The sequence below is a fragment of the Silene latifolia genome, chromosome X (assembly GCF_048544455.1).
Source record: "Silene latifolia isolate original U9 population chromosome X, ASM4854445v1, whole genome shotgun sequence".
NCBI classification, from domain to species: Eukaryota; Viridiplantae; Streptophyta; class Magnoliopsida; order Caryophyllales; family Caryophyllaceae; genus Silene; species Silene latifolia.
The window spans coordinates 115,847,843-115,919,931 of NC_133537.1; the positions used below are offsets into that span (position 1 = coordinate 115,847,843).

Genomic DNA, 72,089 nt, shown 5'->3' on the forward strand with positions numbered 1-72,089 from the left:
CAGAGACTTAATATGAAAGAATCGAATCTCTACAACCCGGATTGATTTTAATGACGAAAACCCGCAAATATTGGTTATAAGGGATTTAAGTCGGGAATTAATGATGAATTATATGTATTAATGATGATGAACAATGTACATGTGAAATTATTATGCTATTATGTCAAGAAATTGAAGAACAAACGAAAACAAACAAAAAACAATGAATTGACAGAGGACGAAGGAAGAAGAAAGAAAGCAGGAACTGCGGCAGCCTCACGAAGAGGCGCAGCAGGTGCTGCATCCTTTCTCGACGGTTGTTCTCTGATAATCCGTAAAAAGGGATTTAAACAAAGGGTTTTATAAATCGGTTTTAGAAGTATTCTCGACATAAACCTTATATTAATGATACAAGAAGTAAATAACATTAATAAAATAGGGATTTACACCGTCAGACTTACATGTTTGACGAAACGAGATGAACTAAGTTAACGTTTTAGTGATGCTCGACTCGAATGTAACGAAAGTGCCCTCGTAAGAGGAAAACGATTAAGATTAATTAAGTTGAGTGATTGTGGAGTTGGTCAAATTGGTCGGTCATGCAAACGAGGCTGGTACTCAGAAGGATCCAAGCTTACGTGGTCGAATGTTCAAGCACGTAGACGCCAAAAAGTAAGAACGTGGTCTAGAATGCAAAGGGAGAAGAGAAGGGCGGACACTCGCGTGATAAATATGAGGAGCGAAGGCTCCTATTTATACTAATCATGTGGAGAAATTAGGGTTTTCGGAGAAACTTTGGAAGTGAATCTCGAAAAGATATGAAAAGATACGAAAAAATACACAGAAAAGGACCTGGGAAGAGGCGCAGCAGACACTGCGTCCCTTGGAAGAGGCGCAGCAGACACTGCGTCCCTTGGAAGAGGCGCAGCACCTGCTGCGTCTGTTCCCAGGTGGCTTCCTCCTGCGGAAGAAAGATCTCCGTGTTTAGTTTATGGAATAACGGATTAATCTTATTTTCCTTAATATTTTGTGTGAATATTACGGGAAATTCTTTACCAAAGATTAAAAGATTGTGAAATATGGAATATAAATATCCGGAACATTCTAGAGCATTCTGACTCGGGATTTAACGGTTATCAGAAAATGGAGACGGTTTTAGGCCCGGGCTCCAAATGTACTCTAATTACTGTCAAAACGACCGTATCGGCGCGTAGGTGACAATTAAGAGGTAGACATCAGTATTTGAGAAATCACTTGATGATAAACTTATGAACTGTCACAAATCGTTCCGCGTACCAAACATGCGACCCAATCATCACCGGGTGGTTTGCGGGAGGTGCAGAAATGAGGTATCTACAGAGCCCCCACTTTGACTGAGGCTTGGACAAGGTGAAAGTCAAAGTATAGCCATCAGGTCAATCGAAGATTACAACCTGACGACTATGGCGACGCGAGGCGCTCAAGGGGTCTTGAGCCAAGGACCTGTCGCCGGGAACATTTTAGAGTCTGTCGACTATCGGGGAGGGTCGTTTAAAGTCCATTAGACTACGTAAGGAAGCTCGCCAGCCATAAGAAGAGACCATACCTGAGACTTCTTTCTCGAGAAGCTTCCGGAGTTGCATAGGAGCTAAAGGTAAGCGTAAGAGCTAAGGTTAAGACCTAAAAGATAAGTAAGGATTGTGCTAGGGTGTGGGATCCCAAAGGAAAGCATCAATGGGAAGGAGGCCCAAATATAATTTCAACTTGAGGGGTAACTAAGGCTTGAGTGTAAGAACTCTACCGGTCTGGGAACCTCTGGAGAACGACACCTTTATCGCACTCCGCGGGGAAACAAGAAATATCGTGAGTAGCAGGACACAGGCGGTAACTGCTGGGAGAAATCTGCTTGGGTCGTCTTCAAACAAACTTCAAAAGAACTCGAGAAGGACGATTGTATGTCGTGAACTCTCGTTGGGGAAACCTTATCAGGAACTTATCTCCATGTCTCGAGAGGGATCGTCTATCCGCTTACTCTCGCTGGGGGAAATATAATGAAGACGTGTCGAAACACCTGTCGGAGAATACTTGCTCGTTGTGACAAGCAAGGTCTCGGAAGCGATAAATCATGTATGATAGTCTGCAGCTGGCTTAGAAATGCGGGTCTGAGCGAAGAATAATCATCAAACGGACCAAAAAAGATAATTGGCGTCGGGGAAGAGGCGCACCAAAAATGGGCCCACAAATAACGAACTCATAACGAATTTTTGAAAATTCGTATGAAGGGAAGCTTAGGAAGAGGCGCAGCAAGAGCTGCGTCTCTTGGAAGAGGCGCAGCACCTGCTGCGTCTGTTCCTGAGGGTGTCTTTTCCTGCGTAAAAACGTGATGAAACAGGGATTCATTTCATTTGTTTCGAAACACAAATCCTCAATTTCTCTCTCAAATTTCAACCATTTCCGCCAAAATTTGATCCAAAAGCTTGTATTCGCCATGAATAATCGAGGTATGTATATCATTCTTACATTAAACTTCTATAATGGACGAATTGGATCAACAAAATTTAGGGTTTTCAACCCTAAAATGTCGAAAATTTGGGCATTTGAGTGAAATTGAGACGGTTTCACAGCTAAACCGTAAATTGCTTCGAAAATGGCCTTAGGATTGCCCATTTGCGATGAAACTTGATATTTGGAATCCTTGGATGATGGGTAAACTTCCTACCATCTCGAAATTTTGGTTTGTGAGCTGTGACGGCTTTTTCAGGACACTTTTCTAGGGCATAATCGCCGTTATAACGAAATGCTGCCGAAATTTCGACTCGAACCCATGACTAGGCTTCAACTTTGGCATGACTTAACCCAAATTACCACATGATTGATCGGGTTTGTGGGAATATGGCCAAAGATGGCGAGAAAAGAGCGACTTTGGGGCTTCTAAGGCTCGAAAATCCCCTAATCAAGGCTTGTCGTCACTTGACGCGGCCTAAAATTACTTTAATCGTTGTAGGTGACGAGGCTTCTACTTCTGGGAGAGGTCCCATGGATGTAGACACAGCCGTTGACGTTTCTCGTGCTCTCGAGGAGGCTTTGCTGTGGCTAGGGCAGCTGGTGAGGTTGCTGAGGATGAGATCCTCGAGGAGGAGGAGGAGGCCCCGAGGCGGGCCAACGTTGGGCGAGGCGGTCGTCGGGGGAGCACTGCGTGGCCGAGACTGGGACAAGCAGGCCCTTGCTTTGGGCTGCGGAGGGTCACCTGTCCTACAGGACGGTGAAGAGCTTGGTAATCTTGAATTCATTACTCATCACTCACCTTCTTTCATTTCATTTGCTCATCTCTTTTCCAATTTCATTCAAACTAAAGATAGCTTTTGTTTCAAATCACAATAGAAGGCCGGGAACATCAGATTGTTCTCGAGCTATACGACGACGATGGAGTGCTACGAGAGGCTGTCGGCGGAGGAGCGAGCCATGATTGAGCGGGGGGCATTCGGCGCCCTGGTGCAGGCTTGGAGGGATATCGCGAAGAGGAAGCTGCGGGCTAACCTTATCCTGGTCCGCGCTTTCTTGGACCGATTCTGGGATACGACTTCCACTTTTCACATGACCTTTGGTGAGGTGGGAGTCACGTTGGAGGACTACGGCATGATCTCTGGGCTGCCGTGTGGGACTGAGGAGGTGGAGTGGCCGGAGACTGCCATGAGGGTGGACTCGGCCGAGGCTAGCAGGTTGATCGGCTGGAACTTGGCGCCGAAGGCTGTTACAGTGCCTGGTTTGGTGCCTAGTTCTTATGTCCGACACTACTTTACGGGGAAGACCCCGGCGCGGGTGGTGATTGACGGGAGAGAGACGGCTCCTCCTCCCTGTACAGCTGAGCAGAGGGCCATTTGTGGCTTTGGTGGTTTCTGTCTTCGATTTACCTCGGAGACAAGGGAGATAGGTTGTCGACGAAGCTCATTCCCTTCCTTTCTGACCTGAGCTCCCTAGGACGTTGGGACTGGGTCACTGCTAGTTTTGCGGTCCTCATCCGCTTTATGAGGGCCATGGTTCGTCCGGAGTTGATGGAGAAGGGGACTTCTCCTAGTGTTGTCGGCCTTGGACTACTGTTGGAGGTATGAACCTTCATTTGGACTAATAATCACTTCTTTTCCTTATCGAATTACGAAAGATCGTTATAGACTATCTTGCTTCACAGGCGTGGGTGTACTCCTACTTTCCGAGCCTCTCGCCCAAGAGGACGGAGCCGCTGGAGAAGGCCTATCCCGTTGTGAGGGATTGGGTGATGTGTCGCACGAGGAGCAAGCGTTCCTCTCACGGTGTCTACCGGCGGCACGTAAACGCTCTTCAGCTGGACAGTGTGAGCATCTTACTTATATTCGTTTTGGTTATTTATTACTTTTTACCGTTCATAAGAATGATTTCTTGCTTGTCTTTTCCTAGTGGGTGCCCAGGCCTTGGGCGGAGTATGCTGGCGCTCCTCCTTTCGTGGCTGAGGTCCTTCGACCTAGGAGCTCGAACCGGTTACTGCTGAGGACGTCGATAGGTCCCGTGTGGTACTTGGGCGAGCGCTTGGCTCGTCAGTGCTCTCGGGATGTCTTGACGGTTCCCATCGATCCTCCTAGGACGATGTTCAGGGAGCCTTCTGAGGCTGAGAGGGAGGCTGACTTGGTTGGCGTTGGTGGTGACGCCCTCCTTCTTCCTGGTGAGGACTACTCGGCGTTCCTCTACGGGAGGTTGACGTAATGGCCGGTTATGGTGAGCATTTACTCTCCTTATGACCATTTCGAAAGCATGATGAATGATCATCGATTTAATGGCAATCCTTTGTCTTTGCAGGAGGTTGAGGCGGCGGGCATCGAGCCCCCAGAGTACCCCGAGACCCTCGAGTACACTGACGCGACCGGGAGGACGATGATCTCCGAGCTGCGTGACTTTGACGTGGCTGTGACGAATGCTAGCTTGGACGATTGACAGCATCTGATTCGGAGGGTGAGCCTCTAATTTGTATGATTTTTTTTTTGTGTAAGAACACATTTGATTGAACTTATCCAATTATTAAGAACTTCTTTTTTTGAAAATGCAGGTTGCGCCGTCCCGGTTTGTGGCGTTATGGAGGGTGACCAACCGGCTGCGAGCTACTGCCGTCGAGGCATTTGTCGGCGGTCGAGGTCGTCAGGTATGAACCTTTCGTCTACCCCATTTGCTAGTTTTCTAACTTTTCTTATGATTGCTTGAAGTGATTGACATGAGCCAATTGTGTTGTTTGCAGAGGGAGCGTGAGCTGGAGCGAGAGCCGGCCCAGTCTCGGGAGGAGACAACTCGTTTGCTGAGGGAGCTCGGGGTTCGCGGTGCCGAGGTTGCTGCTCTCGAGGCGAGAGTTGCGGAGTTAGGCGGCGACCGACAGTAATTTTGTTTTGTTGTTGTTTGTTTGTTGGCTGTATCTTGCACATTTTTACATTTTAGGACCTACATTTTGGACATTTTGGACTTTGCTTGGGGCTCGAGCCCCCAGTTTGGTGTACATATCCCTTTTTTGGTTGTATATACGGCGGCCTGAGTGCCTTTGCTGCTGGGTTGTTTTGTTTGTACCTGCAGGTTAGTTTTGAACAGGTTTGGTAGATGACGGTTTACGCCGTCATGCTGCCGAAATTTACATAGAAATCACATAGAGCATATATGCATACATATGGCCTAAATTAGTGCAAAACAATGACTCGAAAATGCAAAAATTTGGTCGGAAATGACTGGACAGTAGGGAAGGTTACCCCCTAAAAAAGAAAAAAATAAAAACATATAAGTTTGAAATGGAAAGTGAAATGATTCCCCGAAAAGAAAATTTAAAGAAATGTACAAGTGTGCTAAAATGACGAAAATGTCTATATCGTCTCGAGATGCGCATCCGCGAAATTAGGAAACACGAAATATGGTAATTTTGACGTATTTACCAAAATAATAACCCATATGAATAGGAAATTATTCGCTAAGGAATTTAGGAAAGATCCAACTCGGAAAATCACAAAAACGTTGCTGAGGAAGAGGCGCAGCAGGAGCTGCGTCTCTTTGAAGAGGCGCAGCAGGTGTTGCGCCTGTTCCCCGGTGTATCCGTCCTGGCGGATTTTAGGAAACAGATTCTAGTATAAATAGAAACGTCAATAGAGGTTTTATTCACACAATTCTTCCGTCTCTTCCTTCGTCTTATTATATAAAATTCTCAAAACAATCCTTCATCATGAATACTTTAGAGATTCGCCTAAAAGTTGGACTGAAGCAGACAATCCCGAAGCTTGACACTGTCTCGCAGACTGCCGTGGCGCTTACTACTGAGAGTCGAAGGGAGTGGGCCATTAAATGGGCTCAAAGAAACTTGTGGTTCTTGAACTCTTCTGTTAGTGCTTTATGGGTGTCGGACTCCTATCTGCGGTGGAGGAAAGCTACTACTCCTGAGGAGCGTGAGAGATGGAGGAAGCGCGAGCCCGTTGACTACAAGGTGCGCAAGGTGGAAAAGGAGAAAGAGAAGCATCTGACTGAGGGAGAGGAGGAAGCCGGGTTTCGAGTTGTTCGCCCTTCGAAGAAACCGAAGACCTCTCCTGTCGTGGACAAAGTGATTGGCAAGAATGGGAAGGCTAGGCCTCGAGAAAGACCGTTGGTGATTAGGTCCGAAGTGGCGCAAGAGCGTCCGGCTCGAGGCCGTGACAAGAAATATGACAAAAATGACAAGGGCAAAGGGAAAATGGAGGAATAGCCCTAGTCTTTATTATTATTTATTATTATTATTGTAATAAGAAGGTGAGGTTTTTAGAATCCTAGCCTATTTTTCTTTTTGCATTATTATTATTAATATTATTATGTAACGTATTATTATTATTATTGAATAAAATAAAGGGGGTTAATTGGTTATGAAACCGTTGTGATTTTTCTATTTATTATTCTTGTCGAATTCCAAATGCAACTGCAAATGTCCTTCTATTTACATTTTGAAGTTAATGGGTTGTATCCTATCAAGGATTGCTTACGTATTCATTAAAAAATGAAATCAAACCCTTGCGCGCAGTTCGAGTAAATGTAAATGAATAATTGTTCTAAGCAAGAGCTTGTAATGAACTTAGAAGATATGCATGAGCTTTTTACTTACTCTTAAGGTGCAATTTCAGTTTATTTGATGATGTGAGGATGACAAATTGTCAAAATGCAAGAGCAGAGGGACATTAGCTTATTTCAGCTTGGCCAGGGGCCGTTTATTAAGTGCCACAAGAGCGACACGTAAGGTTACGCGAGGCACGTTTTTGTTCCTATTCTAGGCATAATACCGCTTTATTTGGTCAAGGTTTGTCGGGTTGGCAAATTCATTCCCATCTAGGTCTGTGATTCTAACCGCACCCCTTCTGGAAGTATGGACTTGACTAGAAATGTCCCGGCGCAATTAGGTTTGAATTTTCCCCGTGGATCGACAGGTAAAAGAGCTCTAACCGACTTGAGTACTAAGTCTCCTTCCTTGATGTTCCTTGGCTTGACCCTTTTGTTGAAGGCTCGTTTGATACGTGCTTGATATTTTTGGACATTATGTAATGTGCGTAGCCTACGTTCATCCAGGAGTATGAGTTCTTCATATCTATCCCTCTTCCAATCGGCTTCCGGGATTTGACTTTCGAGTAAGATACGCAATGATGGTATTTCTAACCCGACTGGCTGTACAACTTCCATGCCATAGGTCAAATAGAAAGGGGTGGCCCCAGTGGGCGTCCTTACAGATGTGCGATATCTCCACAAAGCAAAGGGTATTTTGCTTGGCCAATCTTGATAGTTGTCAATCATTTTCTTGAGAATTGTGACAACGTTCTTGTTTGCCGCCTCTACCGCGCCATTAGTCTGTGGTCTATATGGCGAAGAGTGGTGATGCCTAATTTTGTACTTGGCTAGCAATTGCTCAGTCTCGGCTTGGAAATGTGATCCATTATCACTAATGATCTCATGTGGGCAACCGTATCGACAGATGATGTTGTTTTGTATGAACTTTGCCACATTTTTAGCCGTGAGACTAGTGTAGGAAGCCGCTTCTACCCATTTGGTGAAATAGTCAATTGCCACGAGGATGAAACAGTGACCTCCTCTTCCGGCTGGAGTTATCTTCCCGATTATGTCAATTCCCCAGGCAGAAAATGGCCAAGGAGATGTCATCGTATAGAGTAATGAAGGAGGAACATGATGTACATTTCCGAAGATTTGGCAGTTGTGGCAATGTCTTACGTATTTGATGCAATCGGATTCCATTGTGGTCCAATAATACACCAAACGTGTGATTTTCTTTTCCATCATGGGCCCACTCATGTGAGGACCGCATTCTCCATCATGGACTTCTTCCATCACTTTCCGTGCCTGTGAATGATCAAGGCAACGTAGGACTACACCAAGAGGTGTTCTTTTGTATAGCTCTCCTTGCATGAGAACGTATTGGGAAGCTAGTAGGCGTATAGCACGTTGTCCCCTTTTTTCCATATCCGGTGGATAGGTACCGTTGAGCTTAAAATTTAGGATTGCTTGGAACCACGGTTCCTCTGTGACTTCCTCTTCATCGGTGATTTGGTGGACATAAGCTGGCTCTGATCGTCGATCGATACATAAAGGCATTTCCACCATGTCATCTGGCATATTAATCAAAGATGCGAGTTTTGCAAGAGCATCTGCAAATTGATTTTCTTCCCGAGGTAGGTGTAGATAGGTCACGTGATCAAAGAATTGGGCGACCTGGTCTATTCTAGCTTGATAAGGTGCTAGGCTTTCGCTTCGGATTTTCCAAGATCCTGTAATTTGATTGATGATCAGGGACGAATCACCATGCACTCGGAGGTTTTTAATGCCTAAGCTCACTGCCGCTTGTAGTCCAATGAGACAAGCTTCGTATTCTGTGGCGTTATTTGTCACCTCGAAGTCGAGTTTGACAGAGATCGGTGTATGCTCGCCTTCAGGAGAAATGAGCAATACTCCTATTCCATATCCTCTTAAGTTTGATGCTCCATCGAATTAAAGGTCCCAGGAGTCTACATCGGTTTGGAGTATATCCTCGTCTGGAAATGACTAAGTATCTATTCTTTGTGCATCATTGATGGGATTTTCTGCAAAGAATTCGGCAACGGCGCGCCCTTTTATAACCTTCAGGGGCACGTATTTGAGATCGAACTCTGAGAGCATCAAAGTCCATCTTACTAGACGTCCGTTGAGAACGGGTTTCTCGAAGAGGTATTTGACAGGATCCATTTTGGAGTATATTTTGACGGAGTAGCTAAGCATGTAATGACGTAGCTTCTTCGTTGCCCACACAAGAGCGAGGCATGTCTTTTCGAGTTGCGAGTATTTGCACTCGTACTCCAAGAACTTCTTACTAAGGTAGTAGATATCCCTTTCTTCATTTCCTACGGTTTGAGCTAGCATAGCGCCCATGGCTGTTTCGGTTACTGTGAGATATAAACCAAGAGGTTGATCTCGTTGAGGTGGCATGAGCACGGGTGGTTTAGCTAATATCTCCTTGATTTGGTCGAATGCCTTCTGACAGTCATCATCCCACATGGCGTGGTCTGTTTTCTTGAGCTTTTTGAAGATAGGTTCACAGATCATGGTGAGTTTCGATATGAATCGACTTATATATTGCACTTTCCCAGGAATCCTCTGACTACTTTTTCCGTTTGAGGTTGTGGCATTTCGATCAAGGCTTTGATCTTGGAAGGGTCTATTTCTATACCTCGTTGGCTAACGACGTATCCCAGGAGTTTGCCAGATGTCACTCCGAATGCGCATTTCTGAGGATTTAGCCTCATGTTGTACTTTCGTAGCCTTGAGAAGAATTTGCGAAGGTTCGCAATATGCTCCTCTCTATCCTTGGACTTGACAATCATGTCGTCTACGTATACCTCAACTTCTTTATGCATCATGTCATGTAGGAGTGTAGTTGCGGTGCGCTGATATGTAGCTCCGGCGTTGATTAACCCAAACGGCATGACCGTATAGCAATAGGTTCGCCATTGAGTGACAAAGGCGGTCTTATGCATGTCTTCTATGGCCATCTTGATTTGGTTGTAACCCGCGTACCCATCCATGAAGGATAGTAACGCGTGATCTGCGGTATTGTCCACCAATATGTCGATATGTGGTAGAGGAAAGTCATCTTTAGGACTTGCTTTGTTTAAGTCTCTAAAATCAACACAAAAACGGATTCTCCCATCCTTTTTGGGTACGGGTACTATGTTGGCTACCCAGTCAGAGTACTCGGAAACTTTGTTGAACCCGGCTTTGAATTGCTTATCGACTTCTTCCTTAATCTTGAGAGCCCATTCTGTCCTCATTCGACGAACACATTTCACGGGCTTGAAACCTGGCTTAATTGGGATTCTATGTTCGGCGATATCCCTGTCGATCCCTGTCATGTCTTTGTAGGACCAAGCGAAAACGACTTTGAATTCGTTTAGGAGATCTATGAAACTGGCCCTTTCGGGAGAGCTCAAGGTAGTCCCTATCCTAAGTTCTTGGGGTTCTAGTTCGGTTCCTACATTGGTGGGTTCAGTGTTCTCTATTACTGGTCCCCTTCCCCCTCTTGTAGTATTTCCTTGGCTATGTAGGGAGGTATCTCAATCGAGTCTGGGTCTGGGTCATCCTCAGTATCATCGTAAACATAATTGCATTCAAGATAACATAAAGAGTAAGCAGAACCTGATTTATTCATATTAAAGTTTGAGAAAAGTTGAAACAAAGAAGCCATCGATCCGTGGTCGGCGGTAAAAGGCGATTGTTGGGACATTTCCGAACTACTGTTACTATTTGAGGCTATGCTAGGAGAAACAAAGGGAATGGGGATGACGGCAGAAGGAGACTCTTTAGTGACTTCTCTAGACTCCGACTCTGACTCTGACTCGAATTCATCGTCTTCTGGTTCTCCCTTGAACATCTCTCCTTCTCCAGCGGTGAGCTTGAAGAGTCTTCCTTGATTGTTGGTCCACTTGATTGATTTTCTCCATCCTTTCTGCTGGTTCGCGTTTGTTTCTGTGATTAACGCGGTAGGGTTGAAGTGGTTGTAATGATCTCATCCTGCGCGACTCTAACAAATCGATCTTCTCCAAATAGTAGACTAACAGCTTGTTCGTCTAAGCAAGGTGCTTGACGAGTTTTGACGGTAGGAACCGTTTCTGGAGGAATGAAGTAGCAATCGTGAAAGATCTCGATTCCGGCTAGCTTCCTTTCGAGATAATCCCAAGGTTCGGGAAATCCGTGAAAGAGTTCTTGACTTCCATCCCTAACGAAGTATCCATTTAGGGTAGGGAGATAGGGTCGCATTTGGACTCCTACGTGCTTACGGCTTTGAACTTGAGCGAGCATCTCGAGAACTTCCTCTTTAGTGGGTTTGTATCCTAGGCCAAGTGGTATCCTTTTTGAGTTGCCTTCCTAGTAGGGTGCGAAGGTGTTTCTTCGGACAGGGTTCAAAGGCATTCCAGGGAAGTATCCCTGAGATTTGAGTATGTGGTTGACCACCAAGTTGGAGTAGGGATCGTAGTATAGGGGTGCCAACTCACTTTCTATGACACTTATGCTTTGAAAGCCCCCAACTGGAGAAATGAGGTGTGAACAATCTAAGGTAGATTCTTCACTTGTGATCACTAGAACTCCAAGAGGATTCTGAGTGTTGTTGGGCTTAGCTCCCGGCGGTATTGGTAGTCGACCATCCTCAATCATGTCTTGAAGCACATTTTTCAATTTGTAGCATTTTTCTGTGTCATGTCCCTTACCCCTATGATATTCACAGTATGAGTTCTCGTCCCATAACTTGGCTTTCTTTTCCGGTTCGGGTGTAGGGCCTAGGGGTTGGAGCTTGCCTTGTTTCATTAACCTTTTTAGAGCATTGGAGTAATTGTCCCCAAGATTTGTAAATTTCCTTGGTGGGGTACTCTTCTTGGAGGGCTCGAGGAGGTTAACTTCATCGGTCTTGCTAGTGGAGCCGTAAGAATGACTTGTTGAGCCTTGATATCCTCGACCTACCGTTTTGGATAAGAGCCCTTTACGGATGTCATCTTCGATCCTTGTTCCTAGTACGTTTAAGTCTTTGAAGGTTTTGATATTTTGGTACCTCAAATGATTTGCATAGATGGGCTTTAGGTTGTCCACGAATTTCTCCACGAGGGTAGCCTCATCCGAGCGTTCAACTAGTTGGGTACTAGTCTTCCTCCACCTACTTAGGAAGTCGGTGAAACCTTCTTTGTCATTTTGGGAAAGAACCTCTAAAGTGCGCATGTTAACTTGGATCTCCGCATTATCCGCATATTGCTTAGTAAACTCAATCGCGGCGTCCTCCCAAGTAGCGATTTTCTTGTGTTCTAGAGAGTAGAACCATTGCTTTGGGATGGTGCCAAGAGATGAAGGAAATATCCTTAAGAACATCTCGGGTTTGATGCCTTTGATAGACATGTAGTCCTTGAAAGCACGGATGTGATTCAAAGGGTTTTCGTGCCCCTTGAATTTAGGGATATCCGTCATGTTGAAGTTGGTTGACAACTTGGAACTCACGACCTCATACTTGCGATTATTCTCCCTATAAATGTCATCCCCTTTAAGATACATCAATTGCTCCTCTAAGTATTGAAGTCGTTTATGAGCTACAATTATACCCATGGGAGGGTTTTCGTCCCTGAAGTCATTCACGAAGTCATCAACGACTTCACTTTCCCGAGGAGGCAACCTCATTTCTACGGTATATATCCGACCCTCGATGGTATCGAGGCGATCATACACTTGGTCTTGAGTAACTTGGAGTTAAGCTAGCGCGGGTAGGATTCGATCATTACTATCCTGGAGTTGATTGAAGTTCGCGTCGCTTGTTTCAGGCATCTTGGAAACTGGATAAGAGATCGACGACGAATCAAAACACGATCGATCATTCTAACACACTTACTAAAAAATAAATGTTTTGACTCGTGAAGTGGGTGTGTGCCACTTGTGTCAGTGAGCTTTTGAAGAAATGACAAGATTTGAAAAAAATGTTGGTCCTAGTCAACTTTAGTGTAGTTGTAGGAGTGGACTCGAAGTGAGGTTTTGAAATGGGCTTGGGCCCGAAATTTGACTCGATAAATGGACAGAGTTTTGACTCGGTTTTGCGCTAATTGTCGGCCTTTTCGAAATTTACACTTTAAAAGGATTTTGATTTTACAAAAATCGTCATGGTTTCGTTTAGAAATGGTGATCACGTAAGGTACAAACATTCATACAAGCATTATAACGGGATGCTGAGTGCATTTTAAAAGGTTTTGGTTTAAAGGGTGGGTTGCCATACCGAACGATCAAACCCGAAGTCTGTGGAGAGGCTCGTACCAAACAAGAGTAAGGCCGATTCCTAGTCGATTTCCTCAAGTAGTGAATGTCCTTGATACAAACAAGAGTAAGTACCATGATATGGATGACGTCAATCGCTATCCATCCTTAGGCCCAAATAAGAATTAGGACCGTTTAGACGGGACGATTGGTCGAATGGGTTGGGTTGGGCCTAGGAAGGCCGAATGAAACGATCTAGGAAGACCAAGTTATAAAAATCGACAATTGTCTTGTACAAACTATTCCCTAACCTTGTTCAAGTTTCACCCTTGGCTACACGTAAGTGTATTATCCCCAGCGGAGTCGCCTAACTGTGGATGCGAGCCCACGAGGGCGCTTGGGAGGAGAACAAGCGTTTGCATTTGTGGAGTCGCCACCAATTTATTGTGGAAAATTGGAAACCGTTCGAATACCTCGTGTCATGTCAAGACACAAAGTAGTGACATGAACACCAAGAACTCGTTACCCTTAGAATTCTATTTCTAGAATGACTCTCGTGGATGCCAATGAACACGGATGTTCACAAAAATCTGGAGTAAGGGGTGAGGGTACGTATTAGGAAGCTCTTTTGATCGAACACCTAACACCGCCCGCCTCGATAGCGGCCTCTACTAATGATTAGGGAAGTTGTCTATACTCGATATATTGTCGATTATATGCATGCAATGCAACATCCAAGTTTTAATCCTAACATGTGAGAAATTAACTAAGTCGGTGAACAAGTAATTAGCAAACAATTAGGTCGAAGTAGGGATTTGAGCTCAATTTCATGTGAAGGCATATAAATGGTACAATAAAAGAAATACAATAAAAAAAACAATAATGAAAATTACAATAATTACATCGGATTCAATGATTTATGTCGAAAATACTTTCAAAACGGATAATTTGAGAAAGAATAAATAAACGAATTAACGAACAGGAATTAGGCGATAATACGATTAATAGTTAATAAATACGTAAACTAATTAAACTAGGTCAAAGCAGAACGGAAGTTCAGAGACAGAAGTCAACCTGGAACAGGCGCAGCTCTGGAAGAGGCGCAACAGTTGCTGCGTCTGTTCCAAGGCTGAGTTCTGGCTGTGAAGCCGGAACTGCAAATCGTTAATATTCTTGGGTGAATTTAATGATTGATTATGATATTCGACTCGGATGAATGTGATTAATAGGTTAATTACATACGAATGGGTCATAAAAAACGATAAAACATGGATGAAACGAATGTGGATGAATTAATTACATGAATGAAAGATTGATTAGTGACATCGGTGAGCTAATTAGGGTGAATATGACGAACTAATGACGAATTAATGGCGGATACGACAATAGACAGATGGAAATATACCAAAGATCGAATTCCAGAGACTCAATATGAAAGAATCGAATCTCTATAACCCGGATTGATTTTAATGACGAAAACCCGCAAATATTGGTTATAAGGGATTTAAGTCGGGAATTAATGATGAATTATATGTATTAATGATGATGAACAATGTACATGTGAAATTATTATGCTATTATGTCAAGAAATTGAAGAACAAACGAAAACAAACAAAAAAAACGAATTGACAGAGGACGAAGGAAGAAGAAAGGAAGCAGGAACTGCGGCAATCTCACGAAGAGGCGCAGCAGGTACTGTGTCCCTTCGAAGAGGCGCAGCAGTTGCTGCGTCCTTTCTCGACGGTTGTTCTATGATAATCCGTAAAAAGGGATTTAAACAAAGGGTTTTATAAATCGGTTTTAGAAGTATTCTCGACATAAATCTTATATTAATGATACAAGAAGTAAATAACAATAATAAAATAGGGATTTACACCCTCAGACTTACATGTTTGATGAAATGAGATGAACTAAGTTAACGTTTTAGTGATGCTCGACTCGAATGTAACGAAAGTGCCCTCGTAAGAGGAAAACGATTAAGATTAATTAAGTTGATTGATTGTGGAGTTGGTCAAATTGGTCGGTCATGCAAACGAGGCTGGTACTCAGAAGGATCCGAGCTTACGTGGTCGAATGTTCAAGCACGTAGACGCCAAAAAGTAAGAACGTGGTCTAGAATGCAAAGGGAGAAGATAAGGGCGGACACTCGCGTGAGAAATATGAGGAGCGAAGGCTCCTATTTATACTAATCACGTGGAGGAATTAGGGTTTTCGGAGAAACTTTGGAAGTGAATCTCGAAAAGGAATGAAAAGATACGAAAAAATACGCAGAAAAGGACCTAGGAAGAGGCGCAGCAGACACTGCGTCCCTTGGAAGAGGCGCAGCACCTGCTGCGTCTGTTCCAATGTGGTTTCCTCCTGCGGAAGAAAGATCTCCGTGTTTAGTTTATGGAATAACGGATTAATCTTATTTTCCTTAATATTTTGTGTGAATATTACGGGAAATTCTTTACCAAAGATTAAAAGATTGTGAAATATGGAATAGACATATCCGGACCATTCCAGAACATTCTGACACGGGATTTAACGGCTATCAGAAAATGGATACGGTTTTAGGCCCGGACTCCAAATGTACTCTAATTACTGTCAAAACGACCGTATCGGCGCGTAGATGACAATTAAGAGGTAGATATCAGTATTTGAGCAATCAATTGACGATAAACTTACGAACTGTCACAAATCGTTCCGCGTACCAAACATGTGGCCCAATCATCACCGGGTGGTTTGTGGGAGGTGCAGAAATGAGGTATCTACACTTTGGATGAGAAAGATGAAGGGCTGAGATTAGATCTAAGAAAGTGAATGAATGACTGATATTATAACAAAATATGTGGACTAGAATAAACCTATAAAATGAAAAAACCCTATCTTTCTTTCTCATTTTCTGCCTCCCTCTTTCTCACTCATCATCATCTCTCTCTAAACTCTCCCCTCTCTACAAACCCTAAATCTCACCTCTCCCCAACAACCACCACCCCACCGCCTCACTTCCTCCTCTCCTTTTCTGTCGCACCACCACAACGTCAGTGCCATGACCCCACCGCATCACCACTGTCGCAGCACGCCGCCCCGCCACTGCCGCACCACGACGACCGCACCACCACCACGACCGCACCACCACGACTGTCACCTCCTCCGTCGCGTCTCCTTTTTCTATTTCCCTTTCTCTTTTTTTTTTCGAATTTTCAGCTCTAGCAATAAAAATCTGAGATTTTTCATTTTGTTTCAAAAATTTAATTTAAAATGACGAAAATGGTGACGGGGAGGTTCTTGATGCGACGACTATTGTTATTTTCGTGATTGTCGGATCTAATCTTTTCAGATCTGTTTTTGGTGGTTGTTGGTGCCGTGGAGATGGAGGAATATGGTGGTTGTTGGTGCCGTGGTCATGGTTTGGGTGGTGGTGTTCTGCCGCCTTTCTGTATTGCTTTTTTTTTTCCGATCTGAGATTAAATTGGTTGGTGGTGTTGTTAGTTTGGTGGTGGGACTGGGGTGGTGGTGCTGTGGTGATTGGGGTAGGAGGTGGTAGGATGGTGGTGGCGGTTGATGAAAGAAGAGTTATTAAGTTAAAGTTACACTTCCGAGTATTAAAGTTACATATTCAACGACTAGAATTACACTCGTAATACAATAAAATTACATTTCTATTTACTAAAGTTACCACCTCCAGACTAAAGTTACACTCTTGAAGGACAAAAGTTACACTTAAAAGGACTAAAGTTACAATATTAAAGTATATTAATTTTAATTTTTACATACAAACCACTATACAACTAAAGTTACGAGTCCAACGACTAAAGTTACACTGAAAAAGGGTAAAGTTACACTCGTAAAAATATATAAATTAAAATTTATAAATATAAACCATCATACGACTAAAGTTACACCTAAAACGACTAAAGTTACACTTACAGGGCAGTAAAGTTACACTCCTAAAATTACATAAATTCAAATTTATTTATTTAAAACTAGTATAAATCCCGCGCACACGCGGTTTTTTAGATAGGGACATTAGAGCATTTAACAATTATCTAATTATATTTAACTTATTTTAACCCCATTTGAATTTTTAGTATAGAATAAAACTTAATATTAGTAATGTTTTATAATAAGAGATAGAAAAAAGAAGGTTTAACACTGTTATCGTATATACAATTGCTGAAACTATTTGTATCTGTGTTGTAATAAATATACTTATGTATATATTAAATCAAAAAAATTAAAAAAATAACCAAAATTTAAATGTTCACGTTGTATACAGTAGAATTAGATAGTATTAAATTAAAGTGTAAAAAAAATGTATTCGCAATTTTTTCGTTTTAGAAGTAAAAACAATATAATGCTCCTATGTTGTAGTAGGTTAGTTATTGTATGTAATTAATTAGTATTGGCCTAGTTGTAGACAAATAAATGTGTAAATGGAATAAAATTATATGGAATTAAGTAGTTTGGCCCAATTGTAGATAAGATATAATGAAGCCCAAATATAGAATATTCATTTAAGCGGGAAAATATTAGAGTTTTCTTATTCTTTTAGTTTAGTGGGGATTACATTTTTATAACATAAATTAAATTTTTTGTGAATAAAATGGCTTGAAAAGGTTGGAGTTACACTCTAAAAGTTAAAGTTACACTCAAAAGTCATTAAATGAATAAAATTACACTCATAATGCAGTAGAGTTACACTCCAAAAATGTGTGGATGAGAATAGGACTTAGGGACTCAACCAAAATCAAGGACTTACCTGAACCTATCTCTCTCTCTCTATCTCTATCTCTCTCTCTCTCTCTCTATATATATATATATATATATATATATATATATATATATACATATATATATATATACATATATATATATATACATATATATATATATATATATATATATATATATATATATATATATATATATATAGTATTAGGATCAACTAAGTCCTTCTACTAAGTGTGAGTCCATAAGTTCCATTGTCTACCCTTAGATCTTGCATATGAATGGCTTTGATTAAAAGTAAAAAGCAACTAATAATATTATTCTAATGGCTATTTTAATTACCTCTCTCATCCTACCTCTCATAGATTATGAGCATGCATGCAGGTTGTCAATCAAACATCATACACGTCCCAATGACTTCCCCCCATTTCTCATTTCACTCAATTATTCAAAAATAAATTTCCCCCAAATTATTTCCCCCAAATTAAACCCCAATAATATCAACCATCTAAGAAAGAAACTGCTCTCAAAATCTCCCAACTCTATCGCTTTTTTGTTACCTTATTATCGGTTTCTTCTCCATTTTCTTCACTCACTTGCAACCTGCCATTTTCGTCCATTCAGATTACTTTTTGTAGGTTATAAAGGTAATTGTTTTTTTGGTTTTTAGAGTTTTATGATTTTTTCTCTTCATTTATATTGATTAGACGATTTTTTTAATTTATTGGGCATTGTTATGTAATTGCCATTCGCCATTGTTGTTGTACTATTCTATTTGATCACTGTATTGGCTTACTTCATTTTGATGACCCAGTTATTTTTAGCACATTTAGGACATTTACTTATCTATTTTAGCACATACATTCAGTGTGTTATGTTGTACTATTCCATTGAAGCACATGAATTCAGATTTTTAAACTCTTCATGTTAATTGAGATTACCCAGAAATTTTAGCACTTTTTGATTGTTATGTTCATATTCATTCAGATTACCCAGAGATTTTTGAAAAATCACACTTTTGTTGCTTACAATTACTCTTTGTCTGTTAAAATTACAGTTTTGTCGCTCAAAATCACTTTTTGTCAAAATTACACTTTTGTTGATTAAAATTACACTTTTGTCTGTTAAAATTATACTTTTGTATCTATTTAAATTACACTTTAGTTGCTTAAAATTACACTTGTATCTGTTAAAATTATACCTTTGTTGCTTAAAATTACACTTTTGTAATTTATTTGTCAAATTACACTTTTGTTGATTAAAATTACACTTTTGTCTGTTAAAATTATACTTTTGTCCGTCAAAATTACACTTTTGTCTGTTAAAATTACACTTTTGTATCTGTTAAAATTACACTTTTGTTGATTAAAATTACACTTTTGTCAGTTAAAATTGTTGATTAAAATTACACTTTTGTCAGTTAAAATTATACTTTTGTCCGTTAAAATTACACTTGTATCTGTTAAAATTACACTTTTTTTTGCTTAGAATTACACTTTTGTCTGTTAAAATTACACTTTTTTGAGTTAGAGTTACACTTTTGTCTATTAAAATTACACTTTATGCTACTACAATTACACTTTTGTCTGTTAAAATTTCACTTTACTGTTTGTGTTATGTAAGGTCTATCTGTCACATTGTTAATTAATTTTTGTTTCATCAGCAGATGTCAGATCATGATGAGGCTAAAGCAGCTAAGACCAAAAAAGCAAAGGTGTCTCTCAAGTGCCGACCGAAGCAGCTTGTTGAGCTGATTGAAAACCTTAATGATGCCCAGCGAGAAGCGGTACGGAGGATTGGTTTTGGCGATATTTTGGAGCTTAAGTAGCTCAAATCATATCCAATGGGTCATGTTAAAGATTTTCTCAAAGCATTCAGCGATGAGTCGTATATTTTTCGGGCCTCTAAAGATAAAGAGTTCATGGTCACGAAGCATGACATATATGACTGTTTTATGTTACCACTTGGTCCTAAAACAGTCGATCTAGTCCCTACGGGCCGCCAAAAGGATTCTCAAGCGCCGGAGAACAAGCAATTGAAAGACAAATGGCAGAAAGCGTACAACATAAAAGGCGTTAAAGAAGGGGTCAATATAGGAATTGTCTTCAAAGATATCTTAAAAAAAATACAAAAACGGAGGTCCTCAATTCTGCAGGCTGTTTGTTATGCTCACCATGTCATCATTCCTAACTCCAACCTCATACAGCGGGATTGACTTCAACCTTTTGAGAGCCGTTGAAGATGTGAAGGCTATTACGCAGTACGATTGGTGTAGTTATGTCCTGGAAAATTTGGTTAAGGCCGCGACAGCTATTGGTGAAAATAAACAGACCCTGCTCGGTTGTATCCCTTTCTTATTGATTACATATTTTCAACGTTTTGATTTCCATGGTAAGAGCTGTCCTCACGGCCTCCCTCTCATTAAGCACTGGGATCGGAAGACGCTTTATGAAAGATTACATGGTGAGCTTGACAAGAACCGTTTGGGTCGACAAACTTGGTCCTTGGTCAAGTATCCTCGGTGCCTTCAAAAGGAAGTGTTAAGCATTGGTGGTGTGCCTAATGATAGCAAAGTGTTGGCCATTGGCAATGTGGTTACTGATGCGACAATACAACTGGCTTCAACTTCTAACAGGAAGAAAGTCATCGAGATTGAACTCCCATCTGGTGTTGAAGATGACGAGGAGTTGAAAGCTCGGGCTGTAGATATAAGTGTTATTTGTTCATTTGTTAAATATAATTTAACATGATTTAAAGTTACTCTTTCTTTCATTACAATTGCAATTTTTGTGGTTAAAGTTACACTTTCTTCACTACAATTACGTTTTTGTCAGATTCTCGTAATTAGACAATTTTGCACTAGAATTGCACTTTTGTTAGTTACAGTTACACTTTTTTTGTTACTATATGTCTATAGTTAAAGTTACACCAACTTATCTTTACCTTTTTTTGTTCTTTTTTTGAGTGTAGGATGTCCATGAGCTTTATTTGAAGCTACAAAGGAATGCTACTGTCTTCTATTCATGGTATGCAGAGGCAGTGATGACGGTCAAAAGGTTAACAAGAGATCTGAACTATTCTAGTGACCCTGTCGCTACACAATGCACGCAGTCATTCTTTCAAAGCCAAAGGATGAAGGATTATGCTGTGGAAATGCAAGAGATAGCTGAACGAATAAATGATTCCGTGAAATCAGCGCCTGTGATGCAACAAAGTTCAGGTGTTCAGAATCAGAATGAGGAGGTAGATGATGAGGGATACATGGAGGAGGGTGGTGATGATGATGAAGAGGAAGAGGATGGTGATGAGGATGAGGGAGAGGAGGAGGATGGTGATGATATGGAGGATGAGGAGGATGGTGAGTTTGTGAAGGATGATGGATACGAGCATGAGAAAGAGGTTAATGTAGATGTTGGTAGAGACTTCGAAGGCGGGGTAGCCGCCTCACTTGATTGTGATGAACTAGCCAGTGATAAAGCACGTGAGGTGTCTACAAAACAGATTATGGAGGCAGTGCAATTTTACAACACGGCTGAATTTAAGGAAGTTGGTAACAGAGAGGATGACAGTAACGACACCAATGTGGACTTTGTTAATGCTCGAGAAATTTCCTTAAAAAAGGAGGAGGGTAGTGGAGAAGGAGGCGGTCGTTGGCGAACAGCTTACATTTGACCGTGAAACTCTTGAAGATTATTATTCAAAAGAAGAGGTTGATAATGCTGAGAAGAAGTTCTATGCGCTGGCTGCTGCTGCAAAGGAACACGAGCAGACTATGGAACTTAGGGAGGTGGCTGTTGTTGAGGAACCTCAGATAGCTGATAATAAAATTGAGGAGGATGAGCCCACCGACACTGATCCAACTGTAACTCAGTTCCTATTTTCGACTGCTGAGATTAGTGAAGCAGAGCGCCGAGCTGATCCGCCGGCTGGAGAAGCTCAAGGGAGTGGAGAGGTACCAGAATATTCGAAAATGTCCGCTGATGCTACGAGAACGGTTGTCCATGTGACTGAAGTTGTGAATGTCAAGTTGGACAAGGATAACGACCAGAGTGGGAAGTGTACTGCAAAATTAGACGATGTTGTACAAGTGGAGACTAAATCTCCAGAATTTATAGGGCCCGATGATGGGGGCGTCTGAAAAGGCGGAAAATGTGTTGGTGGAAGCTCAGAACAAAGAATTTGCCCCCTGTCACTCAGTTCCTTTTTTCGTCTGCTGAGCTTAGTGAAGTAGAGCGCGCAGCTGAACAGGTCTTAGCAGAAACTCAAAATTCTCTAGAGGTACCTGGAAATGGCGCATGCACCATGACTGATGAGCGGTCGTTAAAGGTAAACGAGGTGCCGGAAGGTGTATATGCGTTGCAGGCAAAGGATTTTATGGACATAGAATGGACAAGTACCGTCTATTCTAGTGCGGAAGTAAACGCGTTGTTCCAGGAGGCCCCAACATCTGTGCATGCTGAAAAACAGCCAGGTGGAAGAATGTTGAGCCAAATCTGGATACAAGTTCTCAGAAAGTGGTGGAGAAGGTGGTGGATGGGGTGACACTGAAGGATCACCCAGGTAATCCATTGACCTTTAGAGTTTTGAAGTGCCATGGATGAAGTTATATTTTCTTCCACTAAAATTACTATTTTTCCCGTTAAAATTACACTTTTTATAGTTAAAGTTACACATTATTGAAATTACACTTTTGGTTGCTATAATTACACTTTTTACCATTGCAGTTATACTTATTTTGTAATGATGAAATTACACTTTTTTTTTTATTTAAACCATGAATTTACACTTTTGATTGTTACGTTTTTTGTTGGCTTTAACAACAGTTATATTCACTTAATTTAGCGTTTCAATTTTGGAACCCTGTTTGAAAATAATCCCCTACGCGAACAAAAGTGTGGCCGGCTGTTGACGGTTTCCTTTATTGTTACAGATGCGGTGGTGGAGGATGGGGTCGTGAAGTCTTTGGAAGGTACAAGCACAATCTATTCTGCTACAGAACTACATGAGGCGTGCGATGGGGTTGCCGTAAATAAGAAAGGGACTATCGATCATGGAGAAGTAACATCTGCTGTATTACTATAGGCAGAGAAGGCTGATATTCCTATCCCGACAACGTACGTCCCTCGCAGTGATCTCAGCTACCATCCCTTTTTACTTCACTCGAGCGAGCCCTTACCGTGCATGGATCACGTGTTTGAGAACTTTGGGTGTTCTATTGATTGTGGGGCACCTGCTCCTGATCAGTGCTTTGCTACGAGAAACCTATCATTCAGTCAGGAGCTCCTTGCACTAATGTTTAGTAACAGGAAATACTTGATTGACTATGCGTTCAATCACTCAGACGTGTTTTCCCAGTTGTAAGTGTATTGTTTTTTAAAAGGGGCCCCTATCATTCCTAATTATATATATTTTGTTGACTAAATGTCTTTGTTGTAGGGAACGATTGGTCCACTTTAGCGAGTTTTATTTCATTACCCGGGAAGACATTGTAACTTTGAACCCTGGGGAGCAAATCATGACTAGTGTTATTGATGGGTGGTGCTTGCTACTCAACCACATCATGAAACCTTCAGACATATCCCGTTGTTTCTTTGGTCTAAGTCACACTGTAAATGATTCTTGATTTTGTCTAAGATCACTATGAGTCCAGTAATAGTGATGTCAAGCAGTAGTTGCTGATATTACACGGTTGTCTGTTAAAATTACACTTTTGTCTGTTAAAATTACACTTTTTAAAGTTAAAATTACACTTTTGTCTGTTAATATGTCACTTTTTAAAGTTAAAATTACACTTTTGTCTGTTAAAAGTACACATTTTAAAGTTAAAATTACACATTTTAAAGTTAAAATCACACTTTTGTCTGTTAAAATTACACTTTTTAAAGTTAAAATTACACTTTTGTCTGTTAAAATGTCACTTTTGTCTATTAAATTTACACTTTTAAAGTTCAAATTACACTTTTGTCTGTTAAAATTAAACTTTTGTCTGTTAAAATTACACTTTTTAAAGTTAAAATTACACTTTTGTCTGTTACAATTACACTTTTGAAATTTCACTTGTGTGTTAAAATTACACTGTTGTCTGTTAAAATTACACTTTTTTTTGGTTAAAGTTATACTTTATTTTAACAAAATAACTTTTAATTTTCTGATTATGCATTTTACACTTTTCAAATTAAAGGACCCCGCAAGGGCTATTTGGAAGGCCCAAAAGCTCGGGAAAGTATTGAACAAAGATGAAGACATTTTTGGTGGCTGGGATGCTTGGGCTGAAACCTGTCGTACACCATTCCAGCTTGACACGGACATGGTATGTAACAAAACATATAATCTATAGTATTTTTTTAAGGATTACTTTTTTTGATCTAAGCGACACACGATGCAGATCTTTCTGCCTGTGTTATCTAGTGACGGTGATCATTACAGTTGCGCCTGCATAAACTTTCTAACCGAGCAGATTGACTACCTTGACAACCGCAAATACGAAGACCCATTAGAAACGCTGCCTTACGGAGGGATAGCACGTATTTCGGTAAGTATGCGAACTCCAAAATTCCGCCAATATCTATGGGTCATATTACTTTAACACACTGACGTGTATTCACGTTCAGGCAAATATAATGGGGAAGTATTTGGTGTCGAAAGGGCTGTCTAAGGGGTCAAAGGTCAGCGGGTTTAAGATCGTAAACATTGAGTTCAGTTGGCAAGGTAAAGGGTATTCGAGAAATGACTGTGGTATTTTCATGATGCTACATATGCTGTTTTACCGCGGAAAGCCTTTTCAATGTGACATCGGGAAAGAGGAGGCTATGAGTTTGTACCATGCTGAGATTGGTGCAACCCTCGTCCTCTGTGACCTTAACAGTTACAGAGAAGACATCTTGCGCCGGGTTGGTAATTTCAAAGACACTGCTGGACATCCGTTGACAAGAAAGTTGAACGTTGGTAAGAGGAAAACAGATGGTGACATAGGACCGAGCGCCACAAAACGTGCCCGCGTTCCTGAATCTGAAGAGCCCGTGATGAATGCGACACCTGTTTCCATGCGCATTTCGTCTGGTAAATCCCTCTCCTCTGTTAAGAGCCAGCCTCGTGGAAAGGAGGACGGGTTGGGCTACTCTCTCGACTGTGGTAGAGGAGGTTTCAATACACATGTGGTGTCGAAGATGCTCCGGAGCAACCAAGCCTTAATCAAGGATATTAAACAATGGAGAAAGCACGTTGCCGACTATTGCTTGTTAGTTGACCATAATTTTGAGGAACGATTGGTTAATCTGAATTAATAATACTCATACTCACGTTACTTTCACATTGAGTGTATTTTAATTAACGAGCTTTTAATATTATGGAGTGCAGTGAACAACTGGTTTGGTACATCCGATACGCAACGCTGCGGAGAGCTGACATTATGTCCTTGGCCCCTGAAAACCATATGTCGTTGAATGTCATCGAGTGCTGGTCGATATTGATGAACCATTTGGAGAAGGAGGAATATGGCGACCATGCAAGGATGTCATTCTTCGGTATATGTCACATTGTACTGCCATTAACCATTGCATAATAGTTATATCCACTTCTATTATACCTTTGTTAGTTAGAATGACACTTTTCTTTGTTGCAGTTATACTATGTGAATGTTTCACTTTAGTTCTTTTAAGCAACAAAAGTGTCATTTTAACGGACAGAAGTGTAATTTAAGGAACAACAGTATAATTTTAGCTGTCAAAGTATCCACATTAATCATGTTCACTATTACCTTTAAAATGACATACTGTTGGGACTGCTGGGAACGTTTGAACAACCAGGCACACAATCAGACAACACCTATGATAAGTTGTATCAACTCTGGGACACCTTCATCGTGGATAGTGAGCAAACCGTCAACTTGAAAACAGACTTACTCTTTGTCCCATTCTGCATTGACGACCATTTCGCATGCGTATGTATCAATCACAAATCAAATTCAGTCGACCTTTTGGACCAGCAGCGGCATTCTGATTTGCAAAAGTCTCTGTTTGGAAAAGCATCACGTTTAATTGTAAGTTATCGTCCAGTCCCTTTTCCCAAATGTTTTTTTTCTCAATCAGTTTTTTGAGGTAATTTTGTACATATGTAGGCAAGTGCAGTCACTGATTATTTGGAATCACGGGATAAGGAAAAGGTGAACACTAGAGCACGGAAAATTCCTAATTATGCGTTACGCCAGATACCTTTTAGCGGGAACTCACCTACTCTCAACAAACCAAAGTCGAGGCTGTTCACCATGATGGCAATGCTCTTATATGAGGGTGTTCCTTTTTAGCATGACGACCTCGAGAAGAAGACATCAAGGCGCTATTTGGTGATCCAGCTAATAGCTACCCTCGTTCTAGCAGACATGAATGTCTTACGTGAAGGTGTCCTCGAGAAGGTCAAAGCTTTTGTTATCAACAAGGAAAAATTGTGGAAGGAATTACAACTGAAGCGTAAAGTGCCCCGTGTCATTGTAAAAAAATAACAATCCTAAGCTAGTGGTTAACTTTTTGTGGGAATATTGCCTTGCCTATGTAAACATCTATTTCATACTTGGTATCATTATCACTAGACAGTTAGTTTTTGTGTAAACAATGTTAGCAGATCCTTATTTGTAGCTTTCAACATTTTGTAAGACAAGGTGTTTTACAAAAAAATATTTATGTTGTTAATAGAGGTGCAATAATATTTATGTTGTTTTCCCAAGCTATGTCATAAGGCTTTACTATAGATGAAGTGTAACTTTAATCGCATAATCTGTAATTATAATGAGATGAAGTGTAATTCTGATAATACAATTCTACCCTAAACAGATTCTACTTGGATAAAGTGTAACTATAAAAGAGATAATTGTAATTCTAAGATAACTGTAATTCTAAGAAGATAAATTGTAATAATAGTGAAGAGTGATCAATTTCCAGGACTGATGTTACACTTTATAATTGTAATAATCAGTTGACTTCCTGGCAGTTTGATGTCTAAACACAATACGAAACATCAAGCTGTACCTCGTATTTTGTGTAGACATCAGTGAGAATGATAAATGATACATCCCAAAAAAATTGTACTGATTATTAGGTATTATAGTGATTATTCTAAGATGTCAACTTCTTCCTCTTCTACTTCTTCTTCTTCCGACGATGACTCTGACAATGGCGACAACGGTGGGTGCTCTACGAAAGGATTAGGGCAGTTCCTTTTGTCATGGTTAGCTAATCGCTTGCAATTTTTACACATGCGTTTTGGCTTCCTTGCCAAGGCAACTGCTTTTGCCTTCATCGACAACACTCTCTTTCCACTTCCCTTGTTTTTTGATTGCTTCGGCGGCAAAATGGTTATCTCCTGACTAGCAGAACAGCCAAGAATTTTCTCCAACTGTTGTTGTTTATTCAATGGTGATCCTAAGGGTGACAGTTTCTCCTTAAACTATCTAATTAGACTAGAAAAGTTGTCGACGTCATCCTTCAATTTGCCCATGAGCATACCAACTGTCTGATGAATCTCTGACCACATTACTGACATCGCAATCTGTTTTCCATCTATTATATCAACGTTCTCAGTTGCTTCCCCATTACAATCGAATATTTTAGACCTCATTGCATCTTTACACCATCTATTAACAACACATTATTCTGGAATAATCTTTACTCCGTTCGATGAGTAAATCCATATGACATGCCGGCAAAGAATGCCTTTCCTTTCAAGCATTCTGCAGCTACAAGTTGCTTTCAATGTATCTAGATCATCAATATAGAGTAATATGTTAGTTAAATCAGTCAGAAAAAAGTGTGACTGTAAGAAACTAAAGTGTAATTCTAAGCGGCATAAGTGTAACTCTGTGAAATGTAATTCTAGTAAAGATAATGGTAATGGTAATGAAAAATTGTGTAATTCCAATTCATGGACAATGATACCTGGGCAGTATGTGACCTCATAATTTTTGTCCCTGTTTGCATCTCTTACAGTGGTCACCTCTAAAGAGTCACACTCAGAAAAACCTCTGCTTTTACAAGTATCGATTGAGTACTTGACCTCTTCTTGAAATTCCTCGAACACTCTATGACTGTATACTTGCACCCCGTGCACCTCGATAGCCAGATGCGTTGATAGTTTAGGGAAAGTGTGTATGTTACCGTTGCCAAGCTTTTTCTGTGTGTGTCTTTGCTGGTCCATCGCGCTGTCAAAACGCAACGAAAACTCAACTAACGTTCCCGACTTGCTCTCAAATCTCAAAAAAAACTATTTTCGCTCTCTGATCTTTGGGTTGTCCTCATAACACCCCCCATATCTAGGTCCCTACAATGTGCCATAACCCACTGCTTCCTTTTAGTGTACATTTCTTTAAACCAGTCAATGTTATTAACCATGTGTTCTCTGCCAATTTCTTCCCATTTTGCATCGAACTCTGCCGCTTCAATGTCTTCATTCCATATTATGACATTTAATTTCTTTACAAAGTCAGAATAATCTTCTCTCGTCACTCCATACTTGCTTGGCACTTTGTTCATGATATGCCACATACAATATCGGTGGCGCGCTGTCTTCAACACGGAGGGTAGTGCTTTAAGAATACCAGGATCCTGATCGGTAATAATATACTTAGGCTCTTTTCCACCCATCGCAGCCAAAAAATGGGTAAAAACCCATTTAAACGAGTCTGCGTCTTCATGAGCAACCAACGCTCCACAGAAAGTGACTGATCGTTTATGGTGATCTACCCCGGTGAAAGGTGTGAAGGCTATGTCATACTTATTGGTGGAATACGTCGGATCGAACGACACTGCATCACCAAAAACTGAGTAGTTCCTTCTAGCGATTCCGTTGGCCCATATAGCTTTACTAAGGCTACCGTCAGAATCAACATCATAGTCAAAGAAGAACCCTGGCCTATTAACAAGCAATTCCTTAAAGTGTTCCATGAACATCTGACCATCCCGTTCATGAATGTAGCATTTCACATCTCTGTGAAAGTTCTTAAAATCATTTAAGCTAGCTCCAATGTTTTCAAACCCATTAACATGCTCCTTCAGAATTTTGTAAGTCTTCGTTGCTCCTATCTTCAGCTGTTAATTAATGACAATCTTTTAGATTTATTTAAAATTTTAACTTTAACGTCTCATATAGTAATTGTAATAAACAAAAGTGTAATTCTAATGACTCAAAGAAAGTGTAATTCTAACCAACAAAACTGTAAGTTTAGGAAGGCAAAGGCTAACTTCAGCAAACCTAGAATACCCACCCTTGAATTATAAAGGATTATAATTTTGTGATAGTCTGTTATGTTGCACGCCAACTTCTGAAACTCTCTATCTTTGGCTGATACGAGTTCATGGTTGTGCCCACTGTGGAATTTGTCAATTAATAATTCCCCATTCCTCATAAACAGCCTAATCCTCGCTTTGCACCCAACGTGCCTGACTTTGTGTCTCCTACCTGACTCCTGGCGGTCACTACACTCCAATTGTCCCTTATGTTTGAACCCCTCTCGGTTGCAAACCAACAGTTTAGATTTTATTTTCCCGCCACGCCATCTCTTAGTCGTGTACTTCCGCACATCAAAACCACAAGCAACAGCATAAATCCTATAAAATGTCACAGCCTCCTCTATTTCCAGAAATTCCTGACCAACATAGGGGGTGAACTTTTCTTCAACGCCCCTGCAAAACTCTTCCTCGTTCGGCTTTCGTTTTTCATTGTGCTCAATATTATCTGTCAATAGTACAATGATTATCAATTGTATTCATAACATCTTAAAGTAACTCATGTATTTGTTAAAATTATAGCTTCGTTAGAATTACACATTCGTTTTTCAAAATTACACTATTGTCTGTTAGAATTATACTTTTTACTATTAGAATTACAGTTTACAAACTTACGGCTTTTGTCTGTTAAAATTACACTTTAGGTTGTTAAAGTTACACTTTTGTCTGTTAGAATTATACTTTTTACTATAAAAATCACAGTTTAAAAACTTACAGCTTTTGTCTATTAAAATTACACTTTTGGTTGTTAAAATTGCAACTTTTGTCTGTTAGAATTAAACTTTTTACTATTAGAATTACAGTTTAAAAACTTACAGCTTTTGTCTGTTATAATTACACTTTTAGTTGTTAAAATTACACTTTTGTCTGTTAGAATTATACCTTTTACAATTACAATTACAGTTTCAAATATTACACTTTTGAATTTCAAAATTACAATTACAGTTTCAAGAATTATACTTTGTACGATTACAATTACAATTATACTTTCTACCATATATAACAATTACAATTATACTTTTGTTGCTTAAAATTACACCTTTGGTAGTTAAAATTACACTTTCGACCATTACAATTACATTTTTTACTTTCATGGTTCATATTACCCTTCAGAATGCATTATTACAGTTACCCTTTATTACAATTACAGTTTTGTTATTCCTGAAATTACTCTTTCGACCGTCAGTATTACACTTTATTCTGTTTACGCAGTCTTTTAACTGTCACGTTGCAAATACTATATTGACTCGTACAAATAAGAAATTGAAATATGAAACAACTTAAAACAAATGTGACGTTATCTACCAAATAAATAATTCCAACGTCGATAAGTTTAACTTCAACTTGACAGAGTTGATGTTGAACTCAATAATGTTGGAGTTCATGTTGAAAGAGTGGATTTACAGTTTTCAGATAATAAAAATCCAGCTTAAAAAATAACCTAAATTGCAGTTCCTTCTCATATTTAAGCTACTATTGATATTTAACCTAATTTTTTGATAAAAAAATATAACCTAACGTTGATTGAAGCAAATAAATATACAATCCCAAAATTACCATTGACAAATGGAATCATTTGCAAATCCGTCATTTTTTATGTTGGAATATCCTCTTGTTCTTTGGCTATAATAATGGAAGATGATAAAGGAAGATGATAAAGGGAGGAAGTATGATTTTTATTTGCAGAAGTTTTATTTGCTCAAAATTATCCCCAGTAAGGATGAATATCCATGATGAGTTTTTTTCACATTGTGTTTTTGGTGGGGTTTGTTTAGAAGTGTGTTGAGGAAGGTGGTTGAATAATTCTGCATGTTAATGTGTGTGCACAGTGGGTAATAGAAAATCATACTGACACACACACACCCTCTCCTCCTCAACCTATTTCCTTTTTTTTTGGAAGCCTATATTGCCTTTACAGCAGGCAAATCTCCGCTGTCCATTTACCTAATCCAAAGGTCCTAGTAAAGACTTAAGGACTCAAAAGATATAAAGGACTTGGGAGAACTTTACTCTCTCTCTCTCTCTCTCTCTCTCTCTCTCTATATATATATATATATATATATATATAGGCAAGATCCGGTGAGTCCACCTATATATTTGAGTCCATGAGTCCATAAAACAATATCACATGCTATACAAAATAATATCACGAATTTTTTTTTTCAATTTTTTTTTTTTTCAAAATTTTTTTTTTTTTTTTTTTTTTTTTTTTTTTTTTTTTTTTGAAATTTTTTTTTCTCGAAAAAGTTTTTTTTTTTTTTTTTTTTTTTTTTTTTTTTTTAAGTTGTGATATTTTACTACAAAACAATATCACGATTTTTTTTTCAAAGACCTTTTTTTCAGCTGTGATATTGTTTAGTATAACGTGTGATACTGTAAGCTGTGATATTGTGTAGCATAACGGGTGATATTATATTACAACACAATATTACGATTTTTTTTTAGTATAAATTTGTGATATTGTTTAATATAACGTGTGATATTGTATCATGGACTCACGGACTCAAAAAGATAGGGTGGACTCATGTGATCCTAATTCTATATATATATATATATATATATATATATATATATATATATATATATATATATATATATATATATATATATATATATATATATATATATATATATATATAGAAGTGAGATTTATTTAGTCCACCTTAATTCATTGAGTTCATAAGTCCCATTTAGAGCCCTTGGATTGTGAGTATGAATGGCTAAGATTACACCAAAAAGCAACTTATAAGATTATAATATTGGGTAGAGTATTTACCTCTCTTCTTTAAGGAGGTAGACCTACTGTACAAACTACATGTGTCTTTAGTCCATCAGTCATTTGCACGTTATTCTATTTCACTCAACTCTCTCATACAACTCCCTCTCTAACAATTTCAAAAGCCGTCCAAATTCTGTCTTTGATTTCCACATTTCTTCATCTTTCTTTTTCACATTTCCACAAAGCCATTTCTGCTCTTCTTTTATTCTCAATCAAACCGTCCTAATTCCCACTAGTACATAAATGACATTAGGCGGGGACAAAAGGCTACGGTTACGAAAAACAACCGTAGCCTATTATAATAGGCTACGGTTGTTGGAAAGAAACCGTAGCCAAAAAAACAAAAGGCTTCGGTTCACATCTGAAACCGTAGCCAATAAACACTAAAGGCAACGGTTCTTTATTTAGCCGTGGCCATTTATAATAGCATAAGGCCCACAAAAAAATATAATACTCCATATGCTCGTATAACCACACTGCTCCGTCTATCCAATTTCCCTAAATCGGATCGACCTCACATACCCTCAAATGCCTCTTCTTCATCTCTCAATCTCTCAACTCCCCCTTTTTCGAATGTGAAAGCAAGCGGTGATAAATCATCCAGCGTCCGTCGCCACCATCACCACAACGTCAACCCCAAGCTCCTTAATTACGCTCATGACGCCAAATCGCCATCACCTGCACCACGTTAGCCGGGACGACGTTAAATCGCCAACTTCACCACCGCCAATCAATTAATTATGGTACTTATGATGGCCTTGATGTTGGAGGTTTCTCTCCTTTTTTTTTTTTTCTTTTTTTCCTTTCCTATTACTCATTTTATCATTCATTTGGTGGACATGTCCAAATTTGTACTCTTTTATCTCATATATTTGTTCTGGGCAATCAATTATTTCATATATTTATTTAATTTTTGCTTAATTTGATTTAGATTTAGGTTTATATCAAATTTAGGATTTTTCGGTTTGATTTTGATGGGTATACAATCAGATGCTTAATTTGACTTAGGTTTAGGTTTAGGTTTAGGTTTATATCAAATTTACAGCAGCGAAACAAAAAAGACTTCTTTTGGTTTTCACCTGTATGCCTGTTAGCCCCGGAAATAGTATACTGATATGGACTTTTCCTCGAAAATTTGGAGTTTGGATTGATAAGATTGTGCCGCGGTGGATGTTTCATATTGGTCAGAACCTTATACTGGAATCAGACTTTTATCTTTTACATGTGAAGGCAATACCGTAATATTTATCCTTACTGGCTACAAGTTTTGTAACGTTTGCATAAGTTTGAAAGCCTCCTTTGCATACTTTGCACAAGTGATGCTGTTTATGCGGTTGCATACTTTGCATAAGTGATGCTATTAAGATATTATATTATCTATATGATTTTGTCCTTTTCCGTGACTTATGATTATTGCGAGATTTGCTAATATGAACCCTTTCTTGTTGCAGTGACAGTTTTTTGTAGAACCAACCATTCCGAAAATGGTAACTAATTATCAAAATTGGGTTATTGAGCTGCTGAAAGAGTATCCTCCAGCATATCTAGATCGTGCACTTCAGAACTAGGTACCGTCAATATTATCCTCTGAATTTAATTGTTGTGTTAGGATTTCATGATTGTGGAATTAGGTTCATTTCGAACTTGTCTTGGTCAATAAGCATTAGGGACCAAGTTATGATGCTAGACTTAGAAATAGATGGGGATAATAAACACTTGATAGTGAATGAGTTAATCATCAGGCTAACATTTTATAGACGTAGCAAATAGATGAGGATAATAAACACTTGATAGCGAGTGAGTTAATCGGGCTAACATTTGCTACACCATGTTAATGAACTTAACATTGCTTTCCGTATCCACAGTATTAACATACTTTAGGCTTGGTCAAGTATTGCCTTATCTCTGAGATGAAATATAGCTTGCTTTTACAGTTTGTTATACACCACAATCGTGATTTTGAATGCATATTAGCTCTGTGCACTTTGAGAGCGAATTCAGTCAGTCATAAGGTTTATAAATTTTGTTGGGATATAGGTCATTTGTAGCAAGTGACTGCGGCCTTCTTATGGTTCCGTAAATATTGTTTTCAAGCATCTGAACCGTACCTACCACTACCATAAATTTTGGCATCTTATATAATTATGATACAGAATTTTTCCTTTTATGAAACATTCATCAGTCAATGACATAATTCTTAGGCTCTTGAAGGAGTCTTATTTATTCTTTATCTGGTGTGAAAGGGGGACAAACGAGATGTTCGATGGTGTCAGGTTTCAAGCCTAAGTGTACATTAATCATAAATAAGCTAGCATTAGCCGTATAATGCACCATATTATGTTTCTAGATAAACCAAGTGTTATGTAGGGTAAAAACTGTTTAATATGTGTGTTAAATAGTAGTGTTGTTTTTCTTTTGTTGTGAATGACACGCTTAATTCTATGTGAACCATAATGTTTAGGTGTAGGATGATGCAATCATTGACACAACCTTAGAAAGATACTATGGTTCAAATTTGACAAACCTGATAGAAGCAATAATCAAGAGAAATATGACAGTAAGTTTCTTGCCTTTCTAGTATACTTAAACCTTCATCGTCTGAATGTTTCCTTCTGTTAATCTTCAAAATTTTGAACCATAATGTTTACTTGTAGTTTAGTAGTACAAAACTTGTACTCCGTATAAAATATACATCTTGATTTAATTACTGAATAAGCTTTAAGATGATAAAATAATAATGTGCTGAATTGAGATGTATTTATATTAACATATACTCGTCTTTGATAGTTAATGATTCCTGGTCATTAAGCTACATGGATTAGGGGTTTGGTGAGAGGAAATATGATGCATTTCTGAATATGTGTCTTCTAGCAGAACTTACACTTCTAAAATTTTGAAATTCGGACAATCAGTTTTGCAATATATCCTTATTTTGCGTCTTTTTTTAAACTGGTTGTTTTAATTTCCTTACACATTTAACTACCGTTATGTTTATGAGCGAGCGGAAAGCTTTGCATATGGACATATAATATCGTCTCCATGATCAAATTTGGCAGGTCGGGAAACATGTGATGCGTAAAATCAAGTCTAATGATGCTACTTGGATCATGGAGAATATCGGGAGCTTCAGTTGTCCGAGTAGAATATGATTTTTTATTTTGTTTAGCTTTGAATATTAATGTTGATTTGTAATGGCAATTGTATGTTAAACATTGTAATTAATTATTATCTTTATAAAAAGTTTTACATTCATCAGAAAAAATATATTGGAAATAATTTTTTTTTTAAAATTTTAATTGAGAAACGGCAACGGTTGTTAAGAAAGTGTAAATGTGAATAAGTTGGTAGTGTAAATGTGAATAAATGAAGTGTAAATGTGAATATAGGGGAAGTGTAAATGTGAAAAATCTGAAAGTGTAAATAAGAATATATTGGGAGTGTAAATGTTAATAATGAAAAGTGTAAATCTGAATAAATTGTAAGTCTAAGTCTGATAAGACTATAACTGTAAATTTTTAATGTAAATGTGATGAAACCCAAAGTGTAAATGTGAACAAATGAAAAGTGTGAATCTGAATAAATTGGAAGTGTAAATTTGATGAAGCTGCAAGTGTAAATGTGAACAAATGAAAAGTGTAAATCTGAATAAATTAGAAGTGTAAATTTGAGGAAGCTGCAAGTGTAAATGTGAACAAATGAAAAATGTAAATATGAATAAAATGGAAGTGTAAATGTGAAGATTCTGAAAGTGTAAATGTGAATAAATTGGGAGTGTAAATGTGAATAAATGAAAAGTGTAAATGTGAATATAGGGGAAGTGTAAATGTGAAGAATCTGAAAGTGTAAATGTGAATATATTGGGAGTGTAAATGTGAATAAATAAAAAGTGTAAATGTGAATATAGGGGAAGTGTAAATGTGAAGAATCTGAAAGTGTAAATGTGAATATATTGGGAGTGTAAGTGATGTGGCTCATATTTATGCACATTTAGTCCCCTAATTGAACCTAATTTTGCATACTATTATAGCATTTAATGGCCATTTTATCCGTCAAATCCTTTCTATTTTGCTCCCCTAGTGCATTTTATATGTTTTATAGGAAAGGAGATAATGAGACGGAATTCCCGTCTCTCGCGCATATTCGGAAGCTTGTTGACGATCTTGGATGGACTAGTATGAAGAGGAGGCAAGAATGATGACCAAGGATGTAGGAATAAAGAGTATATAGAAGGATCATAGGCCTAAAAGCAAATAAAAAGGGTTCTGCAGCTCAACCCACTCGAGTCAAGATCAAGTAGCCCGAGTTACAGCTCAACCCACTTGAGTCATTTTCAACCCGCTCGAGTTGAAGCTCAGGACGCGCGTTTTTCACTCGGGACGAGCGTATTATTTTACAGGAAGCTTTTCTTTGCAAAGGGAATCGTGCGTGGCCTTGAGGGACTTGCAAGCTAGGACGTGCTTGGCCTTGAGGGACTTGCAAGGCTTTATTCAAAACTTAAGCATGTTATTTACTAATCTACCCTTGCTTAACCTAATGATGTACCAATATATATACTCCATTTGTAATAATCAAGAGACCAAGCTTCCTTAGATTAGATTAAGCTCTCAATAGGAGTAGATTAGAATAGATTTCTCTTTAATCTTTCCACAAATTATACATTAATCTTTCCTCAATAATTTCTCATACAATCTTAGATTTAGTTTGGTACTTAAACAATTCTTGGGTTTGTATTGGGGAATTGACAACTCTCCACCATTAATCAAAGGGTTTCTTCTATTGTTCTTCCATTTCCTTTCTTCAATTCAAGTTGTTTACATTTGGATCTCTTGGGTATGTATTTGAAGATTAAGTGACAAGTCTTCATCTTTATTCAAGAATTCTTCTTTATTTATGTTCATCTTTACTCTCCAAGTTGGTAACACTCTTAATCCCTCTTTTATTTACTTGTTAATCTCTTATTTATTTTCTTGCTTAATCATCATGTTTACTTGTGTTGTGATGTTTGACACCATTGCTAGTATAATAATCATGATGAGTAGTGAGTAGTCTCTTAGCTAGGATTAGTGGGGGATTAGGGGAACTATAACATGGAGGTAGATTCATACTTAATCTAATATGTTATCATAAGATTGCTTGCTTGATGTAGTGTTAACCTATGCACATGTTATGCTTGATGAAATGTAAGACTATGAAACCTTGCATTTTTTACCCATCTCTTATTTATTCAACAAGACTTGTAAGATATTAACCAACTTGAGTCTTGTTAGATCATGCATAAAAGTGAATAGGAAGAAACTAAGTCGACTTGTAGGTGTTGTACAGTCTAGACAACTCAGCTCCGGGACCTAAATCTTCCTATGAACCGTAAGACATAAACTAACTCGGTTCTTCTACAACAATAATTGCTTTCAACTATGGAAACATGTTTGTATGATCACCACTATGAATCCCCTATGAAACCATGACATCCTAGTGCTTTTAATCATTTTTGTTTTATTGCTTGTTTACATTCCATTGCTTTTATTAGATTAGAATCATCAACCCATTTCAATTGTGACAACCCTAAGTGCAACTACAATTAGATTGAACAATTTGAGTACCCCCATCCTTTGGGTTCGACCCCGACTTGCTTGCTATGCTAGTAGTTGGGTATAAATGTGTTTGAGAGCGGACAACGACACGCTCATCAGTAAGTGTGATAAGACTATAACTGTTTAAGTGTGATAGATATTCTGTATGACTTCTGTAATTTTTGACCTAATTCAGATGGCATCCGTTGAAGAACAACCCGAAAATGAAGAACAACCATAAGTTACCATTAAGTGTCGTCCCAACAGGCTTCACAAGATTATTAGTAAGCTTAACAATGCTCAGCGAGCCGCTGTACAGAGGATTGGGTTTGGGGGGCTGCTTCATCTTAAACTCAGAACTTACCGCTTTCACATGTTCCTGAATTTCTCGACGCTTTCAGTGATGGGTCTTATGTGTTCAGGGCGTCGGAGTTGAAGGAGTTTATGGTTACAAAGTATGATGTCTATGACTGTTTCATGTTACCTATTGGTGATAGAGAGATGGAAATAGTACCTACTGGACATATGCCTGGTGCTAAAGATGAAAAATATAAGTGCATAAAAAATTTGTGGCGCAAAAATTCAACGTTAAATCAAATTCTGATTCTATTCCTTTAGGAGACGTCTTCAATCATATCGAGGGGAAGGAATTTAAAGATGGAGGGGATGAATTATGCCGTCTGTTTATGCTGCTTAGCATTTCATCATTTCTTGCGCGCCCACTTTGAACAATGAGATTGAAATGAAGCTTTTGAAAGTTGTAGAAGATGTGAGTCCCATTCCGCAGTATGACTGGTGCTCGTACGTCTTAGAATGTATAGCTAATGCGGCAGTTGGGGCTCACAGCGTGCATTCACATTTGCTTGGTTGTATCTAATTCCTTATGATCACTTATTTTCAGCGGTTTGATTTCCGCGGTAAGAGTTGGAAAGATGACCTCCCACTTATTCAGCATTGGGACGTTAAGAATTTATCGAGTAGGATAAAGGATGAGTTGGACAAGGGGCCATTGGGTCGACTAACATTGTCTAAGGTGAAGTACCCTCGTTGTCAAAATATGCCCTCTGATGAGAAGGACACTGACAATACGATGGTGGCCATAGCTGGCGCGACCAAGACGCCATTGGCAAGCCATACGCCTCTCCTGATTTCAACGTCGTGTACAACACCCGATAAGAAGTTTATTCAGATTGAACTTCGCCTGGTGTTGAAGATGATGACGAGTTGAAAGCTAGGGCTTTAGATGTAAGTGTTGTGTTATAAATGCTTAATTTATGTACTGACTTTTTTGCACGCTATATTTGAGCAGGTATATGTTGTGTAACTGGACTTAAAAGATTTTTTTACCAAGTGTAGGGTGTACACGAGCTGTACTTGAAGATTCAAAGGAACACTATGGTCTTCTATTCATGGTATGCGGATGCAACGTCAATGATCAAGAATTTAACTACAGGGGCTAATTCTTCAACTGGTCTTATTCCGTCGCAAGCAACGCAAGAATTTTTCGAAGGTGAAAAGCTGAAGGAATATGTTGAAGAAGTTGAAAATATAGCGTCACAAATGAATAAATCTTTTGATAAAGCTCCGTCATTGTCAGATGTTGGGATGGTGGCCAAGAAAAAAAATAAGGCAGCCAAGAAAAAAAACAAGGTTGAAAAATTCGAGTTTACGCCTACTGTAGAGGGTGTATCAGTTGCAGATGATTCTGATTTGTTTGATAAAGCAGGTGAGGGGGTAGTGTCACAGATTATGGAGACCGTTGATTTTTATAACACCGCTGACTTGAATGAAGCCTATCGACGAGAGGAAGAGGAATGTGGGGGAGACGAAACCGACTATTATCAATTAACTAATCGTCAGATTTTAGAGACAATTTATAGCCCGGCTGAAGTTTCGGAAGCTTATATGAAGGCATCAGTAAATGGGGAGCAGAAAAGTGTTGAAGGGGGAGTGGCTGTTATGAGTGGCTCCCCTGAGGTGGCTGGACATGTTGTTGAGAAGGATGATTCAGAAGTAGCGGATAAGGTGGATGCGGATGTGATAGTGCAGTCAACTGAAGATGGTTCATCTTCATTTCAGTTGAAATTTATTTCGACTTCTGATATTTAGAATGCGCTGCAAGGTTTGTTAGAAGGGGATACGGTCCCCAAATCAAAAATTGATGGTGACGATGAAGGGACAGAGGTCAGTGCACAGAGAGCTCAGGATGGGTTTGTGCAGGGAATGGATATGGAGCCGTCTCAAGCAGGGGACAATGACTCGCAGGAATTGCCGAATATGGAGTTGACTTTTTTGACAACTGCAGACATTAAAGAGGCCTTCCGGGAGGCAGATGTGAGTTCTGCAGAGGCTGTAGAGCAAGAACATGGGCCTCCCTTTGAACCTGAACCACCGGCGAATGGTTCAGCGCCGGATGAGAATTTGGATGCTAGCGGTGTCCAGGGAGCGGACCAGCCTGTTGACCAAGCCTCTCCAGCGAAACGAAGTTTCCGGGGGTTGAGTCGACAGTTCTTTTGACCGCAGGCCAAAATGATGCATGTCGAGAAGGGCCAAATATTGGTTGTGGCATGGTCAACAAGCAAGAACAAGGTCCTCTTACACAACCAGCTTGTCCCGGCTCGTTTCAGAATGAGGTTGTGGCTATGGATGTAGAGGGAGCAGATAACGCTTTTGAAATAAGTTGCCTGAATTTCAGTTGACCTTTTATTCTACTGCAGAGCTAAATGAGGCATTTCGGGGGGTTCCAGGTGAGGATTTTGGAACTGCTGATACGAGAGCCGTTCCTGCGGCTGGTCGTGAAATATTGAAACACCCCGTATTTTATAATAATATTTTATTATAAAAGTATTTTATTAAATTGATTATTTCGAAGTTTATTAATGTATTTTGGAAATATTTATATTTATCGTCTTCGTTCTGTATTTTATTATTTCTCATTTTAATCTACTTTTGATGGGTTAAAATGTCCGTGCACGATTTTATTATTTTAATTTAATAATTACTTTTCTTATATAAGCTCTCCAAGCGTTTTCATATGGTCTAACCTGAATTGTAATCAGATAATCCATTGTATGAGCTAATGGATCCAAAGCCCAGTTATTCTCCTTATAAATATAAAACCCTAAGCTAGTTGGCAGGTTGCTCTCTCTTTTCTTCTCTTTTTTTTTTTTCGACAACAGTAAACTGGTATAAATAAAATAAAAAGAGTACATGGGAAACGTTTAAAGTACAAACAAGGGGGTATTAGCAACCCCAAAACTACGTGATACCCAAGTAACAGAAGAAACAGTACAAGTAGTCGCAACTGAAGAAAAAAGACGGCATTTCTTGAACGGCGGATGGTAGTGAGCGTCAAACTCGATCAAGTGGACATCCTTCCGCTTCATCCTCGTAACCGTAGCACTAGTGCGGGTGTACCTGCAAAAGGAGGTAGAAACATTGATAGAAACCGAAGACCTTTTCTTCGAAATAGCAAAAGCACGACCCTTGCGCCCGGTAGCATGGCAATGATCCGCACTGCGTCCCTCTTTGTTAAGCAAATGACCCCTGACTGCTACAAACTTAAACTGGACCGAGGAAGTCTTACTAGCAGATGGAGAGTCATAATTAAGACGAGTCTTCTTATCAACTTGTAAAATGGCCTCCTCCTGAACCAACTCAACAAACTCAACACTTTCTGTCTCCGGTGTAGGAGACGAGGTGTGAACTTCTGCTGTCCCATAAATTCCTACATGGGGAGTTCCCGTCTGGATAGTTTTAAAGGTGAGGGTACGGACCCTCATGAACGACATGGATCTTGGGTGATAAAAACCCAAAGTTTTGCCATGTAATAAATTATCATAATCTTGAGATGATAGATTGAGTTTACTATGAGGTCGCTTCTTGTTGGTGAAGTTGATTTGAGAAGATTTTGAGTTAGTTGAGGTGGATGAAATATGGACATCAGTAGCATTCGAGGTCGAATCAGGCACACTGCTACTCTCTGAGTCCATAGGCACAGCTGGTGAGCTAACAAGAAGACAATCAACAAATGGAGCCGGATACACCATGGGGTTTGTTCCTTTTCGTGCAACGCCAGAACACAACTTTGACGATGAACAATTGGCCTCCTCGACCATTTTTTTCACCATACCAGCGTCTTGAACTTGGGTAGGAGAGACAACCTCTTGACTTCGGTGGGAAGAAACCAACATTTTCCCAGCGCGAACATCATTTTCTTCCAAAGAGGCAATAGCCACACGCTTACCATTTTTGTTAAGTGTTAAAGACGCTCGAACGTCCTTCAGTTCTTGAATAATATCTCTATTATGAGGTTCAATCAAACTTGCCTCCTCCAAAGTAATACTAGCTTCTGACTACCTATTCAAATTTTTAAGGGCTACAGCCTTACGAAAAAAGAGCTTTAGCATTGCGAGGAAAGAAATTTAAAACCATAGAACAGAAGATCAAAGCCTCCTCAAAAGCATGGAGCTTATTGGCACACGCTGCTAAATTTAAACACAAAGAAATGGTGAGCGATAAGGTTGAGTTAAAATCAAGCTCAGTTCTGTCTTTAAGAGACAAACATAATAAACGACAAGTGTTGTCGTAACAATCACCCGCCTGATCAAACTGATGCTGTCGGAAAAGGTTATTACCAAAATCTTTAAGGGCTTGAAGTTTAGAAGAAGGTGAATAATCTAAATGGTTAAGAACACGCAGAAAATCATGTTCATCATCCGACAGCTGCTCACTACCATAAGCAAAAACGAAGTTTTCAAGAAAGTCTGTACCGGATTTAGAAGAAGAGCATGGAAAGGGCGTCATAGCTTAAGCACTATGGTAAACTTAGAGAAACGAAACCACCAATTTAAAGCACCAGGTGAAAATAAATCAAAGAAAACTAAGAAATTAAAACCGTTGAGCGAAAAAACAAGCTAATAAAAGCAGAAAAAAAACCATAGATCCCAGAATCTATACGACATCAACGGTGACACAAAGGAAGCAGTGAACAAAGGACGATAAAAAGTGTAGGGAGAAGCACTTAACCCGTAAAAAACGCTATTGGTGATTGAAAATAGATCAGACGAGCTCCCCGTCACAGAGATTGAAACGAATCCAACAAAAGATAGACACCGCCGTAGAAACGATGGATAGTTTCCGATCAATGGCAAACAGACTCTCGCCGGCGACCGAGAAAGTGGTGATAGTGGCCGCCGGCGAGAGAAGGCAATTTTGGAAGGCGGTGGATAGGCGGTGGAATATTTTTTGGGGGTTTTCTTTTAGGGAGAATTCCTAAGGGGGTGGGTTTCCTATTAATTAATTTATCTATCTCTTCTCGTGGAAATAGCCGCGCCTCCCTTCTCTCTTTTCTCTATTATGTTCTCTTTTCTCTTTTTGACTTCAATGTTGAATATCTTTCCTTCTTCCAAACTTATACATAAATTATATTTTTACAATCCTTGCTCTTACCTCTACAACATATTATTCTCCATATATTTTTATGAGAATTATTCGTACGGACCTTTAGACCTACCTTTAAGGTCTCTTTTTTTAATGGGTGAAGAAGAAGAAGGTCTTTTATGGTGATTTAATGGATTTGGATTCGGGTATATTCTTTAAAGTCGATTTTTTGGGGACGTTGACACATGTTGGAGACAAGTTTTGATGATCGTGTCTTTCATGGAGGTTTTCTTATAGCGGTCTTTAATTGCTAAAAAGGTAACTAGGTGTTTTCCTTTAATTGTGTTTATGCCAATTGATATAATTAATGTGATTTAATGATTGATTTGTATGATTAGTACATGTTTTGATTGTTTATTATCATGTTAATTATGTTTTCGCATGTTTGTATATGATTTAATGTTTTAATTATGTCTCGTATGTTGTTTACATGTTTATTATGGGTGTCATGAGCGTAATTAGGGTTTGCGAATCAAACCCTAGTGGCGACATGATAGGCGGCCAAGGGTTCTCTACAAAGTTATAGCTAACGCTAATATAACCTTGATGATGATTCAAGTGTTATAGCTAAAGTTAATACAACTTTGGATAGTTACTCTAGTTATGGCTGAAACAGGTATAACCTTGGAAATATGAATCCAGGTTATAGCTGAATCTACTATAACATTGAATTGCGAGTTAATGTTATAGCTGGAACTAACGTACCCTGAGATTTATGGCTCAAGGTTATGGTTGGAACTAGTGTAACTTTGAGTTTCGTGTCAAGGTTATAGTGGAGGTAGGTATAACTTCAAGTTATATAGGTTGAAGTTATAGTCGAGGTTATTATAACCTCGCATCCAGAGTTTATGTTATGGTTAGGATTGCTATAAGATTGAAAGGTTAATGTTAAAGTTATAGCTGAAGTTACTATAACATTTGTTGCTTATACTTGTTTCATATGTTGTATTGTGTTCAACGTGTTATGTCCTTGTGTTTGCATATATCTTTGGTTAGTCTTGTTCATATGATAAGTTGGATGGTCAGTTATACTATCCTATGGGTTGAGTCGCGATGTTGTTCACGTATGTTAGTACAGTCGGTTATACTGTGCATTTGTTTGTTGGCTGGTTTGAATACATGACGGTAGTATCAGTTATATACTATCGGAATAAACTAACGCCACCCGTTGATGCGGGATTTATTTTGGTCTATGTTTGGGGGTTGCCAGATTCGTCAGTTATACGTTCTGGGTCCCGAGTGTCGTTCGGTGTACATTTATTGCATCGAGAGGTCTGGCCAGGTCTTAGGCATATAAGCAGTGGTGATACGCTATACATAGTACCATGGAGGCAGTGGTTATACGCTCCACACCGATGGAGGCAGTGGTGATACGCTCCGTCAGTCAGAGGCAGTGGTGATAAGCTCTGACAAGTTAGAGGCAGTGGTGATACGCTCTAACGGGCGTTCGCTCTATTCGCTATGCTTTGTTGCTAGCTTTGTGCCTTCTGTTGCTGTGGATTGTGTGTTACCGTATTCGCTATGTTTTAATGCTAGCATTGTGCCTTAAGTTGTTAGGGGTTGTGTGCTACAATGGTTTTTAGTGTAAAAGGTCTAGTTCTTGCATATGGTTTAGATTTGCATGATTTCGTCTAAGATTGATAAGTCATGGTAAGCTTTGTTGGGTTTTTCATGAGTATAGATGATCCCACATGTTTACTGGTTTTACATTTAATTTGTTAATGATTTTTGATTATATTCAATTGTTGTAAACATGACTGGGAGAGCATCTAGTTACTCCCGACTGATTGTCGACCCCCATTCTCAGGTTGTTCAGATGATTGCTGTTTTGGATGATATCTTGCTGGGGAAGTACTGTGCGGCGAGATGAATAATAAAATAGGAGTGTGCTTTATGTTTTGAGAACCTTGAATAATGTAATAGTTTGGTTTTGGATTTAGTAGCAAACCGGATTGGTCAGGTGTTTCCGCCACCTTGACCCTTTTATCAGTATCGTACTCTGATATTTACTTTATAGTATGTTTTTCCTGGTTTTATAATCCGGGTTGTTATAAATATATATCCCCCGGAGTAACCTGGACCACCACCCCTTCGTATTTCATTCAAGTGAGCACCTGCAGTGCATGGATGTGGTCCCTGAGAATCTTGGTTGTACCCTTGATTGTGGGGTACCCATGCCCGACCAGGACTTTATTACGGCAGATCTGCAGCGCAGTAAGATTTATTCAGCACTGTCTTTAGTTTGAGGAAAGACGTTATGGACTACGTCAGTAACATATCAGAATCTTTTTTAAAATGGTGAGTCCATTAACTTTGAGGTAAAACATAGTAATACTAGTACCGTTCTAAAGCAGTCTATAAGTCGCTGTATACATTTGTGAGTAATAAAGGGTTTTTTTGTAGGGAACAATTGGCAGGTTTTACCGACTTTTTTTTCGTTTCACGGGAAGACATGTTAACCCTCGAACCTGGACAGGAAGTTATGTCTTCTGTTATTGATTGTTGGTACTTACTAATCAATAAAATGATGTACGACCAAACTGCACCAGTTGTATCCTCTCGTTGTTTCTTCGCGCTTAGTCACACCGTACGTGTCCTATCTTCACTCAATTTCATTTGTATAGCTTTTACTTTAATTGTAACGTAAGTGTGTAATTTTAATAGCACCGCCCTTCGTTTGAACAGAGTGCTGCCCTGGATATTTGGAACGCTAAGAAGAAGGGAATCGTTCTTGACAGAAAAGATGACATCTGGTCTGGGTGGGATGCTTGGATTCAATCCTGTGTTTCTCCATTTCAACTTGATTCTAATATGGTAAGTGTAATTGTAAAAGTGTCATTCAAATGGAAGTGTCATTGAAAGTGTAGATATGGTCAAATTGGAAAGTGTAAATGTGATTAAATAGAAATTGTAAATGTGATGATATGATAGTGTAAATGCTATAATATGGTCAAATTGGAAAGTGTAAATGTGATTAAATAGAAAGTGTAAATGTGATTAAATAGAAAGTGTAAATGTGATGATATGGATAGTGTAAATGCTATAATATGGAAAGTGTAAATATGATGATATGGATAGTGTAAATGTGATTATATGGAAAGTGTAAATGTGATTATATACAAATTGTAAATGTGATTAAATGCAAAGTGTAAATGTGATTAAATGCAAAGTGTAAATGTTATAATATTGAAAGTGTAAATGTGATTAAATAGAAATGTAAATGTGATGATATAGATAGTGTAAATGTGACGATATAGATAGTGTAAATGTGACTAAATGCAAAGTGTAAATGTGATTAAATGCAAAGTGTAAATGTGATTAAATGCAAAGTGTAAATGTGATTATATACAAAGTCTAAATGTGATTAAATGCAAAGTGTAAATGTTATAATATTGAAAGTGTAAATGTGATTATATACAAAGTGTAAATGTGCTTAAATAGAAAGTGTAAATGTTATAATATTGAAAGTGTAAATGTGATTATATACAAAGTGTAAATTTTCTTAAATAGAAAGTGTAAATGTGATTATATGCAAAGTGTGAATGTGATTAAATAGAAAGTGTAAATGTCATGATATGGAGAGTGTAAATGTTATATTTTTGAAAGTGTAAATGTGACGATATGCAAAGTGTAAATGTGAACTATTGTGAAGTGTAACTGTTATAGCTTTGTTCTTACATGCTCCAAGTCTTCATTCATGTCCTATCTGGCAATAATGATCATTACAGTTGTGCTTGTATAAACTTCACAAGTGAGCAGATAGAGTATCAGGACAACTGTTCTTATGATGATGATTTTGAAAAGCTTCCATATTTTAGAATTGCGCGTATTGCGGTAATAACTATAAACAGTATTCATAAATTTCATTTAGTGTATGTGTATTCTGGAAATATAATTTTGCATTTAAATTGACTATTTTTTTGATACCTTTACAGTGTGATCTAATGGGCAAGTTTCTGGAGTTTAAAGAGATTGCCAAAGGTTCAAAGGTCGGCTGGTTTAATTTTGTCAATGTAGAATTTAAATGGCAAGGTACGGGTTATTCGAGGTTTGACTGCGGAATTTACATGATGATACACATGTTGCTTTTCTATGGGAAACCTTTTGACTGCGCCCTAGGGGAGATGGACGTTATTAATCTCATCCGTGCTGAAATTGTATCGATCCTAGTCTTGAGTGACCTTAACAAAGTGAGGGAAGACGTGCGGCAAAGGATATCCCAATTCAAGGAAACGCATGCTCATGTTCTGAATTCGGGCTCGAATGCTGCTATGAAGCGGAATATGGACGATGAGGAAGAGATTAATTACAGTAAGCGGCCCTGTACCTCAAACCCACCTCATAACCGTGGAGAAGGAAGCCCCGTGGTCATACCTGTAGTCATACCTGTGGAAGGGAGCCCTGTGGTCATACCTGCAGCCGTGCAGTCTTTGGGAAGCCAACCCATGTCAGCCGTAAGAAGCCGCCCTCGGGGTGGGGGGGATGGTCTGGGATGCTCACTCGGTTGTGGGGCTGCTGGTACTCAGACTCTTGTTGTCTCCACTTTCTTACGGAACAATCAAACTTTGGTCAGGGGTGTTAGATCGTATCGAAAGCATGCGGTGGACTATTGCTTCTTAGATGACCACAACTTTGAAAATACGTTAGTATCTCTCAAATTGTTAAAATGTGTTCAATATTGAATTTTTAATCAATTTCTATATTTAATTGATTACTATACGTGGGTTTCACTACAGCGAATCAATATCTTGGTACAGTAGGCATGCTGCGCTACGCCGGTCAGACATCATGTCCATGCTTCCTGAGGTTGTAATGTCGCCACCTGTGATTGAGTCCTGGGCTGTGTTGCTCAACCATCTGGAGTCGGCTGAGCACTTACTTCCAAGGATGGCCTTTTTTGGGTTACGTCATATGGTACGCACCCCAAAGCCTAAAAGTCATACATTAATTTCCTGGTTATTATGTAGTCTCAATCACTTCTGTGAACAGGAGTGTATCATGTAGCTATTGGATATACCTGAAGCAGGTTCATAGACTAATGTCATCAACGATCGGCTGTACCTAATTTGGGATACCTTCATCCAGGACTGTGATAAAACATTCAACCTGAATGCTGATCTTATCTTCATACCCGTCAACATTGGTGGGCACTTTTCATGCGTATGCCTAAATTTCAGAGCGCATACGGTCGATCTCCTTGACTACCAACCTCACCCCAACTGAGGCCAATCTGAAATATGCAAAGTTACTCGTTTAGTTGTAAGTCTAGTGCTAATAAATCACATTCGAATAGGATGCACAATATTTTGTTTATTTAATTGTACGTGCTTTCATTGCAGGCATCAGCTATGAGCGATTATTTGGATGCCAGAACCGTCGACAGGAGATACCACATTACTAGCTTTACGCATCGACAAATCCCGTTCAGGCGGCAAATACCCCTTCCTAACCTAACAGAATGGGATATTCTGTATGATGTATATGATGATGTACGAGGGTGAACCCTTTGAGCATCCAGACTTAGAGAGGAAGAGGAATCTACGGTGCTTGGTAGTCGAGTTGGTGGCGACCCTTGTACTAGCTGACATAAACATCAACAGAGACATTTTCATGGCGAATGTGGATAAGTTTATAGTTGGTAAAGATGAATTATGGGTAAAGTTACAAAAGAAGCGTAAAGTGAAGAATGTTTTGGGGAAAAAGTAAACCATTTGTGGACATGTTATCGTTTTTTGGGGTGGTAATAAACTATTCGTATTTTGGTTGGCAATGTTGAAACTAATGTCTGTAATGTTATCGGTCTTTTTGTGGACATGTCTGTCAGTTATGATAATTGACAATCAATTGAAATTGACTTTTAGTTTCATTCAGATGAAAGTGTTATTGAAAGCGTAAATATGGTCGGATAGGAGGTGTAAATGTGATTTATTGGGGAGTGTGAATGATATCACTCTGGAAGTGTAAATGTGTCATACAGATGAAAGTGTTATTGAATGTGAGGATAGGTTTTATGTGATAACATCGCAAGTGTAAATGTGACGATATTCAAAGTGTAAATGTGATGAAATGGAAAGTGTAAATCTGTTTAAATGGGAAGTGTAAATGTGATGAAATGGGAATTGTAAATGGGATGAAATAGGAAGTGTAAATGTTATACAGATGAAAGTGTTATTCAACGTGAGGAAAGGTTATATGTGAGAACATTGCAAGTGTAAATGTGACGATATTGAAAGTGTAAATGTGATGAAATGGAAAGTGTATATGTGTTTAAATGGGAAATGTAAATGTGATGAAATGGGAATTGTAAATGGGATGAAATAGGAAGTGTAAATGTTATACAGATGAAAGTGTTATTGAATGTGAGGAAAGGTTATATGTGATAACATCGCAAGTGTAAATTTGACGATATTCAAAGTGTAAATATGATGAAATGGAAAGTGTAAATGTGTTTAAATGGGAAGTGTAAATGTGATGAAATGGGAATTGTAAATGGTATGAAATAGGAAATGTAAATGTTATGATGTGGAAAGTGTAAATGTGATGGTATAGATAGTGTAAATGTGTCAATGTTTGGCAATTCAAATAAGTGTAAACACAATATAACACAATGTTTGACAATTCAAATAACATTGACAATTCAAATAAGTTCATGTAACACAATGTTTGGCCATCCAATAAAACAGAGACATTTTGGTCTTATGACAGTGTAACGCTAACGCTTTGACTGGGTAACTTTGTTACTCAAAGTTACACCAGACAGTAGTTGAAAGTGACGCTGCCATGAGTCTAATTCCTAATCCCTTGTTCCAAAGTTTAAAGTTACACATTCAAAATACAAATACTACATTATCACTGTTGTGACGTCTATTCTTCTTCTGATTCCAGCTCTTCCTCCTCTTTCTTCTTCATCTTCTTCTTGGTCAGACAACCCCTCGCACAATGGTGTGTGTTCTAAAAAGGGGTTAGGGCAGTTCCTCTTCTCGTGTTTTGTCATTCTCTTGCAATTCTTACACTTGCGTTTGGGTTTTCTAGCCAAGCCCAGTGCTTTTGTTTTGGTTGATAACATTCTTTTACCGCTACCCTTGTTTTTCGAATTCTTAGCTGGGAATATTGTCACCACCTCACTAGCCTTACAATGTAGAATTTTTTCCATTTGTTGATTTTTATTGAACACTTCCCCTAACGGTGATAGCTTATCTTTAAATCCCCTAATTATAGTGGAGAAGCTTTCAACATCAGTCACACCTTTGCCTCGAAGTAGCCCTACGGTCTGATGAACCTCCGACCACATTATTGACATTGTAATTTGTTTTCCATCGATGATTTCCATGTTGTCTGTCACGTCACCATTACAATTGAACATCCTTACTCGGAGACACTCTTTCGTCCATCTTTTTACAACATAATCGTCTGGTATAGTCTTCATCCCATTTGCTAAAAAAAATCCATATTATATGGCGGCATAGGATACTGGTTCTTTCAAACATTGTACAACTGCAGCTTGCTTTACGTGTACCTGGGTCATCAGTTAAGGCTATCATGTAAGTGTGAATGTTACAAACAGTGTAAGTGTAAATGTGTTTGTATTGAAGTATATGTATTTTGTAAGTGTAAATGTCATTACATGTAAATGTCTAATGTAAATATAAATGACAGCAAGTAATTCATAATCTGTAATTACCTGGACTGTATGCAACTTCAAATTTCTTTCCCCTAGACGAATCTTTGACAGTAGTTATGAAGAGTCACGGACGAGGGCACATAAGAGGGGGAGGGGGTGAATTAGGTGTCTATTTAAAATTTTAAGCTTAATGAAAGCTTCTTTTAAAACTCTTAAACACTTTAAACAATGCTTAGAAGAAAGGAGAAGTCGATACTTAGAACTAGAGAGTTAGAAGTATCAACAACGATTCAGCAAGCAGAAGTTACAGTGTACTCAACAGTAGATTCTGTAGATAAAAACGTGAGTAGAGTGTGCAGCGGAAATAAAACGAAATAGACACGACTAACGATGTTTTTTAAAAACTGGTTCGGTCACTACTCCGCGACCTACGTCCAGCGCTATTTTATTAAACGTCTCAGAAGTAAACTCATACAAACTAAGACCACCCCGAATAATAAAACAACTCCCCAACCTACTCCGGTTGCTAATGCTTAAAAGCTACTCCGCTTCCAAGACTTTTGCTTTGGGCTATTCCGCCGAAAGACTCATTGCTTAAAGCTACTCCGCAATAAGAATTTTGCTTTGGGCTACTCCGCCGAAAGACTTCATGCTCAAAAGCTACTCCGCTTCGAAGACTTCGTGCTTAAGGATAACTCTATCCTAAGACTTTTGGTTCTACCCGTTTGTTACAAGACCACTTATCTCAATGTTGTTCACTCAATTGAACGGAGGAGATAAAATCTAAGTACAAAACACGGGATCCTTGAACACGACTAAAACGACTAGGTGCAACAACAAACTCAAGTAAAAGAATCAAAAGATAAATAAACAAACTTGCAAAAGATTCAAAGATTTTGAAATGATAAACGGTTTTGCAAAGTTGATTTACTCGATTGAAAGCTTAAGTCTTTTTCAGTTTAAAACTCGTTTGTTGCACACTTGTAAAAATGAATTAAGTAAGCTATTTATAATGTTCAAGTAGTATACTTCACATTAAAATATCTTACACTCATAAGCACAAGTGATTAAAATAATGTAAGTAGTTTGCTTGGGCAACATGCACAAGCCATCCGAATTCTTTACCAAGCAACTGAGTATTCTTCCTCAAGAAATCGGTGCCTAAGATTGCAAGAAATCAGATTGTGCACACACACAAAAATAGACTGGGTTTTTCAACAAGAAACAAGCATAAATGGTTGTGTTTATGGGAACCATAAACATTTCCATAAATGTAAAGCAAACAACCCATTTATGGTAAGTGTCTTATTGTGCAAGCAAACTCCTTAGCAAGTCATTGAAAGCTCAATTTTCTTTAAAAGATTTCAAAATATTTCCAGAAAACATTTGTGAACATTGAAAGCACTTTAACAAAGATTCAAATATTTTCGAAATATTTCTTTCAAAGACGAGCCTTGATTAACTGTTGACTCAACTGTTGTTTTTGCACCTAAACGTAAATTCGTGTTAAACGATCACCTTACAACACATGACATTAGCACTAATGATAATCTTCATCTTTGATCTTCATGATGACATTCTTGATAACCTTGAATTGACAATTGGAGCTTCATGCTACATGGTTAAACTTAAGAGGCACACGATTAAATAACAAATGAGATTAATTTGTCTTAAGGCATCATCAACACTAGCTTAATCAAATTGGATTTCTTCAAGTTACCTCTAGCTCGTCTCTCTCAGTGAAACCTCCGGTTCTACATGTATCAATTGAGTATATGGCCTCTTCCTTGAAGGTGTAGAAAGCTGAAAAGGTGTACACCTTTGCACCATGACTCTCTAACGCCAGATGTGTTGACGTCTTCGCGGACGAGTGCTTATCACTGTTGTCAAGCTGCTTTTGTGTATGTCTTTGTTGGTCCATGGCGCTCTCAAAACGCATCCAAAATTCAACAAATGTTTCTGACTTATGCTCAAACCACTTAAAAAAGCTATTTTCGCTCTCGGATCTTTGAGTCGTCCTCATAACAGACGCCATCTTCAAGTCTCTACAATGCGCAATCACCCACTGTCCCCTTATAGCATACGTGTCCGCAAAACAATCATTGGCACCAAGACCATGCTCTTCAATAATTTGCTCCCAGATAGCATCGAATTCTGCTGCTTCAAGCTCCTTGTCCCATATAATATCATTAAGTTTACACATGAAGTCAGAATAATCACTCCTAGAGACACCAAACTTACTGGGCACTTTGTTCATTATATGCCACATACAAAACCGATGGCACGCCGTCTTGAAAACAAGAGGGACAGTATGATAATACCCGGGTCCTGATCTGTAATTATGTACTAGGGTTTCTTACCCCCCCATTGCATGTAAAAACCGGCTAAAAACCCAATTAAATGACTCATAATCTTCCCTTGTAATTAGAGCCCCACAGAACGTCACTGATCGTTTATGGTGATCCACACCGGTGAACGGTGTGAAAACCATCGAATACTTATTTGTGGAGTAAGTTGGGTCGAATGACACCGCATCACCAAATATCTTGTAGTTCTCTCGGGCAGTACTGTCCACCCATATAGCCCTACGGAGGCTGCCATCATCGTCAATATCGTAGTCAAAGTAGAAACCTATTCTTGTTTCAGCCATTTCCTTAAAATGGTCTACGAACAACTGACCATCACGATCATGAATGAAACATTTAACATCCCTATGGAAGTTCTTAAAATCATTTAAGCTTGCTCCAACATTTTCGAATCCATTCACGTGTTCTTTGCAGATTTTGTAGGTCCTTGTTGCTCCTATCTTCAGCTGTCAATTAATAACATATATGACATATTTAATGTGAATTGATTTATTGAATTAGTATTGACAGTAATGATATATTACTAACCCTTGAGTTCAAAACGATTATCATCTTGTGATAATCTGTTATGTTGCGCGATAATTTCTAGAACTCTCTGTCCTTAAGTGAAATAAGCTCGTGATTGTGACCCTAGTGGTATCGGTCAATTAATAGAACACCATTCTTCCTATATAGACTTCTCCTCGCTTTACATCCCACCCTCGTGACTCTGGTTCTCCTCTGTGAATTCGCTCCAACTAGTCTGTCACTCTGAACTTTATTTGGCGCCTTGTGAGTGAAACCTTCTCGATTGCAAACAATAAGCTTTGACTTTATCTCTCCGACACGCCACTTTTTCGTTGTGTACCTACGCACATCAAACCCACAAGCAATGACGTATATCTTATAAAATGTTACCGCGCCCTCTATCCCCACAAACTCTTGCCCGATGTATGGTGTAAACCTCTTTTCAACCTCCCTGCACAGTTCCTGCCTGTCAAGCTGCACTGCATTTTTGTTAAGTGAATCTTTAAATAGAACATGTCAATACAGTTCACAGAGTGTAAATGTTAAATCTAAGTGCAAGCGTAAAAGTGTAAATGTTATGAAGTGTAAGTGTAAATGTCATCAGATATGAAGTGTAAGTGTGAATGTTTTTAAACAATCCATTTATCTGAGAGTGTGAATGTAAAGAGAAGCAAAGTGTAAATGTTAAGTGCAAGTGTAAATGTCGTCAGATATGAAGTGTAAGTGTGAATGTTTTTAAACAATCCCTTTATCTGAGAGTGTAAATGTAAAGAGAAGCAAAGTGTAAATGTCATCAGATATGAAGTGTAAGTGTAAATGTTTTTAAACAATCCATTTATCTGAGAGTGTAAATGTAAAGAGAAGCAAAGTGTAAATGTCAGCAGATATGAAGTGTAAGTAAATGTCAGCAGATATGAAGTGTAAGTGTAAATGTCATCAAAAATGTATTGTAAGTGTGATGTTCTAAAAGTGTAAATGAGCAATATCAGTGTAAATGTCAATATATGTGAAGTGTAAATGTGATGGTCTGACAACAATTATCAATTTTTTAAATAGTTGAATTTTGATTTTCATGCCCTTTAATTTGAATAGTCTAATACGTACAATTTTGATTATTCAAAATAATCAGAAGTGAAAACTGGAACAATCAAAATTAAGTTTCATATCAAAACTCAAAACTGAAACAAACAATGAGTCCTCATTTTCAAACGGACAGTGTAAGTGTAAATGTTAAGATATGGACAGTGTAAATGTGATGATCTGAAAGTGTAAATGTAAATGTGTCAAAAATACGTTGAAAACTGAAACAATCAAAAATAAGTTTCATATCAAAACCCAAAACTGAAACAAAGAAACCTCATAATCAAAAATAAGTTTCATATCAAAATGCAACAGTGATATTATTTGTACAATCTTAAAATATTATTTGTACGATCTCAAAACACATAATCAACATTAAACACATAATCTGAAAATATTATTTCTACAATCTTCATATGAAAATGGTGAATGTAAACTATAAATCAAATGCAAGTGCTAGTGTAAATGTAAATGTTAAGATAAACACAGTTTAAATGTGATGTTCTGAAAGTGTAAATGTCCAACATAAGTGTAAATGTTGTCAGAAGTGAAATTATGAAGAAATCTAAACTTCATTTAAAACTCAGCATCAATATTCAAAAGTGTAACAGTGAATTATTCATTCAAACGTGTAAACTCAGCATCAAAATATGAAGTTGTCACTGGAAACAATAAATACAATGAAGAAATATGAAAACGGTGACTGAAAACAAGAAATACTATGACATGCAGATTATACATTCAACTGGAAATATGAAAACGGTGACTGAAAACAATAAATAAAATGAAGAAATACCATTGATGCCATCTATTATCTGCATGTTTGCGATGATTTGCAGGTTTTAGAGAGAATTGTCACTACTACAAATCCAGACAACTACAACGCCCCTTTAACAACGTTTATGCACGAAAATCACAATAGACGTTGTAGAATGTATGGCGCGATTTTTACTAAACTTAATTACAACGGGTATGGTTATATAACCGTTGTTATAAGTTTTAACAACGGGTTAAATTTGCACAACCGTTGTTAATAATTTGGCGCAAAATTGGCGCAAAGTTAGTGAAAAGTAATCACAACGAGTATTTTTAAACCCGTTGTTAATACTTATTTGACAACGGTTGTTGATTTACAACCGTTGTTAAAACTTATTTAACAACGGTTGTTGTTGAACAACCATTGTCAATACTTTCAATACTATAAACCACACAAACACAGATCAGCTACAGCCACAAAACACATACATAACCTAACACAAACACAAACACAGACAAACACAAACACAAACACAACAAACACACTTTCTCATCGTCTCTTTCTCTCTTTCTCATCGTCGCTTTATCATCTCACCGTCACTGTTGGTTTCATCGTCTCTTACTTTCTCTAATTATCAGGTAAATCTCGCCGTCACTGTTGGTTTCATCGTCATTGTTTTCTTTTTTTAATTATTTCATTTGCATGTATATATGATGGGTTTTTATCGATCATTATTATGTTATTATTCGCTTAATTAGCTCGTAAAACAAATTAAATAAAATAAAACAAAGAAGAAGCAAGATGATAGAGAGGAATGCATGATAAACTTAATTAATAATTCATTAATATATATATATATATATATATATATATATATATATACATAAATTAAAAAAAGAATTACATTTCTAGAAATGCAATTCTTATATTTTCATAGAGAGTCTTATTCTCTTCTATGATATCCCTCCTCTCCTCCTTAGCTATTTGGAGGTTTCGTTCGCCATTCTTGCTATATCGTCATATAGTCGCAACAACTGCACGCTCTCTCAAGCCATTTCTTTTGGCGTCTTTGAGTGCGGCTTGAGCATCCACAAGATAGCTCCTAAAATTGTCCTCGATGTGGAGCAACCGGCGGATGAAGCTGTTGTTGTTCTCGGTCATAGTAAGAGTTTTAAGGATGTAATCGTTCATTTTGTTGATGAACTTTGGAGTTGTTTGAAAGATTAATTAGGGGTTGGAGATTGTTTTAGCAGTTAGGGTTTGAAGATAGTGAGATAATGGAATGGTGGTTGAGATAATGTATATATTTATACTAAGTAATGTGTCCTTTGAGTTGTTTTTTAACTAATATAATATATGTATGTTTAGGAAGTTGTGCCATAATCATCATATCTCCCTGCTTCAAATCTAATGTAAACCCTTCTCATTCCATATATTGTCCATTCATATGCACAGTACAGGGATGGCAGTAATAATGCATGCATCGGAATTATAACGGGCCCCGTAATTATGCATGCATCTAGTAATATTTAATTTTTTTTTTATTTTGTAAAAACAAACAACAACGGTTATGTAGATACAATCCGTTGTCTTTAGTTATAACGACAGTTCCTTGTAAATTAACCGTTGTTATAACTTTCCCACTAAAATTGAGTCACACTTTCCACAAAGGGTTTTGATACTTAAAACCGTTGTTAATAGTTTTAACAACGGGTTGCTTAAGAAAACCAACCGTTGTTAAAACCTTTTACAACGGACGCTTTAACAACGTCCGCTATTTTATATAACAACGGTTTTTAGCCGTTGTTATAGCCTGTATCTGTAGTAGTGTGTAGCTGAATTTTGAGCGTGGAATAGAAAAACTCAGTTTTAGAGAGAAGAATAGTATATAGAAGGTGGATGATGACGTGTGTCAAGAAAGGAATTAGGTGGGTTTTGAAACATAGTACAGAGGATATAAGATTATCCGTCAGTCCATTACTTGGGAAGAACAATTATCAGACAAAAGAGTGCCTCTTTCCTATCTAAGCTTTTCCCTTTCCCCCCTACCTATATTTTCTAAACAATCTCAGCCTTAGATGTTGTCCATCTAAAGGTCCTTATAAGGACTTAAAAGATGCAATGGACTCATAAAAACTTCTCTCTCTCTCTCTCTCTCTCTCTCTCTCTCTCTCTCTCTCTCTATATATATATATATATATATATATATATATATATATATATATATATATATATATATATATATATATATATATATATATATATATATATATATAGGGTCGGGATCCGGTGAGAACCACTAACATAATGAGAACCGTGAGAACCCTTACCAAATCATCATCAAATCTTGTTCTGAAAGTTTTGATGGATCATTTACTCTTAGTTTAGTTTATTCAAACACATTTTTAGTATAGCTAAACAAAATTTATTGATTTTTTTTAACAAAATATAAACTTAATGTACAAAAATACAATTATGTAAACTAAAATGGCTATAGATGCACGAAAATAAATATTAGGTGCATGAAAATTGTTACATGCATGAAAATGATTACCAGGTGCATGAAAATATCAGGCTCTAAGTTCACGAAAACGAGTTCTAGGTGCATGAAAATTGTTATATACAATAAAATAAGTAGTAGGTGCATGAAAATTATTAAAATGTTTCTCGTCTCGATTTCCGTCAATAATTTATACTTTTTGGACCAAGAAATATGTTATCTAGCCATAAAATTCTATGTCGAATCCAAATATGTCGTTATTTTTCAGAAAAAAAATATGTAAGGTAAAGTTCTCAAGGTTGGTGGTTCTCACTGGATCCCAAATATATATATATATAGGATCTCGTGCGAACTTAAAATTCGATGCGAACTGTGCGAACTAACATTAAAACCAAAACACAAACAAACACACGCGACATTCTACCACTCACCTATACTGTATACAGACCAAATCTCCCAACAACCATTACATTTTCACTCATCCCCTATAGACTAAAAGAATAACACATCTGTGTTATTCCCGCTCAAGTTTCCCGCTCATCTTTCCCCCCATACAGAATATTCCCTTCTAGAATATTCCCTTCTAATATATTTCCCTATAGTCAAAATATTTTAGTCAACCCATATATGGAATATTTCTACTACAATATTTTACACAATTAATAATAATATTGGCGTTAATCACTATGCTCCCATATATAGAATATTTCTTATAATACGTTTTATATATAAAAGTACATTTACATTAAATTAAATTCATATTCAATTTATTAAAATAATATTAATACATTAAATCTCTAGAATTAACCCTTATAAAATTACCGTGTTATAGCACGGGTTTCTATACTAGTTTATTATCCTTTAACTATCCACCTGGTCTCTTTCATTCACCACTATCTCGCCGGCGACCACGGAACTCCGGCCACACCTAATCGTCACTACCATTTACTTATCCAACATCCGGCGTACCAGATGTGTCGAGCACCGTCGGACCTTTCAGATGACGCCGTCGAAGACCATCGATTAATAGCAGCCACCGCCACCAACGGTGGAGTACAAATTCATAGGCGTGATTTATAAGAGAAGAATTTGAGTGGACGACGATGGCTCAATCAGATCTGTTATCGTCGGAGTGGACGCATAGTGCTTGGTTCTTTAATTAAAATGAAATAAAATGGCAGGCCTAATTCAAATCTAATTTTGGTAGATCTTTATTTAAAATGAAATAAATGGATTACTTATTGGCGGCAGTGGGCGAAAATCGTCGGTGGTAGTCGATTTGTGGTGAAGCAAGTGTTGGTGGTGAATGATTTCAGGTAAGGATAAGTGGGAGTAGGCGTGGTTCTGGATTTGAGAATGGGGGTGACGATAGTGAGACAATTCTAAAGACTAATTGAATAATTTATGGTAGTGGTTTCGATTGGTTGCGGTTGTGTGGTGGTGGTAGGCTTGCGGTGGTAAGATGGTGGTGGTAGCTAGCAGTGGTGTTATTTTGCTCATCATTCCAATTTCCAATAGAGATTAGTAGATGATATGCCAATTCTAAAGTTATACTCCCTCCTATTCGGGGTTTTCTTCCCCTTTGATGCGGGCACAAGATTTTAGGAAATGATTAAAGAATGAATAAAGAAAGATGGTGGGGTTTGTGAATTGGAGGGAGGAATGAATAATTAGGAATTAAATAAGGAATTGTGAATTAGGTGGGGTTTGGTGATAGGCATTGTTGTTAAACTCCCGATCCGGATCATAGGATCTTACGATTCTACGATCCAAAAAGTGATGACCGATCCCGATCCTAGGTAGGATCTTAATTTTGTAGAATCTTACGATTCAACTTGTGTCAAATTTTTTTAAAGTAGAATCTTAACCCGATCCTACGATTATACGACCCGATTCTACATTCTTAACATCTCAATTTTTATCGTTACTAAAATTTTATATATGACTTTTAAGATAGAAATCTATTTTAAATGAGAATAGTTAGTAGACACATGCTAAGATAATAGCGTTTTGAAATTTAAGTACGAGATTTTAACATATTTTGATAACACAATTATGTATTTTAGTTAATTTGTAGGATCTTACGATTCTACGATTCGATCCTACCGATTCGATCCTAGGAAGCTCATCGATCCAAAGTAGGATCTCGATCCTGACAACATTGGTGATAGGAGAGAGGGATGAATAAAATAATAGTAAAAGTTGGGTGGGGTTTGATAATAGGAGAGAGGGATGAATAAAATAAGAGTAAAAGTTTCCAAAATAAGAAGGGGAAGAAAACCTGAATAATCCGTTTAAGGAAATAGGGAAGAAATAGTGAATAGGAAGGAGTATGAAATATACCTGGTATTTGTTTTTAATTGGTGTGAGCCTGTGAGGTATCTACTATTGACAATAGTTTTCTTACTGCCTATGTTCTTACAAAGGAGTAAGGAAATGGGTGAGGAAGAATTTTGTTAATAAAGTGCTTATGGGTTACTGATTGGTCGTGTATGCACTTGAGCTTGTATCAACTATCCTTAATAATAATTTAATAAATATTTTCGATGTCGCCTAATTTCACCTATTTTTTTCCCGTCCTAAATAAGGATACTCGTCCCTCTCGTTTGATCCCATTAAATTGCGAGATACAAACCTTTAACATTTTAGATACACTAGTTTAAGTTGCTAGATACATACCGCTAGTTAGCAAGATACACTCGTTTAAGTTTCTAGATACATATCTATAACTAACTAGATATACTCGTTTAAATTTAGATACATACATTTAACTATCTAGATACACTCCTTTAAATTGCTAGATACAATTATTTAAATTGTTAGATATATATCTCTAACTAGTTAGATACACTCATTTATATTGCTAGATACATACCTCTACTTAGCTAGATACACTTCTTTAAGTTGCTAGGTACACTCCTGTAAATTGCTAGATACATGCCTCTACCTAGCTAGATACACTTCTTTAAGTTGTTAGATACACTCCTTTAAATTGCTAGATACATACATTTAGCTAGTTAGATATACCCTTTAAGCTACTAAATACACTTTTAAAGTTATAATAAGTCAGTATCTTTTATTCCTCTAAAGTTGTTAAGTGTCATCTTATGCATTATTTGAGTTATATATTATGAACTTTTAAGTTTTATGGTTTTGTTACTCTTATGTCACTCTTAATCTAGGTAGACTAAGGCCCTGTTCTTTTGATTTGAAATTGTCAAATCGAACTAAATGAATCGAATCGAATGGAGTCGAATCAATCGATCGAATCAAGTGAATCAAGTGAATCGAAATAATAATAAAAAGATTATATTAATAATAATACTAAATATTATAATAAAAATAATACCAATAATAATAATAATAATAATAATAATAATAATAAATATTATTATAATATTATTCATTAATAATAATAATAATAATAATATATTAATATAATCTAATAATAATAATTTAATAAGATATATAAAAAATAAAATAGTAATATAATAATAAATATAGTAATAATAATAATATACTAGTAATATAAATGATAACATTATTAATAACAATATAATAATTAATAATAATAACTAAAAAATAAAAATAATATAATAATAATAGGTCTAATATAATAACTTATTAATATAATAATATTAAATATAATAATAATAATAAATATGTGATTAATAATATTAATAATAATGAGTATGTTAATAAAATAATAAATATAATATTATAACTTATTAATGTAATAATATTAAATATATTATCAATAATATTAATAATAAGGAATATATTAATGAAATAATAAATATAATATAATAATAATGATGATAATAATGATAATAATAATAATAATAATAATAATAATAATAAATATATTAAATATAAATATAATAATATAAACAATACAGATGAATTATTAATAAATATAATAGTAATATAACAAATATAAAAATAATATAATAACAATAATAATAATAATAATAATAATAATAATAATAATAATAATAATAATAATAATAATAATAATAATAATAATAATAATAATAATAATAATAATAATAATAATAATAATAATAATAATAATAATAATAATAATAATAATAATAATAATAATAATAATAATAATAATAATAATAATAATAATAATAATAATAATAATAATAATAATAATAATAATAATAATAATAATAATAATAATAATTGAGAGGAGAGAGAGAGAGAGAGAGAGAGAGGCGACATGCGATTGTGCGATCCTGCGTTTCATCACTGCCACCGTCCGTCTTCACGTCCGTCAGTCACTGCCACCCTTATCACCGTCGCCTTTTCACGACGTCGACGTTGGGTTCGCCGGTGTTGATTGCCGTTTGCTTGTCGTCAGTTGTGTGATTCGTTATTAGGGCATCGTGTTTCTTGCCTTCGCTCTACCGTCGTTGGCTGCCAACCACCGCCTCACGTCGACCATCAGACCTCACGTCGTCAGTCAGGGGTGTGTTGGTTGGTGGTTTTTGAACGGCGGCTGCTTTGTTGGTGGTTTTTTTTTAGGGCTGCGGTTTTCGCATTTAGGTTCATAGCCGTCTGTTAGCGGTTACTGCATCCCATAGCCACCACCCTTTGACCTCCAAACCTCACGTCACCGGTCCTGGCTGTGGTGGCCGCCGCCTCTGCCCTGCCTTGTTCCACCGGTAAGTTTTTTTTCCAGTTTTGCGCTTTAGGTTTTGCTTTTGGTGTTTTATACCTTTACTGTTGCTGATGCCGGTGGTCTGCTACCCGTGGGGTGGTTCCTTTTATACTTCTGCTGGTGTCCGGCCACTGCTCTTTCCCAGTAAGTTGTGGGTGTGGTGGGTGTTACGGACTTTTGTGGTTGTTCGTGTATGCCGTGTTTGTCGATCACCAACGGTGTAGGTCGTGTGGTGGTGGTCAGCTAGGCTACCTTCTAGGCCGCTGGTTAGTTTCTTTTTTGGCCTCTGGCTGCTTGTGTGTGACCGGTGTTGTGGTTATCTCCGGGTGGTTTTCTTTGTGGCTATATTGTATGCCGTGTGAGTTGGTGGAGGGGTTTCTTCTCCATGCCCGAGCTTGTGCGGTACCATTGTCCTTTTTCGGGTCTTCATGGGTGTCGGGATGGTTTCGGTAAGGGCCTTACAAAGGCAGCCTGGCAGAAACATTTACAGGTCCGACATTGTCATGACGGTGCGTTGGACCTTACGCGTCAGACTCTTACTGATAGTTTGACTGTTTATTCCAATGCCGAGAGTTCTTTTAGACGGATGGGGCTCTGGTTGTGTGGGGTGTGTTTTATGACCCGTACTATTAGAGCAAGATGTCGGCATAGTCGGGGTGATTTTGTGATGCATACGGAGTGTGTTGATGGCCTTTACACCTTCCATATTCATGGTATTCCGAGACTTTTGGCTCCTTCTACTTCGATTTCTTCTGATGATAGTGTAGAGCTCGTTCAGTGGTCTATATCTTCGCTGGATCGTTTATTGTCTTTAGGCCTTCGCACCGTGAAATCTATTCCTCCTAAGTTCCGTCTTGGGTTTACTCGGGCTTTGAAAGGGGCCTTGGATGCGGTGTTTGATGCCCCTAGTGATCTCTCCTGCTGGGTTCGTTTGCTTGTTCTACCACTTTGTTTGCTCAAGACTTTCGCTCCTCGGAGTAATCATGAGTGTCGGACTGCTATTCGGCGTCGGCATCAGGAGGAGAGTATTGCCAGGGCTATCCTTGCTTGGGGGGCACCTGGGGGGGAGGGGGGGTTTGTAGTTGTTACATGAGTGTTTTGATGAGGGTCCTTCTTCATTTTCTGTGGATGAGGATCTGGATTTGAGTGAGCTTAACCTCCGCCATTGTCGGCGGAAGATTTCTGATGGCCATTATACTGCTGCTGTACGGGTGCTTTCTTCCTCTGGGGTCGCCCCCTACTCCGATGCCACTCTCATGGCCCTGCGTGAGAAGCATCCTGTCGGCCCGCCTCCTTCATTGCCTCCTCTGTCTGGGGATCATCATCCTCTGGTCGCTTCTTTAGCTGTGGTCTTGGATATGATTCGGAGCTTCCCTCGTGGTACTTTCTGTGGGAGGGATGGTTTTCGTGCCCAGCACCTTATGGATTGTTTGAGTGGCGCTGCTGTGGCTATCACCGATGATTTGATCACTTCTATTACTAGGGTGGTTAATCTTTTTCTTGAGAGCCGGTGTCCTCTTCCTCTGGGTGAGTACATTGCCAGCGCCCCTCTCACGCCACTCTAAACCGGGTGGTGGGGTTCGTCCTATTGATGTTGGTACGGTCTGGAGACGGCTTGTCTCTAAGGTTGGTGCTTCTATGGTTGGTCCGTCTTTATCTTCTTATTTTGATGGGCTTCAGTTCGGGGTGGGTGTGTCCGGTGGAGGAGAGGCTATCTTGCATGCCTTGAACCGGCTCATTGAGGATCGGGGGGGGGGGGCTCGGTGGGGCTTTCTATGTTCTTTGGTTGATTTCCAGAATGCGTTCAACCTTGTTGATCGTTCGACCATGCTTCAGGAGGCCCGCCGTCGTTGCCCGGCTCTCTCCCGTTGGGTGGAGTTTTGTTATTCCGGTCCGGCCCGCCTTTTTTATGGGGAGCACTGCTTGTGGTCTTGTCAGGGTGTTCAGCAGGGTGATCCGTTGGGCCCTTTGCTTTTCGCTTTGGTTTTGCATCCGTTAGTTTGCAAGATCCGGGACACTTTTGACCTCACTTTACAGGCGTGGTACTTAGATGATGACACCATCGTGGGTGATACTTTGGAAGTGGGGAAGGTCTTGGATTTGATTATGGTGGATGGCCCTCTTTTTGGATTGCATCTTAATGTCTCCAAGACGGAGGTCTTTTGGCTTGTTGAGGATCCTCGGAGTTGACTTCCTGGGGTTTTCCCCCCTTCTATTTCTCGGCCATCGCGTGGTGTTACTGTTTTGGGTGGACCTGTCAGTGCTTGGTTGCGAGGATTGAGGACCCGCAATGCGAGTTGCTTCTTCTTCGAGCTTGTACTGGTATTTCCAAGCTTTACTTCTCACTTCGTACTTGCTCCCCTAGTGTTTTTGGGTCTGTCCATCTTCCTTTTGATGCCGCTCTGCGTTCTAGCTTGGAACGTATTGTCACCGCGTCAGGGCCGGGTTTTGGGGATTGGCAGTGGCGCCTTGCTACATTCCCTTTTCAGCTTGGTGGTCTTAGTGTCTATGCGGCGGGAGATGTTTTATTTTATGCTTTTATTGCGTCCCGCTTGCGGTCTCATTGGTTTTGCGGCTAAGCTCCTCGGCCCTTCTGGTATTGTAGCTGCTGGCCCTGCTTTTGATGATGCCGCGCATGTGTTTACTGTGACTACAGGATCTGGTGTTTTAGGTAATCCTAGTGAAATTGCTGCCCCCAAACTTATGAAAAAATTGGCAGACATTTATTTCGCGACGGTTGCTGCTGCCTCGGAGTCTGTTTTCTCTTTGACGCCACGCCAGATTGCTTTATGGCAGTCTCGGCAGGGTTCTCACTCCTCTGATTGGTTGCGTGCGGTTCCTATCTCGGGGTTGAGCCAGACTATGAATGGGAGGACTTACCGTTGTGTGCTGGGGTATCGTCTGGGTGTTTCGTTATTCACGGTATCTAGGCCCTGTCCGGCTTGCTTTCGGGTTTTTGCTGAGGATGTTTTTGGGGACCACGCTGTTTCTTGTCTTGCATCTTGTGGGCGTTAAACATCGGCATAACCTTGTTCGGGACACTCTTTTCGACATCTGCTATAGATCTGGTATTACTGCGGGAAAGGAGATTGATATCGGTTTGGTTGATGGACATGGTGGCCCTCTTCGTCCTGCGGATTTATTGTTTTATTCTTGGGACAGGGGGCATGATGTGTGCGTTGACTTGACAGGTTCTTCTCCTTTGACTCAGACTGGGATGACGGATTTTGTGCCTGGCCAGGTTGTCGCTGATGCTGCTCAGCGAAAGTGTGCTAAGTATGGGGATTTGTGCGCGGTGGCGGATTACGGTTTCCTTCCTTTCTCTTTCTCTTCACTTGGGGAGCTGGGTTCGGATGTTGTTGCCTTACTCAAGCGGATCCAGAAATTCTCGGTATCTCAGGATGCGGGGGCTCGGGTGGCCGCTTACATTTTTACTAGACTTAGCTTTGCTATTGCTAAGGGTGTGGGAGCCCAGATTGTATCTCGGCTCCCCACCAATTTCATGTAAACTATTATTTTTCTTTTAATGAAAGCTGCGCGCATCCTTATAATAATAAAAAATAATAATAATAATAATAATAATAATAATAATAATAATAATAATAATAATAATAATAATAATAATAATAATAATAATAATAATAATAATAATAATAATAATAATAATAATAATAATAATAATAATAATAATAATAATAATAATAATAATAATAATAATAATAATAATAATAATAATAATAATAATAATAATAATAATAATAATAATAATAATAATAATAATAATAATAATAATAATAATAATAATAATAATAATAATAATAATAATAACAATAATAACTACATTATAAAAAATAATAATAATGATATCAATAAGAATAATAATAGTAATGTTGAAATAAACTAATATGAACTGAACTGAACTGATCTTAACTGAACTGAACTGAACTGAATGGAGCTGAACTGAACTAAACTGAACTTATTAGAACTGAAATTAAGTCCCAAAAAACAGGGCCTAATTGTGTGGTAAGGATTGATTGATTCTTTGTTTGATTTCGAGTGAGTGTTTTCTGAATACATGTGTTGTTTTAGCAGTGCTACTGACTTCTCCTATTTGTCAAAGTCGTTATTAGCACTCGCCTTCTCTTTGTGTGGGAAAGTATATCTCTGCGCAGCCTTGGTTTGTTACCCCGATGACCCCGAACTCGAGTCTCAACCTTTCGGGGAAGTATATGACCCGGATAACAAAGACATCAGAATGAACATCTTTCTTATATGGGGAGTTCCACTTGTCCCATGGGTGCCCTCATTATCTATCGGAATGAACATCTTTCTGATAGGATCTCTGGGATATCAGGCGTTTCTAAGGTCTTTCATATGTACAGCAGTGATGCTGCTCTACTGTCCACGCAACTTATGATGTTGCCCATCACAATGGAATGGAAGAAACGACGGAGGTGGGGAAGAACAATAATGACGGGACATTGTGATCCGAAGCTTCTACATTTCTCGCTGTCTGTCTATTTTCCACTATCTTATTTTTGCTGGCTTTATGACAGCCGTATATCTGATTTAAGTTGGTCATATTTGTTATTGGCTTCAGTAGTTAGATTTGGAAAGCGGGCTAGTTAGTTAAAAAGCTGTCACATTTCTAGGACTTTGTGTGTGTAATTTTAGTTGGGATTTATTTGATAATCCCTGAAGTTAGTCAGTGATGATATTGATTGTTGGCAATTGCAATATCTAATATTTCGACTTGTGCATTTGTGATGAGAGCAAGTAAGTTTGGATGGTTAGTTGTTAGATTAGGATTTTGGTTCAAAGTAACACCGGATTAACATCACAATAAGACCAGAACAACAGCACAATAACATGTGGTAAAAGAAAGGGTAAAAAATCAAAGTAGTAAAAAAATGTAAGTGACACCGAAATAACATCACAATAATACCAGAATAACAGCACAATAACATGTGCTAGAAAAAAGTAAAAAAATCAAAAGTAGTAAAAAAAATAAAAGTGACACTGGAATAACATCACAATAACACCAGAATAACAACACAATAACATGCAGTAAAAAAAGAGAGTAAAAAAATCAAAGTAGTCAAAAAAATCAAAAGTGAAACCGGAATAACATCACAATAATAGCAGAATAACAATATCACCAGAATAACAACACAATAACACGGGGTAAAAAAAGAGAAAAATAAATCAAAAGTAGTAAAAAAAATCAAAGTAACACCGGAATAACATCACAATAACACCAGAATAACAGCACAATAACACCTGATAAAAAAAAAGAGTAGAAAAATCAAAAGTAGTAAAAAAATCAAAGTGACACCGGAATAACATCACAATAACACCAGAATAACAGCACAATAACACGTAGTAAAAACAAAAGAGTAAAAAATCAATGTAGTTAAAAAAATCAAAGTGACACCGGAATAACATCAGAATAACAGCACAATAACACGGGATAAAAAAAAAAGGAAAAACAAATCAAAGTCGTAAAAAACATCAAAGTGGCACCGGAATAACATCACAATAACACCAAAATAACAGCACAATAACATGCGGTAAAAATAAGAGTAAAAAATCAAAGTAGTAAAAAAAATCAAAATAGTAAAAAAATCAAAGTGACACCGGAATAACATCATAATAACAGCAGAATAACAATAGAATAACAGCACAATAACACGTGGTTAAAAAAAAGAAAAAAAAAATCAAAGTCGTAAAAAAAGTCAAAGTGACAGCAGAATAATATCACAATAACAGCGGAATAATAATAACAGCACAATAACATGTGGTAAAAAAAAAGAGAAAAAAAAATCAAAGTCGTAAAAAAAATCAAAGTAAAAAAAAGCATAATAATACTAGGTAAAAAAATAAGGGTAAAAAAAATTTCAAGTAAAAAAAAATCTGGTACAAAAAGAAAAAGAAAAAAGGTAACATAATGAGAAAACTAGAGAAAAACATAAGAGAACAAAAATCAAAGTTGTAAAAAAAAAGCATAATAACACGAGACGAAAAAAATAAGAGTAAAAAAAATTTCAAGTAAAAAAAAAATGGTACAAAAAGAAAAAGAAAAACATAAGAGAAAAAAAAAACCAAAGTTGTAAAAAAAAACATAATAACACGAGGTAAAAAAAGGAGATAAAAAATTAAAGTAAAAAAAAAATAGCACTAGAAAAAAGAAAAAATAATGACAGTGATTTTATATGACATGTTAGATTAGATCTTGGCCATTCATCTCTAATATAATCTAGTGGTTGAGATTTCATCAAAGTACAAACTCACAACTCACCATAAGAAACCAAACTTACAAGATCCTCTCTCTCTCTCTCTCTCTCTCTCTCTCTCTCTCTCTATATATATATATATATATATATATATATATATATATATATATATATATATATATAGGATTAAATGAGTCCTCCTCTTACTTGTGAGTCCATAAGTCCCATTATGGGCCATTGAATCTCAAAAATAAGGGGCTAAGATTGAAAGGCCAAATTATGTTTAATTACACCCTCTCTTATACTCTACCTAATTAATCACTAACCTATCTAATTAAACACTGCCCTTTCTCTCATTTCCCTCATTTAATCATTATCACAAACCACTCATCTCTCTCTATATCTCACATTCTGTCATCAAACCAAAACAAAACAAAAAACCAATAAAACCCAAAAAACAAAACCACTAATAAAACCAAATAAATCAAAAAAAAACTTCCTCACCACCACCCACCACCCGCCCACCGGACATCCACCACCAATCTCCCTCCCGACACCCACCACCATCGGCCATCTCCCCACCACACACCCCCACCTCCCTATTCACAACCCACGGCCTCCACCCCAACCCACGACCTCCGCCCACACCCCACGCCGCACACCGCAGCACCACGCAGCCCATATCTGGGTTTTCTTCTCCCACGTGACCTCCACCCACACCGCCTGCTTCAGCCCCCACCGCCTCCTCCTTCCGCCTTTTTTTTTTCTTTTTTTCTTTTTCACTATATTTTCAGATATCAGTTTCACTGTTTAATTTGGTTTGTTGTTGGTGTCAGTGGTAATGTGTGGTCTAAATTTGGACTAAAAATACATTATTTACGACTAAATTTGGATTAAAAATACAATTTTGATCTGAAAATACACTATTTATACATTATTTATAGAATTTTGGTGTAATACACTAGTTACACAATTTATATTTTGAGTCGTTAATATTGTTCAATTTCAATTATTGTCCACTAAAATGTAACTTTAGTAAATTGATAGTGTATATCTTTTATCATTTTATGAGTGTAATTTAGTTCACAAATGTGTAATTTTAGTCCATAAAAGTGTAATTTTAGTCCACAAAAGAGTAATTTTAGTCCACGGAATTGTAATTTTAGTTCATAAAAGTGTAACTTTAGTTCATTGAGGGTGTAATTTTAGTCCATAAAAGAGTAATTGTAGTCCACAAAAGTGTAATTTTAGTCTACTAAAGTGTAATTTTAGTCCATAAAAGTGTAATGTTAGTCCACAAACGTGTAATTTTTGTCCATAAAAGTGTAATTTTAGTCCACGGAAGTGTAATTTTAGTCCACAAAAGTGTAATTTTAGTCCATAAAAGTATAATGTTAGTCCACAAATACGTAACTTTATTCCTCTTATGTGTAACTTTAGTATACAAAAGTGTAATTTTAGTCCACAAAAGTGTAATTTCAGTCCATAAAAGTGTAACTTTAGATTATTGTGGTTGTAATTTTAGTCCATGACGATGTAACTATAATCATTTTAACTCATTTTTATATGAAAATTTGAAAAATAACAAATATAAAAAAAGACCAAAACATCAAAATTGAAAAAAATAATAATAATAAAAAACGCAAATGAAAAAAAAACGGGTCAATGAAAATAATTTTTGAACTATTTTAGTAGATCAATGAAAAAACCGGGTCAATGAAGAAAGTGTAATTTTAACGGAAAAAAGTGTAATTTTAACGTCAAAAAGTGTAATTTTAACAGGAAAAAAAGTGTAATTTTAACAGAAAAAAGTGTAATTTTAACGGAAAAATGTGTAATTTTAACGTTAAAAAGTGTAATTTTAACAGGAAAAAAAAAACTGTGATTTTAACCGAAAAAAGTGTAATTTTAACGGTAAAAAGTGATATCAACAAAAAAAAAGTAACAAATGAGATTTAAAAAATCAAATCTGAAAAATGGTAAAACAAATCAAAGATCTAGTGAAAAAAAAGTAAACAATGAGATTTCATAATTAATAGATTTGGTACTAAAATCAAACAAATATAAAAAAAAGACCAAAACATCAAAATTGAAAAAAAAAACGCAAATGAAAAAAAAAACGGGTCAATGAAAATAATAGTTGATCTATTTTAGTAGATCTAAGATCAAAATAAAAGAAACTCACAAATTTGAAACAAGATTGTATAGCAAAACGATATTTGCGAAAAAAAACAACAAAAAAATAAAAACAACATCTAAACATTAATTTTTTTTTTTTTAAAAAAACAAAATCGTCGGCGGTGGTGGTGGGGATGGCGACGGTGGTGGTGTCGGGTGGGTGGTGGGTGGTGGGTGGTGAATGAGAAATAGATGAGTAAATGATTTATTTGGATTTTTTATTTGTTTGGTTTTTGGGGTTTTTTTTTCTTGGGTTTTTTTATTTTTTGGGGTTTTGAGAGAGAAGAGTAGTGAAATGTGTGAGATGAGAGAGAAGTAAGTGAGTGGAAAATATATATAGTGAATTAGTGTTTAATTATGTTGTTAGTGATTAATTAAAATGTGTAGGAGAGAAAGTGAAAAATTAGTGTTAATGGTGCTTTTTGGTTTCAATCTCCACCATCCAAATTGGATGATCCAAGGGCTATAGTGAAGACTTAGGGACTCAAAACATATGAGAGACTTATAAGAACTTTACTATATATATATATATATATATATATAAATAGATATAGGATCCGGTGAGAACGATCATTCGGTGAGAACGGTGAGAACGCATATCTATTATAAATACCACCTACACCGCTTATTATTTATTAACAGCAAAACAAACACAAACCGTATCTCACTCACTCCCCCACCCACCACCGGCCCCTGACTCCGGCCACAACCATCCAGCCTCCGCCGACCACCACCACCAGTCGCCGGCGTCGAACTTACCATCATACTCATCGTTCTCTTTACAAATTCCATTATTATTAATTATTTCACTTAATAACTGTATCGATTCATCACATTAAACTAATTTACACTACATTTTACATTATATTTTTTCAAATCTGAATCCCTAAATTCCCTGATTCCCTAAATTCCCAAAAATGTCGTTACATCCATTCAATATCCATTTTTGTCGAAGTCGAAGTCGATGGAGATGATGATAATTCAGAGGTTGAGTTGTTGATTATTTTGTCCGCTGATCACTTATAAGGACTTGTCGGAAGCATCAAGTAATTGTGGTAGCGGGATCGTTCAAATATGAGAGGTGTTTGGAAAGATGAAGCTGGTGGTGGAAATGGAGAGAAGAGAGAGGGAAAAGGATCGGGCGGTGGAGATGAGGAGAAAATCAGAC

The 72,089-nt window shown here is 37.9% G+C and overlaps 3 protein-coding genes and 1 long non-coding RNA gene across 4 annotated transcripts; 1 reads left to right on the top strand and 3 right to left on the bottom strand.

Moving 5' to 3' along the window:
• Positions 1-27,048: 27,048 nt before the first annotated feature.
• LOC141618152 (uncharacterized) lies at positions 27,049-28,131 on the bottom strand. The gene is made up of 4 exons (XM_074435258.1): positions 27,873-28,131; positions 27,638-27,695; positions 27,444-27,571; positions 27,049-27,359 (listed from the first exon to the last, which is right to left on the bottom strand). The coding sequence occupies exons 1-4, from the start codon at positions 28,129-28,131 to the stop codon at positions 27,049-27,051; spliced, it is 756 nt and encodes a 251-aa protein (XP_074291359.1).
• A 56-nt stretch (positions 28,132-28,187) lies between these two features.
• On the bottom strand, positions 28,188-30,810 carry LOC141618153 (protein FAR-RED IMPAIRED RESPONSE 1-like). Its single transcript, XM_074435259.1, has 3 exons — positions 30,777-30,810; positions 29,456-29,667; positions 28,188-28,883 (listed from the first exon to the last, which is right to left on the bottom strand). Exons 1-3 carry the CDS (start codon positions 30,808-30,810, stop codon positions 28,188-28,190), a joined length of 942 nt encoding a protein of 313 aa, XP_074291360.1.
• A 1,691-nt stretch (positions 30,811-32,501) lies between these two features.
• Positions 32,502-35,272, top strand: LOC141623550 (uncharacterized). Its single transcript, XR_012533442.1, has 4 exons — positions 32,502-32,768; positions 33,450-33,566; positions 34,460-34,555; positions 35,055-35,272. It is a non-coding gene; the product is annotated as an uncharacterized LOC141623550 (long non-coding RNA).
• A 14,579-nt stretch (positions 35,273-49,851) lies between these two features.
• LOC141618155 (protein FAR1-RELATED SEQUENCE 9-like) lies at positions 49,852-55,405 on the bottom strand. Its single transcript, XM_074435260.1, has 6 exons — positions 55,381-55,405; positions 53,697-54,004; positions 52,992-53,443; positions 52,352-52,853; positions 50,527-50,644; positions 49,852-50,444 (listed from the first exon to the last, which is right to left on the bottom strand). Exons 1-6 carry the CDS (start codon positions 55,403-55,405, stop codon positions 49,852-49,854), a joined length of 1,998 nt encoding a protein of 665 aa, XP_074291361.1.
• Positions 55,406-72,089: the final 16,684 nt, after the last annotated feature.

Bases quoted from the DNA above. Each gene is read 5' to 3' on its own strand.
- LOC141618155 (XM_074435260.1), bottom strand. From the start codon at position 55,405: ATGCAGATAATAGATGGCATCAATG. The intron at 50,645-52,351 runs GTAACTTGAAGA...TATTTACATTAG, and splicing joins CTGAGAGAGACGAGCTAGAG to ACATTTACATGTAATGACAT. The intron at 50,445-50,526 runs GTACACGTAAAG...GATTTTTTTTAG, and splicing joins AGCCTTAACTGATGACCCAG to CAAATGGGATGAAGACTATA.
- LOC141618152 (XM_074435258.1), bottom strand. From the start codon at position 28,131: ATGGACCAGCAAAGACACACACAGAAAAAGCTTGGCAACGGTAACATA. The intron at 27,696-27,872 runs GTATCATTGTCC...TTGATGATCTAG, and splicing joins TGAGGTCACATACTGCCCAG to ATACATTGAAAGCAACTTGT. The intron at 27,572-27,637 runs GCATGTCATATG...TGTTGTTAATAG, and splicing joins AGGAAAGGCATTCTTTGCCG to ATGGTGTAAAGATGCAATGA.
- LOC141618153 (XM_074435259.1), bottom strand. From the start codon at position 30,810: ATGACGGATTTGCAAATGATTCCATTTGTCAATG. The intron at 29,668-30,776 runs GTAATTTTGGGA...TACTATTGACAG, and splicing joins AATGATTCCATTTGTCAATG to ATAATATTGAGCACAATGAA. The intron at 28,884-29,455 runs GTTTGCAACCGA...CGGGATGGTCAG, and splicing joins AAATAAAATCTAAACTGTTG to ATGTTCATGGAACACTTTAA.